This window comes from Oryctolagus cuniculus, chromosome 13, assembly GCF_964237555.1.
Source record: "Oryctolagus cuniculus chromosome 13, mOryCun1.1, whole genome shotgun sequence".
Lineage (NCBI taxonomy): Eukaryota > Metazoa > Chordata > Mammalia > Lagomorpha > Leporidae > Oryctolagus > Oryctolagus cuniculus.
In genome coordinates this window covers 15,731,430-15,803,518 of record NC_091444.1, presented here as the reverse complement: position 1 = coordinate 15,803,518, position 72,089 = coordinate 15,731,430, and the positions used below count along the sequence as shown (strand labels likewise).

Here is a 72,089-nt window from a genome sequence, read left to right as displayed (position 1 = left end):
CTTTCTGTTGGTTAAATATATATTTAGGATGCTTGTGTCTTCTTGGATAATTGACTGCTTTAACGTTATATAGTATCTCTCTTTGTTCATAATTTTACCAGTCAGAGTTTGCTTTGTCTTAAGCTGGTATAGGTATTCTAGACTTCTTTGATTATTATTCACATGGTATATCTTCCTGTATCTCGGTATTAACAAATTTGGTTTATATTTTCTGTGGTTTTGATAATAGTTTGGTTATGTCCCAGAGATACATGTGTTAAGGACTTGGCTACCCAGGGTACTAGTGTTGGAATATAGTGAAGATTTACTACAATTATGTTTGGGAGGTAGGCCTGGTGGGTGGTCCTTAGGGCATTGGGGGCGTGCTTGTAGAAGGTCATTCCCAAGAAAAACTGGTTGTGGAAGTCTGAGTCAGGGCCTGATGCCTCCGCTTTGCTTCCTGACTTGCACTCTGATTGTTGTATTGCACATGCTTTACTGTCGCCACCCCCTGGCCTCAGTAGAGGTCATCTTGGATTGTGAGCCTCCAAAACCAGAAGTTGAAATAGACCTCCTTGCTTCATAAATAGCTTCTCTCAGGTATTTGTTTTAGTGATGTAAAGCTTACTAATACAATATTGAAATGGGATTTCTTTATTTTTATTTAAGTTATACAAGTTTAATGTATTACATATATACAGATTTAGTGTCTTAGTGACATTCCTCCCCTTCTTTCCCTCCCACTCATCTCCAGACTTTCCTCCTCCTCCCTCTTACATTCCCACTCTTAATTTTTACAAGGGTCTGTTTTCTGCTTACTTAATGATCATATAGTTAACCCCACACTAAGTAAAAGATTTCAACAAATAGTATAAAGAAAAACAAAAAAGAAAAAACAAAAACAAAACCACTGTTCCTCAACAGAAGAGACAAGGGCTGTGAACAATCATCAAATCTCAAAGTTTATTTCACTTGAATACACTATAGTCCAGGTTCTCTATTGGATCAGGGAAAGCATATGATATTTTTGGAGACTGACTTATTAAATATAATCATTTCCACTTGCATCCATTTTGTTGCATAAGATAGGATTCAATTTTTTATATAGCTGAGTATATACCATATTTTCTTTATCCAGTCAACACTTGATGGACATTTGGGTTGATTACATATCTTTGCTACTATGAACTGTGCTGCAATGAACATGGGGGTACAAATAACTCTATAATTCTTTCATATGCTGGTTTCCTTTGCTTTGGGTAAACTCCCAGGACTGGGATGGTTAGATTATATGTTGGTCTATATTCAGATTTCTGAGTATCTCCATACTGTCTTCTTCCACAGAGGTTGCACTAGTTTACATTCCTACCAACAGGACCAGGGTAACATTTCCACACTTTCTCACTAGCATTTGTCGTTGGTTGATTTCTGTATGAGAGCCATTCTAACTGGAGTAGGGTGAAACCTCATTGTAGTTTTGATTTGCATTTCCCTCATGGCTAGGGATCCTGACCATTTTCTCAATTGTCTGTTGCCCATTTGAATTTCATCTCTTGAAAATTGTCTGAGTCCTTATCCCATTTCTTAACTGGATTGTTTGTGTTGTTGTTGAATTTCCTGAACTCTTTATAGATTCTGGATGTTGACCATAAGTTGTGTAGTTTGCAAAATTTTTCTCCCATTCTGTTGGTTGTCTCTTCACTTTGCTGAGTGTATCTTAGTGTATCTTTTGCAATGCAAATGTTTCTCAGCTTCATGTAATCTCATTCGTCAGTTTTGGATTTGGTTTTCTGTGTTTCTTTGGTCTTTTCCAAGAAGTCTTTGCCTGTGCCAATGTCTTGCAGAGTTTCCCCTATGTTCTCAAATAATTTGATGGAATCAGGTTGTAGATTAAGGTTTTTGATCCATTTTGAGTAGATTTTGGTGTAAGGGGTTTAGGTATGGGCTTAGTTTCAAGCTTTTGGACATGGAGATCCAGTTTCCCTAGCACCATTTGTTAATGAGACTGTTCTTGCTCCAGGGATTGATTTTAGCTCCTTTGTGAGAGATAAGTGTATTGTAAATGCATGGATTGATTATTGGAGTTTCTGTTTTGTTTCATTGGTCTAAAAGCCTCTGCTTTTGGTCTAGTACCAGGCTATTTCTTATTATAACTGCCCTGTAGTATGTCTTGAAATCTGGTATTGTGATATCTATGGCTTTGTTTTTGTTATATAAGATTGCTTTAGCTATTCAGGGTCTCTTGTGTTTCCATATGAATTTTAGCATCTTTTTTTTTTAGATCTGCAGAGGATGTCATTTGTTTTTTGATTGGGATTGCATTGAATCTCTAAATTGCTTTTGGTAGTATAAACATTTTGATGATGTTGATTCTTCCAATCCATGAACATGGAAGATTTCTTCATTTTTGAATATCCTCTTCTATTTTTTCTTTCGTGTTTCATAATTTCATTGTAGAGATTTTTGACATCCTTGGTTAAATTTATTCCAAGGTATTTAATTCTTTTTGGAGCTATTGTGAATGGGACTGATCTTAAATGTTTTTTTCTCAGCCATGACATTGTCTGTATACAAAGGCTATTGATTTTCTCTGTTGATTTTATATCCTGCCATTTTCCTAAACTCTTTTATGAGTTCAAGTAGTCTCTCAGTGGGATCTTTTGGATCCCTTATATATTGCATCATGTCATCTGCAAATAGGGATAGTTTGATTTCCTCTTTTCCATTAGTATCCCTTTGATTTATTTTTCTTGCTTAATTGCTCTAGCTAAGACATCCAGGACTATAATGAATAGCAATGATGAGAGTGGGCATCATTGTCTGGTTCTGAATCTTAGGGGGAATGCTTTCAGCTTTTCCCCATTCAATAGGATGCTGGCTGTGGGTTTGTCATAAATTGCCATGATTGTCTTGAGGATTGTTCCTTCTTTTTTTTTTTAAGATTTATTTTATTTATTTGAAAGAGTTACAGAGAGAGGTAGAGACAGAGAAAGAGGTCTTCCATGTGTTGGTTCACTACCCAATTTGCGGCAATGGCCGGAGCTGTGCTGATCTGAAGCCAGGTGCCAGGAACTTCTTCCAGGTGTCCCACATGGGTAGAGGGGCCCAAGGACTTGGGCCATCTACTGCTTTCCCAGGCCATAGCAGAGAGCTGGATGGGAAGAGGAGCAGCCGGGACTAGAACCGGGGCCCATGTGGGATGCTGGCGCTTTAGGCCAGGGCTTTAACCTGCTGTGCCACAGCGCTGGCCCTGCAGATTGTTCCTTCTATACCCAATTTACTTAAGGTTTTCATTGTGAAAGGCTGTTATATTTTATCAAACACTTTCTCTGAATCTATTGATATAACCACATAGTTTTTGTTCTTCAGTTTATTAATGTGATGCATCACATTTATTGATTTGCGAATGTTGAAACATCCCTGCATCCCAGGGATAAATCCCACTTGATCGGGGTGAATAATCTTTCTGATGTGTTGTTGGATTCTATTAGCTAATATTTTGTTGAGGATTTTTGCATCTATGTTCATCAGGGATATTAGTCTATAGTTCTTTCTCTGTTGTATCTTTTTCTGGCTTAGGAATTAAGGTGATACAACTTCCTAGAATGAGTATGGGAGGATTCCCTCCCTTTAAATTGTTTTGAATAGCTTGAGAAGAATTGGAATTAGTTCTTTTTAAATATCTTATAGAAAATGACAGTGAGAGGCCTCCGCTGTGGCACAGCAGGTAAAGCCACAACCTACGGTGCTGGTATCTCATATGGGTGCTGTTTTGAGTCCCAGCTGCTCCACTTCTGATACAGCTCCCTGCCAATGTGCCTGGGAAATCAATGGCCCAAGTTCTTGGGCTGCTGCATCCATGTGGGAGACTCAGAAGTTCCAGGCTCTGGCTATTTTGGCCATTTGGGGAGTGAACCAGTTGATGGATGACTTCTCTCTCTCTCCTCTCTCTCCCTCTCCCTCTGCCTCTGCCTCTGCCTTTGTCTCTTTTTAACTCTGTCTTTCAAACAAATAAATAAATCTTCAAAAAAGAAAAGCAGAACCCAGCAGTGAAGGCTTCTGGTCCTGAGATTTCTTTTGTTGAGAGCGTCTTCATTACCAATTCATTTTCCATCTTGGTTATTATTCTATTTAAATCTTCTATGTATTCAAAAAAAAAAAAAAAAAAAAAAAAGCCGGCGCCGTGGCTCAATAGGCTAATCCTCCACCTTGCGGCGCCGGCACACTGGGTTCTAGTCCCGGTTGGGGCGCCAGATTCTGTCCCGGTTGCCCCTCTTCCAGGCCAGCTCTCTGCTATGGCCAGGGAGTGCAGTGGAGGATGGCCCAGGTGCTTGGGCCCTGCACCCCATGGGAGACCAGGAAAAGCACCTGGATCCTGGCTCCTGCCATCGGATCAGCGCGGTGCGCCGGCTGCAGCGGCGGCCATTGGAGGGTGATCCAACGGCAAAGGAAGACCTTTCTCTCTCTGTCTCTCTCTCTCACTGTCCACTCTGCCTGTCAAAAAAAAAAAAAAAAATCTTCTATGTATTCATGACCCAATTTTGGTAGATTTTGTGTGTCTAGGAATCTATTAATTTCTTCTGAGTTTACCAATTTGTTGCCATACAGCTCTTTGTAGTAATTTCTGATAATCCTTTTTATTTCTGTGGTGTCTGTTACATTTCCTTTTTCATCTCTGATTTAATTGATTTGGGTCTTCTCCCCCCCCCCCCTTTTTTTTTTGGTTAGTTGGGCCAATGGTGTGTCAATTTTGTTTATTTTTTTAATAAAGCAGTTCATCATTTTACTGATCTTTTGTGAAGTTATTTTGGTTTCAATTTTCTTTATTTTCTAATTTTAATTATTTCTTTCCTCTTACTAATTTTGGTTTGGTTTGTTGTTGGTTTTCTAGGTCCATGAGATACATTGATAGCTCATTTATTTGGTACCTTTTCAATTGCTTGATGTAGGCACCAATTGCTATAAACTTCCCTTTTAACACTGATTTTGCTGTATCCCATAAATTTTGATATGATATACTGTGGTCTTCATGTGTTTCCAGAAATTTTTTTTTCTCTTTTGATTTCTTCTATGACCCACTGTTCATTCAGGGACTTGTTATTCAGTCTCTAGGTATTTGCATGTAATCCTGAGATTCTTGAGTTGTTAATTTCCAGCTTTATTACATGGTGTTCAGAGAAGGTGCATGGTAAGTGTGGGGAGCAACTCGGACTAGACTAAGTTACTGGAATTAAGACTTATTTTATGCATCTGCTCTCCCACAATATGGCGCTGGGAGAGGAGGAAACAGCTTCTACACAGCTGCCTCCAGTTCAACCAATAAACAGCAGGACCTGCTCCTGATTGGAGGAGAGCAGCGTACTCGGCGTGTGGGTAGCAGAGTTGGGATTGGTGGAAGAGGACTATAAAGGAGGAGAGAGACAACATGCACCAGGAACATCTATCTGAAGGAACACCTGAGCAGCCCCCAAGAGAGCCGACCGGCGGTGTGCCGCTCCCCCGCGGAAGTGGGGAAAGTGGCCAGGGGGAACCACCCTTCCACGGAGGTGGAAGGGACGGTAGCCAACCCGGGAAGAACCAGCAGCAAACCCGGGGAGGGCCGAGCAGACAAAAGAACAGCGCAGGGTCTTGTGTCGTTCCTCCACGAAGAGGGGGAGCGACATAATGGTGCCGTGACTTGGATAGGAAACCTAGGCAGGGTTTAGTGTTGTTCCTCCACGAAGAGGGGGAGTGACAGTAAGATTTTGAATTTTGCTGAGACTTGCTTTCTAGAGAAAGTTGCATGCACTGATGAGAAAAATGTGTATTCTGCAACTGGGAGGTGAAAAGTTCTGTATATTTCAGTTAGGTCCATTTGATGCATAGTGTCAATTAGCTTTATTGTTTCTTTGTTGATTTTCTGTCTAGAACAGTCTGTCTGAAGCAAATAATTTTCCCTATGATTCTCATGAACAGTATTTTATTTAAACTCTTGAACTTTGATGAACTCTCATTGTTTTGCATGAATTTTGGTTCCAAAGCTTAATTCTACCTTCTTTTATTTGCTATCATTATTGTTGTTTTATAGAGACAGCATTTTTGTCTTTTCTACTTTTATTCATTTCTTTTTTTTTCATTTCTTCTTCCTTATACATTCCCACTTTAATAATTCTTAATTTTCTTGAAGTATTTCTTTGCAACTTAGTTTAGGGGGTGCAAGAATCCTTAGTGATGCTCATTAAGGGTAAACCATGTTTTTCTTTTGTCCTTGTACTGAAGTTATAATTTAGCTTGCTATGCAGTTCCAGTATACTGCATTTCTTTTTTTTTTAACTTTTTAAAATTTTTTTTTATTTTTTGACAGGCAGAGTGGACAGTGAGAGAGAGAGACAGAGAGAAAGGTCTTCCTTTGCCGTTGGTTCACCCTCCAATGGCCGCCGCGGCCAGCGCACTGCGGCCGGCGCACCACGCTGATCCGAAGGCAGGATCCAGGTACTTATCCTGGTCTCCCATGGGGTGCAGGGCCCAAGCACTTGGGCCATCCTCCACTGCACTCCCTGGCCATAGCAGAGAGCTGGCCTGGAAGAGGGGCAACCAGGACACAATCCGGCGCCCCGACCGGGACTAGAACCCGGTGTGCCGGCGCCGCAAGGTGGAGGATTAGCCTAGTGAGCCGTGGCGCTGGCCTAGAATACTGCATTTCTATCATTTTCTGGCTTCTAGTGTTCCTGTAAAAATTACTCCATTGGGGTGTGTGCTTAGCATAGCAGTGAAGATGTCACTTGGGTTGCTGTACCCCATAGTGCTTGGGTTTGGGGTCTGAGCTCTGCTCCTGATTCCAGCTTCCTGCTAATGCACATCCTGGGAAGCGTTAGGTGATGGCTCAAGTACTTGGGTCTCTGCCACCATGTGGATTGAGTTCCTGGTTCCTGGCTTTTGGCTAACTCAGCCCTAGCTGTTACAAGCATTTAGGGGAATGAAGCAGAGGATGGAAGATCTTTATGTCTCTCTCTTTCCCTCTTTATTTCTTCTCTGTCAAATAAATAAATAATTTATACAAAAATTGTCAATATTATTTTTATGCTTTTGTATGTAGTAATATGTCTTCTCTCTTTCTGGTTGCTTTAAACAGCTCTCTTTTAGCTTTTCCTTGCAATGTTGGGGTTTCATTCTTTGTTTAGGGGTAGGTTTTTCTTTATCCTGCTTGAGGCTTACCTGCGGGCTTTTAATCCAGTTATAATTGCTGTGAAATATCTGAGATTTCATAGTGCTTAATCCATGATAAACTCTATGAATGTGAAATATTTCATATTTAGAATTAAGCATAGGATTAAGGAATACACTCTATTGGATGGTTTCCACCATGGAAAACACTACAGATTAAACTTTTGAGCTAACTGTGTAATGAGAGACAGACTCTGGAATTGAGGAGTGAAATGTATTGATGAAAAAAATATCTACTCTAAGGAACTGGTAGAAGGGAAGACAAAAAAGAGAAATATAACAAGTTGTGAGCTTTTGGTACAGATCAACATTTTTAGTATGCAATAAGCCATCTTGGTGGTTTTCCTTAGGCTATTCCTTGGGCCACATTATATTTAGATCATTTGTCTACAGTAGGTTTTCAGGAAAATTGATGTTGATTACTGGATTTCTTCTTCTTTGCTAAACAAACAATAATAAATCATGAAAGATGGAAATCTAAAAATAAGAAGTAAACACAATTTTTCTCATTCTTGTCCCTATGCATATACAATTTCACATAATTGTACTTAAAGTGCTTTCTGATTTTTCCGTCTTTATTTCTGTATATCTGCATTTCTCTTGTTATTCAATGTTGCCATCATTTTTGCATGGCTTCAACATATTTTGCCTTTGTGATATGGAATCTTTTACTTAACTTTGTCTCTGTTAGTGGTAGGCAATTATGATTTTAAGTTTTTGGTTTGTAAGAAACCTTACTAGCTGTCCATACACCATCCATGTTCCTCTTTTTCCCTTCTGACAAATGCCCAGGTTGTTCAGGCATCCCCCATTCTGTGTATCTTGGGGCAAGATGTGTCCATTCCAGTCTCAGAGTGGAGGCTGTTTGGATACAGCCATTCAGAACCCAGCATTCCTCTGGTGATTAATAGGCATAGAGGATGGCCTAGGGTGATGCAATCATACAGAAGAGGTTTGATCCCAGTGTATCACTTACTAACTGTACAGATTTGGGAATGATATTTAATTATTCTGTATCATTTTCCTTATCTATAAATTAAGAATAAAACAGCACCTGTATCAAGTGTCATTTGAAATGGAGGTGAGTGAATAGATCTAAAGCTCTAAATACATTTTTAAATGCTTAGCCCAATGATGGCACATAACAAATACTCAGTATTATCACATAATCTTAGAATTCTGTCAATTGTATGGTGTAATGTCATCAGGAAACAGCTTAAGAAAAGGTTCCACCTATAGTAAGCTCACTATGCTAGGTGAGTATGCATCTTTAGGTGGAAGAAGTTGGGACACGGAGCCACTAAACTTAAGACCTAGGACCATTATTTAGGCTATATGGCAAACGGACCCCAAGAGGTAATGTGAATTCATTTATCAGCAACCAGTTTTCACAGTTCAATACTCTTTCTTTTGAAAAATATAAGATGATGCCTTAGTATTCTTTGTCTATTCTTTATTCATTATTTATTAAGAAATTCCTTATTAAGTCTGTATTATGTGCCAGGGATTATATAGACTTCCAGGAAATTAGAGAACAACCTTTTTTTCTAAATATTATGGGTGCTGGATGTGATTGGGGGACAGGCATAATGTGAGGGATAGTTAAGATGAATCACTCTGGGGCCAGCACTGTGGAGCAGCAGGTTAATGCCCTGGCCTGCAGTGCCAGCTGCTTCACTTCTGATCCAGCCCTCTGCTATGGCCTGGGAAAGCTGTAGAAGATGGCCCAAGTCCTTGGGCCCCTGTACCTGTGTGGGAGACCCAGAAGAAGCTCCTGGCTCATGGCTTCAGATCGGCGCAGCTCCGGCCCATTGAGGCCAACTGGGGAGTCAACCATAGGATGGAAGACCTCTCTCTCTCTCTCTCTTTGCCTCTCCTCTCTCTGTGTAACACTGACTTTCAAATAAATAAATACATCTTTAAAAAATTAATCACTCTGATTTTTTATTCTAGAGAGACTGCTCTGCAGGGAGACTAGAGGACAGCAGGGAAAGCAGGTAGGAGTGTGGTGAGGAGTTAAGAGTGGCTTGTAAAGGAATGGTAGAATTGTAGAACTCAGAATGCAGTATCTTTGTTGAAATCTTAAATAAGGCACATGTGCGTAGTGAGTAAGGAATGGAAACATGCTCCCCTACTCCTGGTTCTTGTGCCTCCGTGCCAACCTTCTTTTATACATTAATGTGTGTGTACCATCAACCCCTTTCCCATGGCATATTTTTTTACTTTAACCTTTTATTTAAGGTATACAAACTTCATGCATTTCATAAAGACAAATTTAGGAACATAGTGATTCTTCCCACCTGCACTCCCACCCTTCTTCCTCCTCCCTCTCCTATTCCCATTCTTATTTTTTACTAAGATCTATTTTCAATTAACTTTATACACATAAGATCAACCCTATACTAAGTCAAGAGTTCAGCAACCAATATTAAAAAAATTTTTCCTTAACAGTCAAGACAAGTGCTGTTCAAAGTCATTGTATCTCAAAGTACCAATTATACTTTTATATATTACCTTTATAGTTGACTGCATTTATATAAAATAAATGAATATTTTTGCAATTTATTTGCAAATTTTTATCCTTATTGTATGTTGTTACCTCCTTTCCTGGTGCCAAATAAGACAGTGATTTGGAGCTCTTCAGAAACAAGCCATCTCATCAATACTTTCTGGAGTAAATAGTTTAGTCAATCAACAAGGAAGCAAGCAAGTATATGATATCAACATAGACAAACTTCCTAACTAATTAACTTCCTGTCTCTCTCTCTCTCTCTCTCTCTCTCTCTACCTACCTACCTCCCTACCCAATCAAGAGGGTACAATTTCCCAGAATTGGATAAGATGACTCTCATCCTCTTTTCCTCTTTTTTGACTTAAGGCAGCAAACCAGTAGAGGGCACTGATAACCCTGTTCATGCAAGAAGTCTGAAGGAAGGAAACTGACAAAGCAGAAGTTTGAGAGGGTTTACGCCAGGGATCACAGCACAGTATAACTACAGAAATGCAGGGCTTGCTGATTTTGTGTTCTTTTTGAAAGTTAAAGCTATTTATATTACTCATGTGTGGAACCAGTTCTATCTCCATTAGTGCATTTGGGTATAGACTTCCAAATACCATCCTAATATACACAAAAAATACTTTTGGTAGAATGAAAATAGTTATTTAATGTTTTCCTAATTAACTGTCCATTATTTTATTTGATTCAAAATGTGTCACTGAAATCTTGAGGTTAGATGGAAGTTGGATAGAAAATTGAAGTAGAGTTAGTCAATAAAGAGATTGTATTTTCACTTGATTTATCTTTCAAAGTGTGTGTGTATGTCTGTGTGTGTGTATATATATATATGCAAAGTTTTCAAAAGTATTCAAAATAGTTACACTTATACCTGTCATGAATATGTACAATGTCTGAATAACAAATGAACTTAGACATTAGTATTTTTTCTTGTTGAAAACTCAAATTGATGAAGGTTAGGAATTTAGATTCTAAAAATATAATTAAGAAATTAAGGAAAAACTGCAGAACTAATGTATTTATTTGTTGCTGGGGGAGATTTGGCCTTTGGGACAGGCTAGAGACACCAGTCCTTATGCAGTCCAACAGTGGCATCACATGAGGGACTCCCAAAACAACACTTTATATTGCATCCTGTATGACGGTATCTTCAAAAAGTTCACAGAAAGTAGAAAACTATGCACAGATATTATTTTTTTTACACTAAAGTAAGTATATTTTAGTTCCATTTTCCATGGACTTTTTGAAGTTCTCTCATATAGTAAGGAATGCACTTGGTAGAATCCTAGTGTACTTTTCAGGTGTGCAAACTATCACGATTTTAAGTATTTTTGCTACTGTATGCTTGTTGGAAGTCTACTTTCAAATGCTGAGCACTGTCTGACATGTCGGATATCCTTCCACAGCCAGGAAATACTATATTTTACCTATGAAGGGCTACCTTCATCAGCCAATAGAGACCATTAACTTCAGCGTCTCCATCAAGGTGTCACAACCGTTCAAAACAAAACAAAGTTATTTTCAAAGAAATACAGAAGAGTTCATTTGCAAGCTGTTTTACACTTTTGGACGTGGAGGAGTCTATGGAAACAGTTAGCTTCAGATCACAGAAAGCTGCAAGCTCCTTCAGTACCACTAGCTTTGAAGAATGCGATGTAGATGCCGTCATTCATGACGGCAGAACAACCACAGGCCCAGTGACGCTCAAGCGGTGGTATTAGTTTTCCATTCTTTGATGATTTAATGAGCAAAACTGCAACAACCTACACATTTTTCTTGGCTTACTTCCTTTATAGTAAAACTGTAATGGGATATGGCAGTTCATGGCTTTCTGCCTCTGGATGGCAGTAACTCCTGCTTAAATGTTCCTAACCCTTAACTGTAATATCCTAAAGTAAGGATTTCCCGTCCTTTGTTAGTTTTCTGTCCAAAGAAAACACTAATTTTACTTAGTCTGAAATATATACATATGTAAATATATATTTAAACATATCCATGGATGTGTGTATGTATATATTTGAAAACTAACTACAAGCAAGGAGTCTGTTTAATGTTAAAAGTTGATAGCATAAATCCGAGACCAAAAGGAAAATGAGGACGCAAAGAGGTAACCTAAAAAAAAATTGGCATTTGGGTATTTCCATATGTTTATATGTGATTCATTTTCCTTCTTACATAAATTAACAAATGCCACTGAGCCAACCATATTTCTTACCTCGAGACAAGGCATTGCAAAGGGTCTAGGAAAATATCCAGGCTTTGGGAATAGGCATGTCTACCACTAAAATTATGTGCTCTGATTAATACAGTCCATCTGGATTTTCTGACTGTGACATTTCATAGACACAAAGAATTAAAGAGCTTAAACATTAAATAAAATACAATGCACACATGTTAAATGTAGTTCACTAACCTCTCTCTGCAGTGGCTACTGCAATACCATAAACTGACATCTGGATCTGGCTGAGGGCTGTAACTTACTGACTCTAATATTTTCTGATCCTCCTCTTACTTGTCCTTTTAAACCTGTTATTCCTCTCCTTTAAGTCCCTGGTTCCCTACCTCCAATCCAGACATGATTGTAATGCCTACTCTTGAAGACCGGGGGCTTGGAAGCTCTACTGAGACATCCTTTCCAAGACCTTGGCCTTCACCGTGAGGAAGCACAGCTGTCTCAGGTTCTTCTGCCACCTATTTGGTTTCATGGGTTGTATAGCCTCCTAACAAACATACCCAGCTTCCTTGTTGGGGAAGGAGCATGGATCCATAAGTGAGAATTTATTAGAAAAGCATTCTACATTGTGAAATTCTTTAAAAAAAACCTAACCTACCTCTGAGAATTTAAGGATTTTTGAAACTGATACATAAAGACCAAACTCTACTGCATAAGCTGCATTCCTGGGCATGTCAACTTCTGGTGTCTAATTGAAGTGACACCAGCTTCTGATGGTTTCATAATAACTACCTTCAAATTACTGTTGATTTTGCAGACTTTTCCAAGTACTCATGCATGTCTTTTTATTACTCTGAAAAATGGATGCAATTCTCATGGCTTCTGGATGATAAATTTTTCAAATAAATGTTATTACAATGATGATATTTTTAGCACCAAATAATGTGGCTTCTATAATTATGAGGATGAAAGTTGGGTTTCCTGTGGGCAAGAGTAGACTGTCTTCACTCAAGGTGAAGATGGACAGAGAAATCATTGGAACACAAAAGGGTTACAACCATAGTGATATAATACCTTGAGAGAAAAGTCAAGTAGAGAAGTCATGAGTCAGTAACTCCACCAGCATTAGATACAAATATGGAATCTGGAATATAAAACTTGGACTCTTGGGCCACAATGATAGGAAAGAGTTTGAGTCCAGAACATTTGAAGGCCAAACCAGAGGTCTTGAGGGTGACTCCCCAAAGTACCTTCCTTTTACGCTCTTTTCAGCTGGCAGATGTAAGATCTCTGTGCATCTGAGCTAATGCCACCCCCTGTTCCTACATAGAATGATTCCTCTCACTGACCAAAATAAAGGAGTAGTTATTGTGTTTGGTACATCTGGCTCGGGTGACTTCTCCATGTGTGGTGGTAGCCTTATCCCCAACTCATCAATAAGTGACAAAGTTGACAGTGAAGGGAATGCCATGGCCAGACTCTAACGATCTGAAGATCTGTGTCTGAGTTAGGTCAATGTCCTTAGTGATCTTCCCCCTGCTCATTTCTGAGACTACAGGATGCCTTATAAAAGTGCTTGAAAAGTGCTTTTTTTCAGTTAGTAGGATTCATCTAAATTCCACTTCTGTCCTTGCTCTCTGGGTTCTCTCTTGATCGGTTTCTATGGTCTTCATTCTTTTGCTTCATATCTTGTTCTTCATTCAACAAGTATTTATGAAGCACTGGTATAAAGAAGAAATACAGATCCTTCCGTCCTGGCGTTTATGGTTTAGAGGAGATTGGACAAAAAGAAATTACACAGCAGAGGGATGAGGGCAAGATGGGAGTGCAAAAGGTGGCAAGGAAATTGCTCCTTGAACATCCACATAGATTTTAGGGTACATCAGGGAGGCTTTATTGAAGAAGGTGATGTCTAAGCTGGTGTCTGTTGTCTGTGAGCAAAGTGTCAACGTGGAAACCAGCCAAGGGAAGGGAGAATAGATAACATTGGTGGAGAAAACAGCATATCCATAGACCCAGAATTGAGAGACAGGTACAGTCGATTATACTTTTTGAAACAGATGCCAAGATAGAATTAGAAGTACAAGGGATTTATGGGGGTGGTGCTTGTGGAGGGTACAGGGGAGAGGAGGCAGGAGTGGGAGGAGGGAGTCTCAGGGTTTCACACAAGCTGAGTCTTGTGATGGGAGATGGAAACAAAGAAACATGGTGTAGGAAGAGCCTCAAACAGTGTAGTTCTGGGAAGCTCCGGAGTGAAATTACATGTTGGAAGAGTCCCACAGGAGGGACAAAATGATCAGGCTTCAGTAATCCCACCACATCCCATTGGATCATTCATTGTCTGGCAGCAGTACACGAAGACGGTGCCCTAGAGTGGAGCCTAGGTTACAGTGGTAGGTTTGTGAACTGCAGACTTGAGTAATAAACCTATGGCTGCCTCAATACCCCTCTCCACTAGATAGTTCCGTGACTATCTCTATGTTCAGGGAGAAGCTCCTCTTGTTAGAGGCCTCTTCTCTTGAGGGGAAACCTAGGCAGAGGAGGCTAGCATGAAAAAGGAAACACAGGCCCTATTGCTGTAGTTGGTCTTCGGCTAAGACTAAGGTTCATCATCTTCCTTGTTTACCATCCATTCAAACTTCTCCCCACCTTCAGCCATCAGATCTTGGTGGTTTAACTGATAGTGAATCCAAGCCCTCATTACTAAGTGGTCTGACCTCCAGGGAGTAGTATCTTTCTGACACCAGGGCTGTTACACATTCACAGTTCTAACTGGTTAAAGCAGTGGATCATCCTAAGTGAATTGTCCAGGTTCCAACTGTGTTCCTCACCTTAACTAGTGAGTGATTATATGATTAGCTGGTGATAATCAAAATCAAATGCCCTGCCGTCTTGGTAATTCCTCTTCTTGCCCATTGGTCCTGGCTACAATAAGTCCAAAGCACCCAGGGGGCAGCCACCTTTTGTAGTTCTGTGGAATCTATAATGGATTCAATGGCAAGAGTATGCTCCTTTGAATACTGGGACCTCTAGCCTGCAGTTATGAGTATGAGAATCCCAAAATTCATCAGTGGGTCCTTAAGAGTGAAGTTAAATTCACTCCTTGATTTCCTGACTCATGTATTCTTGCAGTTGGAAACACCACCATATTGATGCTCTTTAATCAAGTGCATATACTGTATCCTGGTTATGTAATTTCTACAAAGCATTGCTTCTAAGCTGGTACTTTGGTCACTCTTCAACAAAACATTCCAGTACTATATAAGGCAGACAACTTTCAGTTGGTGGAGCACATAGTTAGACCAGTGGACCCTATGTTCCTGAGTCTACTTATATATTTCCTTCACAGTGCAGTGAGTTCTTCACCAGAGACTGTGATTTGTGGGATTCCATGGCAGAGAGTCAGAGACTCTGTAAACACCCGCACCATGGTGCTACTGAAACTTTGTGAGCAGTAAAGGACGTACTGGGCTTTGGTCAGAGTTGTCCTCTGTATCTGCGTTTCTTCCACCTTCTGGGAATGCTTCCTCTGCCTCTTTGCATGCCCCATGCCCTGGGCTCTGCTGTCGCAGGCCTCAGCATCTCGGCTCCAGCTCCGGAAGCTGCTGCAGTTCATGCTCCAGCCTTTTGGCTGGCCCTTTAGGCTGCTCAGCACGTGTGTGGGGTCAGTGTGGTGGCCGGACTCCTGTGGCCTCAAGGGCAGGGGATCACGGCTGCAGGTACAGCGTGCTCCATGCCTAAGGAGACAAAGCCTTTGTGGACCTCTTACCAATGAGATCAAGAACAAAATCCAGAAGCGCAAATGCCACCCCAAGATGTCTAGAGGCCGGGAGCTGGAAGCGAGCTCATCTCGTGAAGAAAGCGTCTGGGAGAAAGATGACTCTCACTCTCAGCATTAACGTTCTGCTAACTTTGATGGTGAGGAGGCGCCCTCACAAGGACAGAAGGCTGAGGAACAGAAGCCTGTATTAACATCAACTCCAAAGTTCCAAAGAATGATGGCAAGAAGGCCCCTGTGCTGGACTGCCACAACCTGGAGGATGAGATTGGACAAGAGGAGGCTGAGAGGGACATTTCCTGTCAGGGAAGTTAGCTTTCAGGTTGCTGGCGGGTCCGAGTGGAAGGACACCCATTGTACACTCAACACAGATTCCTTGGACTGGGCCTTAGGTCATTTTTTTTAGCTTTGTCCACAATGTCGTAACTGTAACACTATTCCTATTCCATGCCTGCTGCACACACCAAAGGTTATTCTCCAGTGATGCTTCTTTTCTCTAATGATTCTGACCTGTGAACCAGATGTGTGTGTGTGTGTGTGTGTGTGCATTTAATTAGGTAGTTGAAATGTCTAGCTTACATATATCCAGAAAAGTGAAGCTATTTTTTTTGTGTGTGTGTGTGTGTATCTCACTTCATGTACAGGGAAATAGTACAAGGTAAATACAATATTCCATCTCTATTCTAATTTTAAATGAGCACTATCTACCGTCCCACTTTGCTATTGTATATGCACCCCATATACACATACACACAATATATAAAATTTATGTGGTGCTATTTGGATGATATATGAACATACTCCATTTTCCTCATTTCCCTAACATCCTATAATTCTCTGATTTGATTAGTCCTATGTGCTATGATAGATGTTTTTATCAGGTTGGAAAAACTTCCTTCTGGTCCTACTTTGCTGAAAGTTTTTTTTTTTTTATTTGAAAGGCAGATTTACAGAGAGAGAGAGATCTTCCCATCCATCCACTGACTCACTTTCCAAATGGCTGCAATGGCTGGAGCCAAGCCAATCTGTAGCCAGGAGCCAGGATCTCCATCCTAGTCTCCCATGTGGGTGGCAGGGTCCCATGTACTTGGGCCATCTTCTGTTGCTTTTCCTAGGTCATTAACAAGGAGCTGGATTACAAGTGGAGCAGCCAGGACTCAAATTGGTGCCCATACAGGATGCCAGCATTGCAGGTAGTGGCTTTATCTGTTAATCCACAGCATCGGCCCCAAGTTTTCCATTTTTTAAATCAAGAATGCTATGTTGGGTCTTGCCAAATACTGCTCTTATGCTATGTCATTTGTTGATTTTCATACATTAAACTAACCTTGAATTCCTTGAGTAAATCTTACTTGATCATTACTGATTTTCCTTTTTACATGTTAGTGGATTCAATTTCCTAAAATTTTGTCAAGGATTTTTTTCATGCATTTTCATTAGGGAAATTGGTTTTATGTCTCATTTTTAATAATCATTTTGCTGGCTTTGAAACTAGCATAAGGCTGTGTTCTTGGAATGAATTCAGAAGTATTCCTTACTTTCAGTTTTTTGGAAGAGTTTAGTAGAATTGGTATTGTTTCTTTTTTGAAGTTGTCATAGATTTCATTGATGAGGCTATTCAGGTCTGGGGTTTTCCTTATTAGAAAGTTTTTAAACTTCAAATTGAATTACTTTACCAGATATGGTGCTTTTCAGGCTAAATAGTTCTCCCTGAACTTTGGTAGTTTGTGTCTTTCAAGGCCTTTGTCCATTTTATGTTGGTTGCCAAATTTATTGTCATAAAGTTGTTCCTAATTTCCGTTAACATTTTAATGTCTGTAGAATATGTGTTTCTTTTCATTCTGGTGCTGGGCACCAGATGCAGGTTTCCTCAGGAGACTGGGAGCTCAGACAAGGTCACTCTGTGATGGCTCTCTCAAGAAGCAGCAGCATTCACAGTCCAGACTTCAGAGCAGGCACAGCCGGGCTGGGGACTACAAATGTTTCTACGTTGCACTGCAGGCAGAGGCTGGCGATAAGGCAGCAGAGTTAGGACATGCAGAGCTCCATGTCAAGGAGGGCCCATGCGTGCAAAGCTAAAGAGTTTAAAATAATTATGATCAGTTTTTCATTGAATGATTTCACCTTTTTTTTGTTTTACTTCCATATTCTCATTTATCTTTGAGATTGTCAAGAATTAGTACTGAAAGTTTATACATTAGGAACTGGGCTCAAAGAGTATAAGTAAAACTCCCAAGATCACCTATTGAATACATGAAAGATGCAGGACTTGAACTTGTTTTTGCTTTTAAATACCATTTTACATCTATAAGACATTAGCTGGCTAAGAGCATGAAGGTTCCATGGTCAGATTTTCATTTTAAACAGGTCATTCTATGGGGGGAAATATGGGAATAAATCCATATTAGAGATAGGAAGACTGGACAAGAGACTGTTAAAAAGTTTAGGCAAGAGATGATAAACATCCCGCCAATGGCATGGAAAATGGGAACAGAGTTGAGCAAATTTATGAAGAAAAATATTGAGACACTGGGAGTGAGTCAAAGCAGAAGTTTCATAAAACAGAAAACCATGAATAACTCAGATTTCTGTTTTTGGGAGCATTGTGAATGGTATTACCACCAACGGCAGCTATATTTTTGGGTCTAATAATTTGTGTGTTTATATGTATTACCTCCATTAGAATGTAGTCAGAGACTTTATTATTGCTGTATTCCAGCAGTTAACCCAGGGCCTGGTTTGATTTGTATGTGAATCAGGATGGATTTTTACCAGTCATCTAATCAGCACTATTGTGCCGTGAGATTATTAGTTGAGTCACTGTAAGAATATTCCAGCATGTTCACCACGAGCATGAGAGTAGCATGAGAAGTATCACTGTGTTTCTAAATCTGTATACATGAAATGCATGAAATTTGTATACCTTACATAGAATTAACAAAAATCCAAAATTAATAGATAATTTTGGTGCAAAAAATTTTTGAGATACATGCATAGATTTTTCATAGTATGTCTTTTCCATGAACTTTCTAAAGATTCTTCATCTTTTCAAGGATAATGAGCTTATCAAAGAATATAAAAACTTATTTTCATTTTGCAGAAGAATAATTTATCTTTATTGTAGATTTATATATTTATCTTTTTTCCTTATATGACCACTTTAAACTCATTGAAATAGTCCATTTCTAGAAAGAAATTTGACTTACAAAATAAAAAAAAATGAATGAAATTTGTCTGATGAGAGACTTTTCACTTAGAAACTATCCAGGCAGTGGGTAAAATTTATTTAGGAGCAAAATTATCACACGTTTTTACATGCCAGGGTCTTGAATAGTGGACCTTTCAGGATCTCTTCCTGTCAGTTGCCTTCTAAATAAACAACCTTTAAAATAAGTTCTTTAAAATTTCAGTAACTAAGCCCTCAAGCTCCATCTCTCGTATCATAAATTCTGTTGTTTACAGAGGTGTCAGTATATTTTTATTAGTCAGACACCTAACATTATAAAGTAACTTAACTAGTAGAGATAGTTCCTGACATGATTTTTTTTTTTTTTGAAGAGTGTGAAAGTGATATGCACTCAGAGGGAGTCGTATTTTTAAGTCCAGATCTCTTCCTGGGCTTGTGATAAGCATGACGATGATCTCTCAGCATGCTCTCAGCACAGCTCGCTGTGAGCCACGTGATCACCAGGTCGAACAACGGATGCTCTGTAGTGCGCTGTGTTGCTAAGCTGTGATATTCAGGATGGTAGCTGATTAGATGCATTTTACATCGGATGCGTATAATTCAATTATAAGCTGAAGTACATCTATACAGGCAACAGATACCTGCCATTGTAAACAGAAGAATTAAAAGACGATCAGGAAACACTGTCCACTCTTTTTATCCAAATAGCCTCATGAAAAGAGCCTGAGTTTGAGTCAGATCCAGTTTCAATGCAACTTTAGTGGTATGGCCTAAACGTTTGTGTCCCTATGAATTCCTATGTTGAAATCTAATCACCAATGTGAAGGTATTAGGAGGAGTGATTTGGGGGAGGTGATTACATCATGTGGGCAAATCCCTCATGAACGAGAGTAGGACCTTAACATAGACTGAATTTACCAAAACTTCATCTTCAACATTCTAGCCTCCAGAACTGTGAGAAATGAGTTTCTGTTGCTTAGAATCCACCCAGTCTTTTTGTGTTTTATTATAGCAGCCTGAAAAAGTAAGATATTTGGCCATTTGCTATTTGGGTAACATAGTCAGTCTCCTAACTTCTCTGAGTCTCAGTTCCTTGTTTATAAAATACAGATACTAACACCTTGCAAAATTTTTCACCAGGATTATGGACAATGTGATAATGTACCTGGCCTCTAACAGTTACTCAGTAATGGGGATTGTTACTTTCATTGTTGTCATTATTAATTACTACTCAAAATGCAAGTTCAGGTTATAGGCTTTACGACCTGATGACATCAGCTCCTTCCATTTATTTCTTAGCCAGGGCCTGCTGAGGGATATGAATTACAGTTGAACTCCAGTGTAGGGAAAGTTGCAAGGGTAGGTCCAGAGGGTAGTGGGAACATACCTATGCCACCCTTCAGACCATCTAAAGGGCAACCTTTGACTGAATCAGGAGTTTTCTTGAAGAACTGTGAGATAAACCCACAAGTAAAAATGCCTTTTGTGTCTTCTCTTGCTGCACTTTGATGGGAGATTTGCCGTTGGGAGATTGCCTGCATTGATGCTTTCTTCCATTAGCACCGATAGGTGAGAGTTGATGGCAATTAGCTATAATTAGTCACTGATCTTTTTGGACAAGCAGAAAATCTGGCTTTTCTTCCAGACATTAAAAGAGCAATCAGAAAGGGTAGACCTTTTGCAGTGAGTAATCTTGGAGCCCAGTATGGTGAATCCTTCAAAAGCGGTACTTTCACCATGGCTAGTTCTGTATATATTTTTTAGAATACTTATTAAGATGCAGCATTGCCTGTTGGGGGAAACAGAAAGAACACAGCACGAAGGAGTTTTTTACCAATGCTGTATAGCACAGTATGCAAAACACTGAGGCTAATTGAATTGAATGGCTTTGAACCCTTAGAAGTCACAAAGTGACAAGGTTTGCTTGACAGCTAGTGAGCGATTATTTCCCGTCCCACTGATTAATTTGGTCAATTAGTGGCAAATAGGAATGTCAGAAGTGGAAAGGGTAATGAGAGTCATTATAAATATAAGAGTAAAATTGAGGGCAGCCTTGTCACAATAGGGTCTGCCCTGCCTGGTTCAAGCACTGATGGGACCAGGAGTTTATTCCCCTTTCTGTTCCCCCTCCTCGGAGACTTAATCTCTCAGTTCATCCAGCACATCTCCGTAATCAAAAATGGGCCTCTGGTGGCATTTTCTGATAGACTTATAGAAAACAAGTGTTTTGAGTGGCACTTGAAATATTCACTTGCTCTTTGGCTCTTTAAGTGTGTTCTCAAATTAAAGTCTGCAGGTGCATTGTAGAACAGGTGAGTAGCCCCAGGTCTGAGTACCCCACATGCACAGCACCGCTGTGCCTCCTCAGTTGGGTGAGTGATAGCTTCAAGCATCCACGCTAGCTGATGTATTAGTTTCCCTAGGCTGCTGTAGAAAATGACCCTACAGTTGGTGGCTTCAGACCGCCCAGGCTTAGTCTCTGACAGTTCTGGAGGACAGAACTCTAAATCAAAGTGCTAGTACAGAGGGTTCTTCCGGAGGTCCTGGGAAATCATTGGTTCCAGGCTCCGAGTGTCTGGTGGTTGCCTGCAGTCCTCAGCTCACAGATGCATCACCTCAGTCTCTGGCTCCATGTCCACACGGTGTTCTCCCTCTGTGTCGTCTCCCTTTCTCTTCTTCTATAAAGACGACTGTCATTGGATTTAATGCACATCTTAATCCAATATGATCTTGATATCCTTAACTTAATTACAGCCATAAAAAGAATGAAATTCTACTATTTGCATCAAAATGGAGGATATCAGGTTGAGTGAAATAAGCCATAGGAGATAAATACTGCATGATCTCCCTTAATGTGGGAGCTAAAACTAATATATATATAAACAAACATAAAAAAGAAATGCCTATGTGTATCAGTATTGTTGCAAATATAGTTTGTCAAATGTTTTATACCTTGTGAAACCATTATCTAAGAATGTTATACTACTATAGTTTTAATTGGCTGTGATTACTTTAAAATTTACTGTGTTTGGGTAAAATCTCATCTTTCCATTTGAGTATTGTTTATAGTCTTTGACTATATTCTCACTAAACTAGGATTTTTTTATTTATTTATTTATTTATTTATTTATTTTTTTTTGACAGGCAGAGTGGACAGTGAGAGAGAGAGACAGAGAGAAAGGTCTTCCTTTGCCGTTGGTTCACCCTCCAATGGCCGCCGCGGCCAGCGCGCTGCGGCCAGCGCACCGCGCTGATCCGATGGCAGGAGCCAGGAGCCAGGTGCTTTTCCTGGTCTCCCATGGGGTGCAGGGCCCAAGCACCTGGGCCATCCTCCACTGCACTCCCTGGCCACAGCAGAGGGCTGGCCTGGAAGAGGGGCAACCGGGACAGAATCCGGCGCCCCGACCGGGACTAGAACCCGGTGTGCCGGCGCCGCTAGGCAGAGGATTAGCCTATTGAGCCGCGGCGCCGGCACTAAACTAGGATTTTTAAAATAATATTTACTTGAAAGAGTTAGAGAGAGGGAGAGAAGGAGAGAGGGAGAGAGATCTTCCAATCAGCTGTTTCACTCTCCAAATGGCTGAAATGGCCAAAGCTCGGCTGATCTGAAGCCAGGAGCCAGGAGCTTTTCTGGGTCTCCCACTTGGGGGCAGGGTCCCAATGATTTGGGCCATCTTCCTCTGTTTTCCCAGGCTTTTAGCAGGGAGCTGGGTCAGAAGAGGAGTAGCAGGGACACAAACCGGTGCCCATATGGGATGCTGGTGCTGCAGGTGGCGATTTTACCTGCTATGTCATAGTGCCAGTCCCCAAGGATCTTTTTGTTTTTTATCTGTTGGGTTCTTTATTTGGTGGAGAATTAAGCCATTGATTATAATGTAAGTTAAAAATGTGTTGTCTGAAATACTAAAAGGAAGGAAGGAAGAAGAAAGGAATATTCTTAGAATTGTATCCATGAATTATATTGAATCTGTCAAAAACTGAAAAGCAAAAATATGTTGGGGCTGGAATTGTGGTGTAGCGAGTAAAGCCACCATCTGTTATGTCAGAATCCCTTATGGATTCTGGTTCAAGTCCTAGATGCTCCACTTCAGATCCAGTCCCCTACTAATATGTCTGGGAAAGCAGTGGAGGATGTCTCAAATGCTTGGGCCCCTGCATTCATGTGGGATACCTGGATGAAGCTCCTAGTTCCTGGCTTTGGTTTGCTCAGTCCTGGCCATTGTGACCATTTAGGGAGTGAACCAGTGGATGGACACACACTTTCTCTCTTGTCTCTCTCTCTTCTCTCTTACTGTGCCTTTCAAATACATAAAATAAATCTCAAAAAGAAAAACTATTTTCCAATTCAATCCCATCGAGGTGGCATGTACCAATGCCATCTCACTGTTCCAGGTGATCAATTTCAGTTCACAGCTGGTCATGGTGGAGGGAATGGGAGTCAAAGGGAGCACATAGACAAGTCTAGTACCTGCTAACGCTAACCGATGGAGTAAATAAAGGGGAGAGTGATCCAACATGGGAAGTGAGATACTCAGCAGACTCATAGAATGGAAGATGTCCTAAATAGCACTCTGGCCTCAGAATCAGCCCTAAAGGCATTCGGATCTGGCTGAAAAGCCCATGAGAGTATTTCAGGCATGGAAAGCCAAGACACTCTGGCAAAAGATCTCTGTGAGTGAGATCCCAGTGGAAAGAACAGGTCATCAAAGAAGGAGGTACCTTTCTCTGAAGGGAGGAGAGAACCTCCACTTTGACTATGACCTTGTCTAAACAAGATAAGAGTCAGAGAACTCAGAGGGCTTCCATAGCCTTGGAAACTCATGACTGGAGCATAGGGAGATTACTGATGCCATAGACAGGAGTGTCAATTGGTAAAGTCAACAACAGGAGTCACTGTGCACTTACTCCTCACGTAGGATCTCTATCCTTAATGTGCTGTACATTGAGATTTAATGCTATAACGAGTACTCAAACAGTATATTTCACTTTGTGTTTCTATGGGGGTGCAAACTGTTGAAATCCTTACTTAATGCATACTAAACTGATCCTCTGTAAAAAAAAAAAAAGAAATTATCAATTCCCAACTTGACTCTCACTGGGATTAAACATGACAATAGGTCTGCTCTGATTTCATCCTCATTTAAAAAAAAATCATCTATTATTTTTCACTTTATGTTTCTGTGTGGGAGCAAACTGTTGAAATCCATACTTAATGTATACTAAGCTGATCTTCTGTATATTAAGATAATCGAAAATGAATCTTGATGTGAATGGAAGGGGAGAGGGAGTGGGAAAGGGAAGGGTTGTGGGTGGGAGGGACGGTATGGGGGGGAAGCCATTGTAATCCATAAGTCGTACTTTGGAAATTTATATTCATTAAATAAAAGTTTAAAAAAACCATAACAATAGATACCACAGAAATAAAAAAAATAATTTATTGGTGTCCAGATATTCCAAGAGATGTTTCAAAGTTAGTATATTCCAGGAGTTCCTGTACTCTTCTGAATACATTTACTGCTGTCACTGGTAATGGAGACCCATGGTGAGCCATGATGGAGTCTGTATCCGTAATGCCTCACACAGCGACTCAGAAATCTAAACGGCTAGATGAATAGATAAATGAGAAATGAAGAAAAAGACTGAAGGTTGCTAAAGAAAAGTTTTATCAAGTCCAATACATTCTTTGGCTATAGATTTCCAGGTCAACTTTCTTATGATTCTTTTTACTCATATAAATTACTGAAACACTGAAAGATAGAACTAAGCTGATATGCTGTAACAAACTACATATTAGAAACATAACTAAAGGAGAATCAAAGAACCAAGGATTGGCTTCTCTTCAGAAGTGATGCCAACTATTTTACCTTCAGACCATCAAAGAATCAATCTCTGTCTGAACAGACGTTCCTTCCAAAAAAGCATTGCTGTAATAAAAAGTATCGGCTGGGTCCTTCAGTGATTCCTGGGGTGACTTGTCAATGTGACACACGACATACATTACATCAGGGCACCGTATTGTCAGCCTCTGATGTGTCTGCCCTGTCCTTGTGTGATGTGCCAGGCAAGAATGTTTCCCAGCCCCTAGAAGGGTGTACTGAGGTGGTGTGTGCTGGACTTGGTGATAAATGCAAGGGCACTGAAGACACATACCTCAGGTTGACACATAATACCTAATTCAGAGCTGCATTATCATTAAAATAAAAGGGAAAGAGACGCTGAATAGCAAAGGGAGAGATAATTCACAGCATAGGTGGTGTATTGGGCTTTCATATGTCCTGCTGTGTGTGGCAAGGCCAGCTTTGAATGCAACATCCTTCACTGTAAAATCCATCGACTTTGACATTGCACCTTGATGAATGCATGGCCAGTGCTCGTCACTGCACTGTTTCTCCCCCATTTATTTGGTTGAAACAAATAGCAAGTTTTCAATTTTTATGTTCTACATTTTATTAAGTGTACCTCTGCTGATGCCCATTTGCAGGGCAAATTAACCAAAATGAACAGGAAAGGAATAACTCTGCCTGTCTCTCATTGCCCTCATCATGTTGGCTAATAGGGTATCCAAGTATGATTTGGCTCATGCATCACTCTGAGTCCTTCTGCTACCTAAAGTATGGGACACGATCAAAGGAGCCAAAGTTGGTTCTCATGTTAGGTACGGTGTGCTTATTAAAAGCACACATTCTTAGTGAATAAAAATTATTTTGCATGCTTGTCACTCCCCCTCTTCGTGGAGGAACGACACAGGACCCTGCCTAGGCTTCATATCCGAGTCACGGCACCATTATGTCGCTCCCCGTCTTCGTGGAGGAGCGACACTGGACCCTGCGCTGTTCTTTTGTCTGCTCGGCCCTCCCCGGGTTTGCTGCTGGTTCTTCCCGGGTTGGCTACTGTCCCTTCCACCTCCGTGGAAGGGCGGTTCCCCCTGGCCTCTTTCCCCACTTCCGCAGGGGAGCGGCACATCGCCAGCCGGCTCTCTCGGGGGCTGCACAGGTGTTCCTTCAGATGTTCCCCTTAGATGTTCCTCGTGCGTGTTGTCTCTCTCCTCCTTTATAGTTCTCTTCCGCCAATCCCAACTCTGCTACCCACACGCCAAGTACGCTGCTCTCCTCCAATCAGGAGCAGGTCCTGCTGTTTATTGGTTGAACTGGAGGCAGCTGTGTAGAAGCTGTTTCCCTTCTCAGCGCCATATTGTGGGAAAGCAGAGGCATAGAATAAGTCTTAATTCGAGTAACTTAGTCTAGTCCGAGTTGCTCCCAGTTGCTCCCCACACATGCTAAAATATAGTGTCTAAAAGCAAGATGAATTATGTAAAAGCATGTATACTATCAAGAGATTAATGCCCTTGGGCAGATTACTTATCCCGACGTTACCTCCATTTCCTCATCTATAAAATGACAAATTGGATAACATCATAAGAGCAAATCCCTGTAAACCATTTTGTTCTTCTCCTGCCTCCATTATAAGTGATTGTCATATAATTCATTAAGTACAGCAATCTATACTTAACAGAGTAGAATCTGTTATCAATTCTCTTTTAAAGATTAAGAAAGAGAGGCAGTTGGAAGAGACAAGGAACTTACCCAGTGGATGACAGAACTGACGTTCGTACTGGGGCAATTTGGCCTTAGGATCCACATTCTTAATAACTAACCTCCACTTCTTTCAGCACGTTAGTGTTAGTGACTAGGCACTGGAAGTGTTATCTAGAAACTAGCATATAATTTTGTATAAAATTTGCTTTCTTGCCCAGAATCAGTGGGAGGTGTTCATTCATGCAACAAGCCACTATAAAAACCTTTCATGAAACACTTTCTTGAAGCTATGATGAATCATTGAAGCTGAGAGGACAAAAATAGGACAGTGGGACTGAACATTCCCATCTTTAGTTCACCTTTGGAAGAATTCCCACGTCTTAATGATTTCACACTGATTCAATCACGGCAGGTTAAATAGTTTCCAGAGATACTGATCTTAGAGATTGGGAGGAAAGCATAGAAAACCCATACGTGTCCAGCACAGTGCTACCTCCCATAGAGTGAATGTAGAAGGAGCTGAAAGCATCCATTTGACCAGGTCATAAAGAACTTGCCCAGTTCTGGCATACAGAAGGCTCTATCCTCACCTACTCAAGATACAAACTGGGTGATGGATGAGAATGTGGCCACTATGAAAACTTTAGAGCACACTGACCCATGTTCATGATATTTGGATTCAAAGGGCAGAACTTGAACTCAGGATCCATCATTTTATTACTTTTGACCCTGGAACAAGGAAAACTTTACTCTTTGTATGTATCATTTGGAAACAGTGGTTAATAATTTACCTTAAGGGATGGGTGATAATTAATATGAATACATATTTTGTACTATTTAAGTATCACTCACAGACCAGTTATTATGATTATCACAAAGGAGTTTTTTAGGCATGCACTGTCGCGTCCCTCGACCAGCAAGGAAGACACGACCCGAACTCTTCTTCCAGCAGTTTATTCAGGAACCTTCAACAAACTTCTTCTTCCGCCTCCTTTCCTCTCCCCTCCCTCTTATAGCCATCAGCGCACCAATCAAAAGCAGCCAAGTGGCAAGGATTGATTGGTACAGCAATGCGGAAGCCAGAAGGGAGCTCAGCCATCTCCTTATTAGGAGTTGTTTGTTTCTCGCCAGTCCTTCCGGGAGAAAGGAGCCGGCGCCATCTTTAGGGCGCGGTGCAATGGCTCCCCACAATGCACTACCAATAAATGTGTAGCACTCCCTTCTCTACTTTGCAACTTCACATTCTTGTTGCATCTAAAGGTTTTTCAGATTTTAACACCCCAATTAGATAAATGGCTTTAAAAACAACATATGCCCTCCTGGAAGAGGGAACAAAATGGAATTAGGAAGAGGACAAGAGAAAAGGGAAAACTCAGATGGAAAAATAGTGTCACAGCCATTTTTTATATTGCCAGCCTATTAGATTCTGTGATACCATGTGCTTACCATGAGGCTGCCAGTCACCGCGTTTTACCCCCAAGAGCACTGTCCTGGTGACCCACACTTGGTCAATGGTTTTCCCCCTTGAGTAACAGAGTGAGAAGCTTCTCTTGAATTTGACTTACTGAATCTTAAAGAGAAAAGCTCTCTCTTCGCTTTGGGATCAGTGAGTGGGACAGCACAAATACAGCACTCCCCGTGGCTTAATCCCCATCTCAACCTCCACTACGCTGCAGAAGAACGTTACCTACGGTAGGAGAAAATGAGGCTAAACGGGAGGCAAAGCAGAGACGATGGATGCAGCAAGTCTGGACAGACACCACGATGCTGTTTCTGAAATAGATTGCTCTTAAGGTCCATTCACTTTATTCTCCCATTCATTCAGTAGCTGCCCCATGATTGCTGACCAAGTCAACTGCCAGGCACCGTGAAAGCTTTTTGGGGTTTGAAACAGTTAAAAAATGCTTGCTTCACGGAACTCACATTCTAGTAGGGAGAGGCAGACAATAAACAAGATAATTAAGTAAATTACATAGTATTCTTGAGGATGATAATTCCCATGGGGTAGGGAAATATCATAGGGTAAGAAAATAAATAGGCAGGGCTGGGAGATGGGAGGTAGGCAGTTTTCAGTTGAAATAAGAGTCAAGGTAGGCATTTGAGCAAATATTTGAGGAAAGTAAGGGAGGGAACCATACAGGTATCTGGAAGGATGATTGTGATCCAGGGAGATGGAACAGGACCTTCAGCAAGAGTGTGGCAGGTGCATATTAGCGGCAAAATGTCCAGTATAGCTGGAAGTGTATGAGTGCAGAGTCGAAGGCAACAAAGTTCAGATTATGTGGGCTCATGGAGCCAAGGTGACAGTTTTTGTTTATATATTTGTGAAAGGTGAAGCCAGCATGTTTTGAATGGCAGAATATGATGATCTGGCATGTGCATTTATAGGATTAGCTGAAAAATGAATATGGGGGTGGATAAAAATCATAGTAGGAAAACCAGGAAGGAGGTTATTTCAATAATTCAGAGGAGGGATAATTACTGGTGACTTGGGAGACAATGTGAGGAATGGTTGGCTTATGGATTGGATGCAGGGCCCACAGGGTTTTCCGAGGGATTGAATAGAATTATGTGTGACAGAGAAGGATAAACAATGTCATAAAGCTTTTTTATCATGAGAAACTGATGAATGGCATTGCTATCAGCTGAGGTAGGGAAGACAGCAGATGGAGTGGGAGTTCAGTTTTGGGCATGTTGAGTTTGATACCTCTAAAACATCTGATGCATATAAGGTGAGGAATTGGATAAAGGAGTGTGGAGCTAGGAAAATGGATCTGGGAGAGATGTAAATTTGGATTTCATACATAGAAGATACTTAATAATGTGAAAATGGATGACTTTGCCAAGGTAATACGTGGTGGCAGAAAAGCTCCATGAATAGAGTTCTGAGGCCACCTATATAGTAAGAGGCCAGCAAGTTGCATAGGAACTGGACTGAGAGGGAGGACACTTTGAAGTCCAAGGGAAACCAGCAGAGGGCGTTGTTTTGGTGGTCAAGGAGACCGTGAAGAAGCAATGATCAACTGTGTTAAATGGGTAAGCGTGGGAGCTCCCGATGACCTTGAAAGGAGTAGTCTCAGTGAATTGGGGAAGAGATTTGTTTGGAGTGCACTCAAGAGAGCATGTGAGGAGAAGGATGAGTGGACAGTAGTGTAGACGGCTTCATCAAGGAATTTTGCTGCAGAGAGGAGCAAATATGTAAAAATGCATTTCACGTGGACTAAACTTTTTGAAGGATTAAAAAATTTTTAAGATAGAAATAATGAGGATATTGGGAAGTCAGTGGGAAAGATCTAGAAGAAAGAGAAATATTGGTGATGGATGATGAGGGGTAGGGGAGAGGATGATGGAATCCAGGGCACTAGTGGAAGACATCTTTACAGGAAAATGGATAGTTCATCTAGAATAGCAGGACGGAAGGCAGAGTCTGTAGGAGTAGATGCTGTTATGAATTAGATGTGGGAGGTTGGAGTCTGGAGAAGTTCCCTTTTCAGTTGAGACAATAGATTTGACTTCAGTCACTCCAAGATAGTTTCTGATAGAACTCAAAGTCTCTTGGGAGAATGAACAAAGACAATGAAATAGTTTCCCCAGGGTAAAATAATAGAGCTAATAATATAGCCCAGGCTTACTGGAGTAGTATCAGAGTCAACTGGACCTTAAATCTTGGTTTGATCCCAAAGCTACTGACTCAGGCCTGCAAAGAGGTTCTTTTTTTAAAAAAATTTTTTTTATTTATTTATTTGGAAGTCATAGAGAGAGAGGAGAGACAGAGAGCTTTCATCTGCTGGTTCACGCCCCAAATGGCCATAATATCTAGGATTGGGCCAGGCCAAAGCCAGGAGCCAGGAGCTTCTTCTGGGGCTCCCGTGTGGATGCAGGGGTCCAAGTATTTAGGTAATCTTCTACTGCTTTCCCAGACACATTAGCAAGGAGCTGGATAAGAAGTGGAGCACGGGCCGGCGCCGCGGCTCACTAGGCTAATCCTCCGCCTAGCGGCGCCGGCACACCGGGTTCTAGTCCCTGTCGGGGCGCCGGATTCTGTCCCGGTTGCCCCTCTTCCAGGCCAGCTCTCTGCTGTGGCCAGGGAGTGCAGTGGAGGATGGCCCAGGTGCTTGGGCCCTGCACCCCATGGGAGACCAGGAAAAGCACCTGGCTCCTGGCTCCTGCCATCGGATCAGCGCGGTGCGCCGGCCGCAGCGCGCCGGCCACGGCGGCCATTGGAGGGTGAACCAACGCAAAGGAAGATCTTTCTCTCTGTCTCTCTCTCTCACTGTCCACTCTGCCTGTCAAAAAATAAAAAAAAAAAAAAAAAAAAAAAAAGAAGTGGAGCAGCCAGGATTCGTACCAGGGCCCAAATGGGACACTGCACATGGTGCCACAGCACCAGACCCATGTAAAGAAGATTCTTAGTCATAATTTTTGCAGCTGTTTTTTGAGTAACTAACAGGCATCTCATGGTGAAAAAATAAACCTTTGACCATGTCAGTGAAGACGAGTTACTTGGTGCATTACTAAATTTTTTGTAGAGGTGATTTCGTGAGGTCAGAGATACCCAGGAAAAGTTCTTTGAAGAGGGACACTTAAGCTGAGAGTGGAGCAATGAGGAGGGGAGAAGAAAGAGCAGTTGAGGTGCTGGAAACAGTGTTGGCCATCCTTGTGGTGAGAGAGGGCCTGGAAGTGTGAAGGAGTCTTGAAAATGACCATTGACAGGCTGGAATAGACTCCAAGTGGACCTCTCGGTGGGCAATGAGCATGGATGGGTCTGATCAGGGGGCTGGTAATAGGGCATCTCAACGCACTCAGTGCCACGAAGCACTGAGCACTGAATACATGGTAGTAGGAGTATATAGCTAGAACGCTGGGGATAGTATTTATGCCACTTCAAATGCTGTCACATACACAATGTCCTATACTTCTCACAGACTCAATAATTTTGTTTCATTCCTTACAAAAGGATTTGCTGGCCAAGAACGTACACTCAGTCAGTGGGAATGCAGCAACTTAATTCCCAGCCCACTACATCCTAAAGCAGCCTCTCTTCTTTCTACTAAGCCTCAATGGTACAAAAACATAGTGATGACCATTGACCTGCGAACTTGATCTTTCACAGGCAATCATAAAAAAATCTTCATGAAATAATTTGAAGATGATTAATGATCAGTGGAAAAAGAAAATAATTGTGAGTTAAGAGTCTGGCTTGTTCTATCAAAAATATTATTTTATCCCTTGATTCTGTTTCTGTGATTTCCTTAATCTATAGGATCTTGTAGGTAATCATAGTCCAAAACATATAGGTCTTGTTGAAGGTCAGCAGAAAAAAAAAAATCTATGGTTTTTAGAAGAGAACTGAAATAACATTTACATTATTAAATGACTTAGCCAATTTTGAAACTTATCTTTCCTAAGTTACAATTATTTTAAAAAGTTGTCTTAGTCTGGTTTCTACTGCTACAAGAGAATATCTTATAAACGGTATTTATAAAGAAAAGTAAGTTTATTTAGCTCATGGTTCTGGAAGTCCACAAGCAGGGTGACAGCATCTGCTTGGCATTTGGTGGGGACCTTGCTGGCAGTGCTGACATGGCAGACAGTACTGCATGGCGAGACAGAGTACGGAAGCCAGAGAGACAGAGCGGGCAAGCTCACTGTCATAACAAAGCCATTATGCGATCCACTAATTTACTTCCCGTTAATCCATGCATGCGTTAATCCATTCATCAGGCAGAGCTCACATGACCAAGCCACCTTCTGATGGTCCTACCTGAACTTACCTCTTAATATCTTACAATGGAGATTAATTCCAACAGGAGTTTCGATGGAGCTATTGAACCCAGAGAACATGGAGCCGGCTTGCTTTGTAAAGTGCTTTCCACTTAATTCAAGTTTGCTTTTGGAAAGATTTCTAAGCCCAGCATTCTCAGTCACCTTCTGAAGGTGACCGGAAGACAAGCCGACAGTGTGTGTGGCTGCACCTATAATCCTGTGTCAGCCTAAATAAAAACAAGCAACAGTCGGGGGAGAGACTCGTAAGAGTGAGGAAATTTATTGGAGGAATATCAGCACAGGAGTCACGTGCCGGTAAACTATGGGCATGTTCAAAGAGGCAGAGGCGAGCGAAAGTTGGCAAAGGAGAGGATTACTTCAGATACTCTCAAACAATAATCTTTAGCCGCAATGATTAATAACCACGGTTATGTTAGTCCAAGGTTGAACAGACAGCTGTTAGGCAGATGTCCTTGGGGATGTGACGTTGTTTAAGGTTGCAGTGGCCTCTGTGTAATCTTGTGGTTCTTGTAGACTCTTTCATGATAGTTAGGATCAGGCAGTTCTGGTAAGAGCCCTTCCTTGGCTTTAGTTATTTATTCTTGTTAGAGTTGACACATGCAAATCCATTTTGTTAAAAAGATTTACTTATTTATTTGAAAGGCAGAGTTACATATGGAGAGGCAGACACAGAGATCCTAAATTTGCTGGTTCACCACTAAATGGCCACAACCACCTGGAGCTGGGCCAGGCTGAAGCCAGGAGGCAGGAGCTTCACCCAAGTCTCCCTCATGGGTGCAGGGGCCTGAGCACTTGGGCCACCTTCTGCTGCTTTCTCAGGTGCATAAGCAGGGAGCTGGATTAGAAGTAGAGCAGCCAGGATTGGCGCCCACATGGGATGCTGGTATCGCAGGTGGCGGCTTAACCCAGTGTGCCACAACATCAGCCCCACACATTTGGCTTCTGACAACATTCCCATTCCTTGTATGTGAGGTGCCTCTGTATTGTGCTATGAGGCTGTGGATATTGATCACGTTACACTGAGAGTATTTATTGTGGTACATTTTGTGAATTTAATTGAAAAACTTCCTCATAATAAAACTTCATACTTGGTGATGAGGAACAAAGAGCATCTTTGCCCTCATTGGGCTTACAATTCGTTAATACAGACATCAAAAATCAAATGACAATAATGTTAATACAGAATATGAATAGCCGTGAGGACAGCTACTGTTCATGGAAAAACTATAATATTGTGGACTCTCTCCGTTATGATCTCTAATCCTGTTAGCATGCTGCTCAGTATGACTAGTGTGCTCCAAAAATGGGAGACAGAAGCTACAAGTCTTTAGAAAACTAGTCAGTAGATGGATGACACAAAAAATGGACAAAAATCAGACCTAAAGCCTCATTCCATTAGTGGCTTTATATTTACTAGGGTTTTTTATTTTTTGGCTCTTTGATGTAGTTTGTGATTGTGAATGCCTTTTTCTTATTTATAAAAGTAAAATGGACTCTATGGAAAACTAGAGAATACATAAAAATGTAAGAGAATCAAAAATTTTCTGTGGGATTTGCTAGATATAGTTATTATTGATATTTTAGAATACTTTATTACTGTTTTTTCCTACTTTTATTTTGAATAATTATATATATTTATTTGCCTGTTTATTTTTGTGATGTAAAATTGTGGTCATATGTATACAATTGACTTTGTATTTGCATGTAGTATGCAAGTGTTTTTTCACTTGATGGTTTTCTTTTCTTTTCTTTCTTTCTTTCTTTCTTTTTTTTTTTTTTTTTTTTTTTTTGACAGGCAGAGTGGATAGTGAGAGAGAGAGACAGAGAGAAAGGTCTTCCTTTTGCCATTGGTTCACCCTCCAGTGGCTGCCACGGCTGGCGTGCTGTGGCCGGCGCACTGCGCTGATCCGAAGGCAGGATCCAGGTGCTTCTCCTGGTCTCCCATGGGGTGCAGGGCCCAAGGACTTGGGCCATCCTCCACTGCCTTCCCGGCCCACAGCAGAGAGCTGGCCTGGAAGAGGGGCAACCGGGAAAGAATCCGGCGCCCCTACCGGGACTAGAACCCAGTGTGCCGGCGCCGCTAGGTGGAGGATTAGCCTATTGAGCCGCAGCGCTGGCCCACTTGATGGTTTTCATAAGTATTTTTTACTTAAGTACACTTTGAAAACATATTATTAATATTCCTATAATATTTCATATTAAGGTTTTTATGTAATTCTTTTCCTTTTGCTAGGTTTTACATTTTTAATTTTGTATCATTATACATAATTCTGAATTAAATAACCTAATATGTCAAATTTGTTCAAAACTGATTTTCTCCTGCGAGGATACTCTGAGAAGAGAGATTACTCTATTAAAGTACAAGGATACCTTTAGAAGTCTCAGTGGAGATCACAAAATTGTACAGTGTGGAAGCATGCTTAGTACTCTGGGGAGAGTCAGAGAAGATCCCATCAGGTTAGGGGAGTTTGAGCGGGATACATGGTTTGACACGCATTATTTGAACACATGGTACATACCAAAAGCTTTCCTAGGCACTGGGGATCACAAAAAGGCGTCCTCTGATCAGGTGTGTTGGAGGAAGTACTGTGACTCTTCTCTATTTCCGGTGACCCTTACTCTCAGGATCTGCTCCCGCACCCTCCCCAAGGGTAAAGTCATTTCTTACCTGCGGAGGCCTTGCTACATTCTGTTTATGTGTGCATAACTTCTTGAATCAAATACTTTCAGTTGGACCTTAATTCTTTGCTGCATACTCATGGAGAAATTATGTGAAATCTTTGCATTTCTGTATCTGCAAAATGGGGGAAATTGTAAAACACATTACTGAGTTTTTGGATGTATTAAATAGCACAATGCATGTAAAGCAGTAGTGTATCTTGCAGGAACGGTCAACTTCTGTCATGCTTCTGTGTTGTTGGGGGCATCCGTGCCTTGAGTATTTCCAGAGCTTACTTCTGAAGATCAAATCAATGGTGCTTTGGAATGAAGAAACATGAGACTGGGAGGTTTGGGAAGAAGCAATGTGAACATTACTGCCTCTTCTTTTTAATTCTCTTTCCAGCCATTCAGTACTTTAAATATGCCAATTTTACTACAAAGCTGTTACCAGTATCCTTATTGTACAGATAGAAAATTGAGCAGAAAATTAGTGATTTGCTCAATAATTTACAAAAAGAAGTTAAATATGGTGCTTCTCTGCTAGGCATTTACGAGTAGTCTCCATCAATTCTTTCAGTAACTCTTTGGAATATTCCATTATTATTAGCATTATTATAATATTATTATCATCTTCACTTCACAGATGAGGAAACTAGGACTTAAATAGTAGCAAGATGGTGCCCGTGGTTCCACGGCCGAGAAGAGGCTGCATCTGAATGCTCACGGGCATGCTACCAACTGGGCGTCTCCTGCACCCCACACCGCCTCTCAAAGGAATAAAGAGTGAGTTGTCTTAACACTTATAAAATTAACATAAGTTATCATCCAGTTGTTATAAGTGTATTTTTTCCTTTGTTTTCTATCATTCACCTTGTAGATCTCAATCTAAATCAATACAAGGTTACTGTAAAGTCAAGGAAATCTTTCTCAATGAACTTTACTTGAAGGGATAAAGAATGCAACTTGAAGACAGTATTATTCCAGTTTTGAATTTCCTTTAGAATAAAGGCAAGCAAAGAAGCAAATATTTAACTTTGGTGTATCATAGACAGTCATATAGAAGATAAATCTAGCTTTTCAAATGCTCCACCCTTTTTGAAGCCAACATTTAAATGAAGATAACAAAATTTAATGGGAGAGTCTTAATTTGGTCATTCCCCAAAGAGTCTTAATTGTAGCAACTGCTGTACCTGCCACCTGGAAGAGTTTTCCTGTTGGACTTGTGTGTTTATCCTACAATAAGGAATGTGATTTGAAAAGGAAGTCCAAGTCCAAGTCCTTGCCTTGCTATGTGACATGGGGAAACCGGATAGGAACTCAGGAGCAAGTGAACAGCAGGTGCCCCATCTGTGGCTGCCTCACAAAGGAGTCTAAATAAGTGAAGTCTCATTTCTCAGTTCCACTGTCCCCATCAGCTGGAAAATTAAGATGCAATCTGGAGAGCAGGCGATGCAGTGGCTGGAAAAGGCTCTGAAACGTTTCCTGTAAGACGCAGGTATTAGCTACGAGGTTCATTAGCTTGTGGTGTATTTTGAGGCTTTCGATGTTAAACCATGTTTTCTCTCTTTGAAGTAGTTCTAATCAGTTTAGCAAGCCAAATGTGTAAGTTTGTCTGTGGAAAGTCAAGCAGTCACTAAAGGATTGACTCCCCAGGCCAGTAGTCCTTAACAACAAAATTCCTCTGTGCTTCCTTGGTAAGCAAGATTTGTAAAATAGAATAAAATAATATAAAATAAAAAATAAATTTAAATGCATTAAACAAGTCCACAGTTCTGTAACTGAAATTCTGAATTCAAAAACAATTCTTCAAACAAATTTCCTTAAAAAATAAAACAAAGCAAAATAAACCCTAAGGTAGAATTTATAAAAATATCAGATTCTAAGTATTCACTCATATGCGTTTTGATGATTGTACACATCTATGTGATTTCTTACCCCAGACAAGATATTAAACCATTTCTACCACCCTATAAAGTTTCTTTATATTACAAGCTTTTCCTCTTTCCTGACCATCTTCCCAGCAACCATTTTTTGATTTCTACCACCATGGATTAATTTTGCCTGTTCTTGGATTTCACATAAACAGTCATGTAACATGTTTCCTTTTGTGTCTGAATTCTTCACTTAAGTAAGCTTTGAGGTTCATCCATATTGTATCAGCAGTCTGTTCCTTTCTTTTTCTGAGTTGCATTCCGCTATATAAATATAATTTGTGTATCTGTCTGTTGATGACATTTAGGTTTTTTCAGTTTGGGGCTATTATGAATAAGTCTTTTAACACCATACTCATCCACACCTTTTTGTGGGCATGTATTTTAATTTTTCCTGGGTAAATATCTAGCAAGGGAATTTCTGGGTTGCAGAATATATATTTAGGTTCACATGGAAGTACAAAATTATTCTCTAACTTGGTAATGCCACTTGTGCTTCCATGAGCAGAACTGTGAAAGTAACAGTTGCTCATCCTCACTGGCAATTGGCATAGCTGGCTTGTTCTTTGGCACTTTGGGTCTTCTTCTCAATGTGAACTAGAATCACATTGTGGCTTTAATTTGTGTGTCCTGATGATTAATGATGTTAAGCACTTTTATATGTGCTTGCCAACCATTTGTATATCCTGTTTTGCGAAGTGACTTACACTTATACATTTTTACCAGTCTTGTATAGAATTTTAAAAAGTATCAATTCGTTAAACTTCTTCATATATTTATATGGAGTTTTTTTTATATATTTTGAAAATTAATGTTTGTGTGATGTTTTGCAAATATTTTCCCACATTCTGTGGCTAGCCTGTGAATTGAAAACTGGACATTTTAAAACATATTTGAAGAAATTAATGTAACAGTGCATGCTGATGTGAAATGAGGTGTAATTATTTAGTTTTTATGCCAGGTGTTATACTGCAAAAATATCAATTAATGCTTTAATTATAAGATAGAGCACCACAGCTTACCAGAGCTTTTATATAATATATAGGATAAACCCTATTCTGCCTTTCTTGAAACAAGAGCAGTGGAAATTTCAAAAGCATTTGGCCCTGAGAGTTCTGAATGGGGGAACTGGGGCCTCACAGTTCTGAGCATGTCCTTGCATGTTGAATGATGCTACCGGACTAGTGAGTAGAACACGCGCAGCGAACGTACTGGCGCCTCATACTGAAGTCATTCATTTAATTACCATTCCTGTAAAACTTACTCAAGGACAATGTATTTTAAATGATAAAATTCTAGGAGTCATAAACCGTGTTGTTTTCTATATTTTTCAATGCATACCAAGCTAAGAGAATTAGATTAAATTAAATTTTAGACATAAGTGACATTTCTCTATTATTGTGATAAATATTCTGATAAATCAAATTCATGTTTCCTTATGAATTATTCAGAGTTGACTAAAAAGGTCTTTAATTCTGATTTTATAATCCTTTACAAATTACCTTCCTTTGGTAATTCCTGTGGTTTTCCCTTGTTTCAAGCTCACTTTCTAGCATTTAAAATACCTGTTTTCAACTTGGACCCCAAGCTGTTAAATGGGAAGTTTCAGAAAAAGCAACTCATAACTTTTAAATTACACCCCATTCTGAGTAGTGTGACAAAATCTCTCACCACCCTGCTCTGTCCTACTTGGGATGTGGATCATCCATTGGTCAGATTACCCATGCTAGACTTCTAAATCACTCAGTAGCCATCTCATTATCAAACTGACTATCAAGATAGCACAGTACTTGTAGTCAAGTAACCCTTATCTAGTAGCTGCTACATCACAATGCCTATGTGAATCACTTCATTTTATGTAGTAGGTGTTGTATCATCTCACATCAGCACAAGAAGGATGTAGAATACAGTAAGTTATTTAAATAGAGACTACATCCAAATATTTCCTTTTTTATTTCAATTTTTAAATTTTATTTAAATTATACAAGTTTCATATGTTTTAGGCATACAGATTAGGAACATAGTGGTACTCTCCCCCCCACTCCTTCCTACAGACACTCCAACCCTTCCTCATCCTCCCTCTAACTTTCCCACTCTTAATTTTTACAAAGATATATTTTAAGTTTTCTTAATGTTCATATAATCAACATTACACTAAGTAAAAGAGTTCAACAAAAAGTATGAAGAGGAAAAAAAAAATCATTGTTCCTCAATGGAAGAAACAGGGCTGTAAACAATCATCGAATCTCAAAATGTCTATTTCACTATATACATTACATTTCAGCTAGCCTATTAGTTACTTCAGATCAAGGAAAACTCAATATCTATCTTTCTGGGATGGGCTTATTTCACTAAGTATAATAGTTTCCAGTTGCGTTCATCATGTTGCAAAATACAGGATTTCATTTTTTTACAGCTGTGTAGTATGCCGTAATGTATATAACCATCATTTCTGATCTTATTTAGACAAGGCCATAGTCAAAGTGTAAGTTCTCTCCTCCCTTCAGAGAAAGGTACATCCTTCTTTGATGACCCATTCTTTCCATTGGGATCTCACTCGCAGAGATCTTTCATTTAGGTTTTTTTTTTTTTTTCCCCCAGAGTGTCTTGGCTTTTCATGCCTGAAATACTCTCATGGGCTTTTTAGCCAGATCCGTATGCCTTAAGGGCTGATTCTGAGGCCAGAGTGCTTTTAGGAGATCTGCCATTCTATGAGTCTGCTGTGTATCCTGTTTCCCATGTTGGATTGTTCTCTCCTTTTTAATTCTATCAGTTAGTATTATCAGACACTAGTCTTGTTTATGTGATCCCTTTGACTCATTTGTTTTTTTTTTTAACTTTTATTTAAAACTATAAATTTCCAAAGTATAGCTTTTGGATTACAGTGGCTTCCTCCCCTCCACCCCCATAACTACCCTCCCACCCGCAACCCATATCCCATCTCCATTCACATCAAGATTCACTTTCAATTATTTTTATATACAGAAGATCAATTTAGTATATATTAAGTGAAGATTTCAGCAGTTTGCACCCACACAGAACACAAAGTGTAAAGTAGTTTGAGTACTAGTTATAGCATTAATTTACATTGTACAACACATTAAGGACAGAGATTCTACATGGGAAGTAAGTGCACACTGACTCCTGTTGTTGACTTAACAATTGACACCCTTGTTTATGGCGTCAGTAATCACCCTAGGCTCTTATCATGGGTTGCCAAGGCTATGGGTCGTGTTTATATGATCTCTTTGACTCTTAATCCTTTCATTGAGCATGTGCCAAACCGTACATCTCCTCCCTCTCTTATTCCGACTCTTATATTTAACAGGGATCACTTTTCAGTTAAATTTAAACACCTAAGAATAATTGTGTGTTAATTAAAGAGTGCAACCAATAGTATTAAGTAGAACACAAAAATACTAAAAGGGATAAAGTATTAAGTTGTTCATCAACAGTCAGGACAAGGGCTGATCAAGTCACTGTTTCTCATAGTGTCCATTTCACTTCAACAGTTTTTCTTTTTGGTATTCAGTTAGTTGTCACCAATCAGGGAGAACATATGATATTTGACCCTTTGGGACTGGCTTATTTCACTCAGCATGATGTTTTCCACATCCTCCATTTTGTTGCAAATGACCAAATTTCATTTTTTTTACTGCTGTATAGTATTCTATCGAGTACATATCCCATAATTTCTTTATCCAGTCTACTGTTGATGGGCACTTAGGTCGATTCCAGGTCTTAGCTATTGTGAATTGAGCTGCAATAAACATTAAGGTGCAGACAGCTTTTTTATTTGCCTATTTAATTTCCTTTGGGTGAATTCCAAGGAGTGGGATGGCTGGGTCATGTGGTAACTTTATATTCAGGTTTCTGAGGAATCTCCAGACTGACTTCCATAGTGGCTTAACCAGTTTGCATTCCCACCAACAGTGGGTTAGTGTCCCTTTTTCCCCACATCCTCTCCAGCATGTGTTGTTGGTAGATTTCTGTATGTGAGCCATTCTAACTGGAATGAGGTAAAACCTCGTTGTGCTTTTGATTTGCATTTCCCTGATTGCTAGTGATCTTGAACATTTTTTCATGTGTCTGTTGGCCATCTGGATTTCCTCTTTTAAAAATGTCTATTGAGGCCGGCGCCGCGGCTCACTAGGCTAATCCTCCGCCTAGCGGCGCCGGCACACCGGGTTCTAGTCCCGGTCGGGGCGCCGGATTCTGTCCCGGTTGCCCCTCTTCCAGGCCAGCCCTCTGCTGTGGCCAGGGAGTGCAGTGGAGGATGGCCCAGGTGCTTGGGCCCTGCACCCCATGGGAGACCAGGAAAAGCACCTGGCTCCTGGCTCCTGCCATCGGATCAGCGCGGTGCGCCGGCTGCAGCGCGCCGGCCGCAGCGCGCCAGCCGTGGTGGCCATTGGAGGGTGAACCAACAGCAAAGGAAGACCTTTCTCTCTGTCTCTCTCTCTCTCTCTCACTGTCCACTCTGCCTGTCAAAAAAAAATGTCTATTGAGGTCCTTGGCCCATCTCTTAAATGGGTTTTTTGTTAGTTGCTATGGAGTTTCTTGACCTCTTTGTAGATTCTGGTTATTAATCCTTTATCTGTTGCATAGTTTTCAAATATATTTTTCCCATTCTTTTGGTTGCCTCTTCACTTTCCTGACTGTTTCTTTTGCAGTACAAAAACTTCTGAATTTGATACAATCCTAATTGTTAATTTTGGCTTTATTGCCTGTGCCTCTGGGGACTTTTCCAAGAAGTCTTTGCCTGTGCCTATATCTTGCAGGGTTTCTCCAATGTTCTCTAATAATTTGATGGTGTCGGGTCATTGCTTAGATCTTTAATCCATGTTGAGTGAATTTTTGTGTAAGGTGAAAGGTAGGGGCCTTGCTTCAGGCTTCTACACATGGAAATCCAGTTTTCCCAGCACCATTTGTTGAATAGACTGTCCTTGCTCCAGGAATTGGTTTTAGCTCCTTGATCAAATATAAGTTAGCTGTAGATGTTTGGGTTGATTTCTGGTGTTTCTATTCTGTTCTATTGGTCTATCCATCTATATCTGTACCAGTACCATGCTGTTTTGATTACAACTGCCCTGTTGTATGTCCTGGAATCTGGTATTGTGATGCCTCCAGCTTTGTTTTTGTTGTTCAAGATTGCTTTAGCTATTCGAGGTCTCCTGTGTCTCCATATGAATTTCAGCATCATTTTTTTCCAGATCTGAGAAGAATGTCTTTGGTATTTTGATTGGTATCGCATTGATTCTACAAATTGCTTTTGTGAGAATGGACATTTTGATGATGTTGATTCTTCCAATCAATGAAAATGGAAGATTTTTCCATTTTTTGGTATCCTCTTCTATTTCTTTCGTTAAGATTTTGTAATTCTCATTATAGAGATCTTTAATGTCCTTCTTTAAGTTTATTCCCAGGTATTGGCCCAACTAACTAAAAAAAAGAAAAGACCCAAATCAATAAAATCAAAGATAAAAAAGGGAATGTAATATTAGACACCACAGAAATAAAAGAATCATCAGAAATTACTACAAAGAGTTGTATGCCAGCAAACAGGGAAATTTATCGGAAATACACAGATTCCTGGACACATGCAACCTACCTAAATTGAACCATGAAGACATAGAAAAACCTAAACAGACCCATAACTGAGACAGAAATTGAATCAGTAATAAAGTCCCTCCCAACCAAGGAAAGCCCAGGACCAGATGGATTCACTGCTGAATTCTACCAGACATTTAAAGAAGAACTAACTCCAATTCTTCTCAAACTATTCAGAACAATCGAAAAAGAGGGAACCCTCTCAAATTCTTTCTATGAAGCCAACATCATCTTAACCCGTAAGCCGGAAAAAGATGCAGCATAGAAAGAAAATTACAGACCAATATCCCTGATGAACATAGATGCAAAAATCCTCAATAAAATTCTCGCCAATAGAATGCAACAACACATCAGAAAGATCATCCACCCAGACCAAGTGGGATTTACCCCTGGTATGCAGGGATGGTTCACTGTTTGTGAATCAATCAACATGATACACCACATTAAGAAATTGCAGAAGGAAAACCATATGATTATCTCAATAGATGCAGAGAAAGCATTCAATAAAATACAACACCCTTTCATGATGAAAACTCTAAGCAAATTGGGTATAGAAGGAACATTCCTCAATACAATCAAAGGAATTTATGAAAAACCCATGGCCAGCATCCTATTTAATAGGGAAAAGTTGGAAGCATTTCCACTGAGATCTGGTACCAGACAAAGATGCCCACTGTCACCACTGCTATTCAATATAGTTCTGGAAGTTTTAGCCAGAGCCATTAAACAAGAAAAAGAAATTAAAGGGATACAAATTGGGAAGGAAAAAGTCAAACTATCCCTCTTTGCAGATGACATGAATTTTTATTTAGGCCATCCAAAGAACTCTACTAAGAGACCATTGGAACTCATTGAAGAGTTTGTCAAAGTAGCAGGATATAAAATCAATGCACATAAATCAACAGCCTTTGTATACACATGCAATGCCATGCCTGAGAAAGAACTTCTAAGATCAATAGCTACAAAAGTGTAGACATTTTGATGATGTTGATTCTTTGAATCCATGAACATGGAAGATTCTTTCATTTTTAATATGTTCTTCTGTTTCTTTAGTGTTTCAGTATTCTTACTGTAGAGATATTTGACATCCTTGGTTAAATTTAATCTAAGTTATTTAATTCTTTTTGGAGTTATGGTGATTGGGACTGATCTTAAAAGTTCTTTCTCAGCCATGAAATTGTCTGTGTATATAAAGGCTATTGATTTTTCCATGTTGTTTTTATATCCTGCCACTTTCTCAAACTCTTTTTTGAGTTTCAATAGTCTCTCAGTGGTGTCTTTTGGATCCCCTATATAATCATGCCATCTGTAATAGGGATAGTTTGATTTCCTCCTTTCTTGTTGTATCTCTGATTTCTTTTCCTTGCTTAATGGTTCTGGCTAATGCTTTCAGGACTATAATAAATAGCTATAGTGAGAGTGGGCATCCTTGTATGGTTCTGGATCTTAGCAGGAATGATTCCAGCTTTTACCTATTCAATAGCATGCTGGCCATGGGTTTGTCAAAAATTGCCTTGATTGTCTTGAGGAATGTTCCTTCTATATTCAGTTTTCTTAAGGTTTTGATCATGAAAGCATGTTGTATGTTACTGAATGCTTTCTCTGCATCTACTTAGATGATCATATGGTTTTTGTCCTTCAGTTTGTTAATGTGATGTATCACATTTATTGATTTTTGAATGTTGAACCATCCCTGAATCCCAGGGATAAATCCCACTTAGTCCAGGTGAATGATCTTTCTGATGTTGTTGGATTCTATTAGCTAATATTTTGTTGAGGATTTGTGCAACTATGTTCATAAGTTGGCATGCACATGCACAATGTCTTCTGCAGCTCCAGTCCATACCCAAAAAGGTGCCGGCCTATTCTCAGCCAGGTAGTGGGTCCTGTTGTGGGGATGTTGGGATGAGGTAAATGAACCCCGTGTAGTTCCATTGGGTCTGCAGGCAACAAATAGTAACCACTAGCCTCCAGGGTGCCAGTGGACTCATGCCACATTCTCCCTTTGGCTATATCACCATGGAGTACTTTGATCCTGTCTCACTTCAGTCTCCACGCTGCCACCCCTTCTGGCTCTTGGCTGCTGTGGCTGTGCATTGTGTTCATGTTTGTGCTGCATGTCTGCACTCTCTCTACAGGCCCATGGAATTACTTTTACTCTTGCTGGATTTCCACCGCAGTTTCTTTCCAATTCTCCCGAGAGTGCCCACATTCATATTTTTACAGCACATTGTTGTATCTGTTTCCTTTTATTATTAGTTGTTTTTAATTTCTTACTGTGCCTAATTTATAAATTAAACTTTATCAAGAGTGTGCATGATTCAAACAAAACAATCTTTATATCAGTGCATCTGAGGTTTCAGGCATCCATTGGTGTTCTTGGAATATATTACCCAGAGATAAGGGACTACCATTGTATTTTGTTTTAGAAATGTATTCCTCAAAAGATGTATAACCAAAAATCTTAAATTGTAATAATATCAAGGATGTATTTGACTAAAATGTCACTTTTGATTAACACTATTGAATTCTGATGAGATTGCAGCATATATAAAGCCAAGAGCAATAACTGCAAAATGTATTCTTGAGTTCATAAGTAGATGGTCATTTACAATATGAATGTGGGGAAAGTTGGGATCTTTCAATGCTTTTAAGTTATGTCAACATAAGCAAAATTAGGTTGGTGACAAAACTACGCTTCATTAGAGAAGTTATTTAAAAAATTACTTTTTTTTCAATTCTAACCTAAATTATTAGTCAAAAAGACTTCCATCATGTTTGTACAGGAAAACATGTATTGAATAACATTTGGTTGAGTTTTAATCATTTCTTTTTTGTTTTTGAAAAATTAATTTAAATATATTAACTGTGTCATGAGATCTATTTGACAAAGTATAAAATAGTAATTCTCTGTTAGAAATTTTTTCACCCTTTCTTGTGTTTCATGACCATTATTTAACAATGTCAATGAATCTTTAAAAACACTTGCATGGAGAATTGACTAGATGGTTAAAAAACAGTTTACACCTGTAAGGATATTCATACCTAATATACACCTAAACTATGGAAACATCATATGTGGACAGTAGATTTTGTTCCGTCCCTTAAGAACTTTTAAGAATATAAAAAGTAGATAGATTTTAAAAATGTGCCCCTCTCCATTAGTTCTCTTTAAATAGCTATAACAAGAATGTAATGGATACATAGTGATTTCTGAATTCTATATTAATGAGTTAGAAAAATTGGAGAATGTCTTTTTTGTGTACCACAATTTTTTAGAGTATGTGCCCACTTGTAAATCAGAAGGATAATGGTTAAAGAGACACAGTTCTTCACTGTTAATTGAAGCATCAAATTTGTAATCCAAGAAGTACATAACTCTTAAAAACATTCAATATTCTTTATTATCACTGTTATGGACTCAATTGTGTTACCACAAAATTCATATTTTGAAACTGTAACTTCAGTTCCCTTCCAATACAACTATAATTGGAAACAGGCCCTTCAAAGAAATAATTAAATTAAAATGAGGGCATTAGGGTGGGCCTTATCCAATCTGACTGGTGTCATGGGAGAAGACAACAGAATAGAGAGTGAGAGACAGTAGGAATACAGGGGTACTTAGAAAAAAACACATGAAAAAGTAGCATAAGGGCAGCTGTCTACAAACCAAGCACAGGGACCTCAGAGGAAACCAACTATTGCACTTTGATCCTAACTTCCAGTATTAGAACCATGAGAAAATACACTTTTGCTTCAAGAGACTTAGGCTACATTATTTTGTTATGGCATTTCTGAGCAGACTAGTAACACCCATCAAACCAGAAAGAATAAAATTATCCTGGAAAAAAGAATAAACATGGGAGTGAAAGGTCATTGCTTTATTATGGACATTGGTTATATGCTTTTTCATACCATTCATTAATGCCCTTGGTCTTTTAGAAGGTAAGGGGATTGTGGGAATGGTTAATAGGGTCTTTCCCCCAGGTAAGCAGATCTTGTGTCAAATTTCTCTAATTTTCATGATTTAATGGGTCAGATTAGAAGTGACACGAGTAAGAGTAACAGGGTCAGAGTTTCCTAACATTGATTGGGTTCATTTTTATTACCTCAGGGAAGCACCATAGACAGATGAAAGCACAAATCCAGTGCCTCCTCTTGTCTAGTAAACATTGTGCACTTTCACTGAATTCATGGTTTTGTGACAAAACACACTCAGTGAGTAGTAGACCACATTATAGTTTCTAATATTCTTCTTTTTTCCCAGAAACATTTTATTTAAGAAATACAACTTTCTTTTTTAAATAGATTTATTTATTTACTTGGAAGTCAGAGTTACACAGAGAGAGTAGGAGGAGGAGGAGAAGGAAAGAGGAGAAGGAGAAGGAGAGAGAGAAAGAGAGAAAGAGAGAGGCCTTCCATCTGCTGGTTCACTCCCCAGTTTTGCCGCAATGGCCAGAGCTGTGCCAATCCAAAGCCAGGAGCCTCCTCTGGGTCTCCCACGTGGATGCAGGGGCCCAAGGACTTGGGCCATCTTCTACTGCTTTCCCAGGCCATAGCAGAGAGCTGGATTGGTATTAGAGCATCCAGAAATTGAACCAGTGCCTCTTTGGGATGCCAGCACTGAAGGTCGTGCCTTTACCCACTATGCCACCTTGCTGGCCCCAAGAAATACAAATTTCATAATTACAATGTTAGGAACATGGTGATTCTTCCCACAGTACCCACCCTCCCACCCACTTTCCTACCCCTCTTTTTCCTCCCTCTCCTATTCCCATTCTTATTTTTTACTAACATCTATTTTAAATTACTTTTATACACATATGATTAACTCAGCATTAAGTAAAGAGTTCAACAAATAGTATATAAAAACTGTTTCTTAACAGTCGAGACAAGGGTTGTTCAAAGCCATTGCTTTCAAAGTGTCAATTTTACTTCTATAGATTACCTTTTAGGCGCTCTATTAGTTATCACAGGTCAGGAAGAACATATGGTATTTGTTCTTGGAGATTGGATTATTTTACTAAGTATGATGATTTTCAGTTTCACCCATTTTATTGCAAATGACTGGATTTTCTTTTTGTTTTTACTGCTGTGTAGTATTCCATGGTATATATATTCCATAATTTCTTCACCAAGTCTTCAGTTGGTGGGCATTTGGGTTGATTACATATCTTAGCTATTGTGAATTGAGTTGCAATAAATATGTGGGTACAAATAACACTTTCATATGCTAATTTCATTTCCCTTGGGTCAATTCCCAGGAGTGTAAAGGCTGGGTTGTATGGTAGGGCTATATTCAGATTTCTTAGGGATCTCCATACTATATACTTCCATAGTGGCTTTACCAGTTTACACTCCTCCCAACAGTGGATTAGGGTAGCTTTTTCCACACATCCTCACCAGCATTTATTGTTTGTTGATTTCTGAATGTGAGCCATTCCAACTGGGGTGAGGTGAAACCTCATTGTGGTGTTGATTTGTGTTTCCCTGATGTCTAGTGATCCTGAACAATTTTTCATGTGTCTGTTGGCCATTTGGATTTCCTCTTTTGAAAAATGCCTGTATAACTCCTTTCCCCATTTCTTAACTGAGTTGTTTGTTGTTGTTAAGTTTCTTAAGCTCTTTTTATATTTCAGTTATTAATCCTTTATCAGTTACATGGTTTGCAAATAATTTCTCCCATTCTGTCAATTGCTTCTTCACTTTGCTGCACAATTTGATATAATCCCAATGTTGATTGCCTGTGCCTCCATCATCTTTTCCAAGAACTCTTTGCCTGTGCCAATGTCTTGCAGTGTTTCCCAAATGTTCTGTAATATTTTTATGGTATTGGGTCATAGATTTAGATCTTTAATCCATTTGAGTACATTTTTGTGTAAGGTGTAAGGTAGGGGTCTTGCTTCATACTTTTGCATGTGGAGATCCAGTTTTCCAAGCATGATTTGTTAAAGAGACTGTCCTTGTTCCAGTGTTTGATTTTAGCTCCTTTGGCAAAGGTAAGTCGGTTGTAGATGCATGAATTGATTTCTGGAGTTTCTATTCTGTTCCATTGGTCTATCCATCAGTTTTTGTACCAGTACCAGGCTGTTTGATTATAGCTGACCTGTAGTATGTCTTGAAATCTGGTATTGAGAAGCCTCCGGCTTTTCTTTGGTTGTACAAGATTAATTTAGCTATTTAGGGTTTCCTGTTTTTCCATATGAATTTCATCATTTTTCTATGTCTGAGAGAATGCCCTTGGTATTTTGATTAGTATCACATTGTATTTGTAATTTGCTTTTAGTAGTATTGGCATTTTGATGATATTGACTCTTCCAATCCATGAACATGGGATATTTTTTTCCATTTTGTTTGTATCATATTTCTTTGTTTAATGTTTTTTTAATTCTCATCATAGAGATCTTTGACATTCTTGGTTAAATTTACTCTAAAGTATTTGATTTTTTTATAGCTATTGTGAATGTGATTGATGTTCTTTCACAGCTGTAGCATTGATTTTTTTTTTTGACAGGCAGAGTGGACAGTGAGAGAGAGACAGAGAGAAAGGTCTTCCTTTACCGTTGGTTCACCCTCCAATGGCCACTGTGGCTGTTGTGCTGCAGCCAGCGCACCACGCTGATCTGAAGCCAGGAGCCAGGTGCTTCTCCTGGTCTCCCGTGGGGTGCAGGGCCCAAGCACTTGGGCCATCCTCCACTGCACTCCTGGGCCACAGCAGAGAGCTGGACTGGAAGAGGGGCAACTGGGACAGAATCCGGCGCCCCGACCAGGACTAGAACCTGGTGTGCTGGCGCCCCAGGCAGAGGATTAGCCTATTGAGCTGCAGTGCTGGCCAGCATTGTTTTTTTGTGTGTTTATTTTATATCCTGTGAATTTACCAAACTCTTCTATGAATTTCAATAGTCTCTTAGTGGAGTCTTTTGGATCCCCTTTATGTAGAATCTGGTAATCTGCATATAGAGATAGTTTGACTTCCTCCATCCCAATTTGTATTGTATTGGTTTCTTTTTCTTGCTTAATAGCTCTGGCTAAAATTTTCAGGACTATGTTGTATAGCAATGGTGAGAGTGGGCATCCTTGTTTGGTTCCAGATCTTAGTGGGAACGCTTCCAACTTTTCCCCATTCAATACACCACAGCTGTGGGTTTGTCATAAATTGCCTGTGTTCAGGAATGTTCCTACTATACACAATTTGCACTGAGTCTTTATCATCAAGGGTGTTGTATTTTGTCAGATGCTTTCTCTGTGTCTATTGAGATAACCATATGGTTTTTGTTCTTCAATTTGTTCATGTGATGTATCACATTAATTTGTGAATGTTGAACCATCCCTCTATACCAGAGATAAATCCCACTTGATCCAAGTGAATTTCTTTCTGATGTGTTGCTGGCTTTGATTGGCTACTATTTTGCTGAGGATTTTTGCATCAATGTTCATCAGGGAACTTGGTCTGTAGTTCTCTTTCTTTGTTGTATCTTTTTCAAGTTTAAGAATTAAGGTGATGTTGGCTTCATAGAAGGAATTTGGAATGATTCCCTCCATTTCAATTATTTTCAACAGCTTGAGAAGAATTTTGGAGTTCTTTAAATGTCAGGTAGAATTCAGCAGTGAAGCCATTGGTCCTCAGCTTTTCTTTGTTGGGAGGGTCTTTATTACTGATTCAATTTCTTTCTTGTGTATTGGTCTGTTTAGGTTTTATATGTCTTCATGGCTCAATTTAGTTAGGTCATTTTTGCTCAGGAATCTTTCCATTTCTTCTAAGTTTCCTGGATCATTGGCATAGAGCTGTTTGTAGTAGTTTCTGATGAATTCTTTTTATGTCTGTGGTATCTGTTGTTACATTTCCTTTTTCATCTCTATTGTTTTGGGTCTTATCTCTTCTTTTTTGGTTAGTTGGCCAAATGGTGTGTAATTTTTTTTTTTCAAAAAACCAGCTCTTCTTTTGCTGAACTTTTGTAAGTTTTTTTTTATTTCAGTTTTATTTCTTCTCTAATTTTAATTATTTATTTTGTCCTAGATTTGGGTTTGATTTGCTGTTGTTTTTCTAGGTCTTTGAGATGCATTTATTTGCTCACTTATTTGGTGTCTTACAATTTCTTTCTTTCTTTCTTTCTTTCTTTCTTTCTTTCTTTCTTTCTTTCTTTCTTTCTTTCTTTTGATAGGCAGAGTTAGACAGTGAGAGAGAGATAAGGAGAAAGGTTTTCCTTCTGTTGGTTCACCCCCCAAAATGGCTGCTATGGCCAGCACATTGCGCCGATCCAAAGCCAGGAGCCAGGTGCTTCCTCTTGGTCTCCCATGTGGGTGCAGGGCCCAAGCACTTGGGCCATCCTCCACTGCTTTCCTGAGCCACAGCAGAGAGCTGGACTGGAGTAGGAGCAACTGGGACAGAATCCAGCACCCGGACCAAAACTAAAACCTGGAGTGCTGGTGCCGCAGGTGGAGGATTAGCCTAGTGAGCTGCAGTGCCAGCCACAATTACTTGATGTGTACACCAGTTGCTATAAACTTTCCTCTTAACACTGCTTTTGCTGTATCCCACATGTTTTGATACATTGTATTGTTGACTTTCGTTGTTTGCAGAAATTTTTTGATTCTCATTTGATTTCCTCAATGACCCACTCTTCATTATGGAGCATGTTGTTCAGTCTCCATGTGTTTGCATGTGTTCTAGAGATTTATGAGTTATTTATTTACAGCTTCCTTCCATTGTGGTTCAAGAATATATATGGTATGATTTCAAATTTTTTGAATTTGCTGGGACTTGCTTTATTGTCTGTCATGTGGTAAATCCTAGAAAAAGTTCCATGCACTGGTGAGAGCATGTGTATCCTGTGATTATAAGATTGAAAGTTCTGGCCAGCACCGTGGCTCAATAGGCTAATCCTCCGCCTTGCGGCGCCGGCACACCAGGTTCTAGTCCCAGTTGGGGCGCCGGATTCTGTCCCAGTTGCCCCTCTTCCAGGCCAGCTCTCTGCTGTGGCCAGGGAGTGCAGTGGAGGATGGCCCCAGTGCTTGGGCCCTGCACCCCATGGGAGACCAGGAAAAGCACCTGGCTCCTGCCTTTGGATAGGTGCGGTGCGTCGGCCGCGGCGGCCATTGGAGGGTGAACCAACGGCAAAGGAAGACCTTTCTCTCTGTCTCTCTCTCTCTCACTGTCTACTCTGTCTGTCAAAAAAAAAAAAAAAGATTGAAAGTTCTGTAGATATCTTTAAAATTCGTTTGGTCTATAGTGTTGATTAACTCTTGTTTTCTTGCTGATTTTTCTGTCTGGTTGATCTATCCATTGCTGAAAGTGGGGTACTGAAACCCTCCCATTACTATTGGAATCTATGTCTCCTTTTACATCCATTAATGTTTCTTTTAAATGTTCAGGTGCCCTGTAATTAGGTTCATATACATTTATAATAGTTACATCTTCCTTTTGAAGTTAATTCCTTAATAATTACATAGTGCTCTTCTTTGTCTTTTTTAACAGTTTTTGTGTTAAAGTCTATTTTGTCTGATATTAGGATGGCTTCACCAGAAGTTTTAGCTATCATGGAATATCTTTTTTCATCCTTTGACTTTCAGTGTGTTGGTATTTTTGTTTTTGAGATGTGTTTTTTGTAGGCAGCAAATAGATGGGTTTTGTTTTTCATTCAACCAGTCTATGTCTTTTAACTGGAGAGTTGAGGCCATTTACATTCAAGGTGACTATTGGTAAGTAATGAGTTGGCCCTTCCACTTTTTCCATAAGTATTCCTATTTTTTACTTTGGATTTCCTTTGTACTTTTACTAGGAGATTTTCTGCCTTTACCTTCTTTCATAGTATTGATGATGTGTCTGTGTGTAGCACATCCTTAAGCTTCTTTTGTAAGGCTGGGCAAGTGGTGAAAAACTCTCTGAATTTCTGTTTGTTATGGAAGAGCTTTACAGGGTACACTATTCTGGGTTGACAGCTTTTTCTCTTAAAACTTGAAATATTTTTGCCATTCTCTCCCAGCATGTAGGGCTTCTGGTGAGAAGTCAGCTGTGAGTCTAATTGGAGATCCTCTGAAAATAAGTGGGCATTTCTCTCATGCACATTTTATAAGCTTTTCTTTATGTTTTACTGTGGAGAGTTTGACTACAATGTGTTGTGGTAAAGACTTTCTGGTCATTTTTATTAGGAGTTCTATGAGCTTCCTGTACTTGGGTGTCTATTTCTTTCTCAAAATTAGACAAGTTTTCTATAATTATTTCACTAAAAAGGCCTTCTAATCCCTTCTTTCAATACATTAAAGAATTCCTGAGACTCCTATGTTGGGTTGTTTGATAGTATCCTGTAGATCTCCAACAGCACTTTTAGTTTTCTAATTTCTTTTTGTTTTTCATCTGACTGTAAAATTTCTAGTGATTTTTCTTCTAACTCAGATATTCTTTCTTCTGCTTCCCTGAGTCTGTTGCCAATGCTTTCCACCACATTTTTTATTTGTTCTATTGAATTCTTCACTTCTAAGATTTCATTTTGATTTCCCTTTAAGATCTCAATTTCATGGGAGAAATTTTCTCTCATGTCATGTATGGATTTCATTAGTTCATGGATTTTCTTCTGATTATTTCTGCATAATCCTATGATCAGTTTTTTGAATTCCATTTCTGGCATTTTTTCTTTCTTTTCATCTTCACATTCCAGTATTCAAGTGTTGTATTCTTTTTGGGAGTCATGTTGTCTTTCTTATTCTTGTTTCTTGAATTGCTACAGTTATTATTCAGCATTTGCAGAGATGCTTGGTTTCTTTTTTGTTTCATTTTGTTCTTACCCTGTGATGACTTGTATCTTTGGACTAAGCCTCTGTGGTTTCAACTTTTCAGTGAATACCTAGAGGCATGTGGTAGGTGTGGGCAGTGTGCTCTATTCAGTGCTCCAGGGTGAAGGGAGTGTCCAAGGTGACACCCAGGTTGGTCGGGTTAATTCCTCTTTTTTTTTTTTTTATTAGAGGTGACATTTGTTCTGTTATTTTGGCACAGTCTCATGATTACCTCTTCTCCTTATGGGAGATCAGTGCCTGGGCGCTATCCCCAGTGGGTTCCATATTCATCTGCACTGCCCTAAAAGTCCTTGATGTGAACACAGATCCCAATAGCAATGATCCTCACCAGAAAATCAGGGAGCCCTGATCATATGGAGCTGCCAGTGACTGCCGAAAGTCCAAGACACACCCTGCGCCCTCCCACACAGCCACAGTGTTTTCAGAGTCCCAACACATAAGCCTCTTACAGACATGAGCACCCAGCCCCCTGTCAGTTCTCCCTGCCAGACTCAGGAGCTTCTTCTTGGCTGGTTGTTGGGCATGTGGACAGCAGCTGGTGCAGGTGTTAGTATGTCCAAAATGGCACCCACCCTCTCTCAGGTTGTTACAAGATACTGGTGCAGTGTGGTCGGGGAGAGAAACATGCCCCTTTTTTTCTCCTCTAGTTTGGCAGATATGCTGTCCCCCACAGGGCTCCAAGACAGGCCCACACCATGTTCTGCCCATAGCTTTATCACCAATGGCTTGAGCTGCTGCAGATTGGTCTCACATCACTTGCCAAAGCTGGTGCTGAGGCTCTGGGCTGCTGGGGTCCTGAGTTGTGCATATCCACATCCTCAATGTAGGTCCACCATGTCCCTCTAATTTGCATGAAGTTTCCTCTGCCATTTTCTCCCTAACTCTTCCCTGAGACTGCACTCTCTCCACTATTTAAAAAAAAAAACAAAACTGTCTTTAGACTAGAGAAGTAGGCTCCCTCTCTATTCCGCCATCTTGTCTAATATTCTAATACACTCATATCACCTGTTAAGTTTTCACACTTCAGAACTGTACTATCTGATGGGGTATCCAATAGCCAAATGTGACTATTTACATGTAAACAAATTCAAATCTCAATTAGCCAAATTAAATTGAATTTCAATTCAGTGTAATTGAATAGAAATTTTTCCTCCTTGGTCACACTGTTTCAGGTGACTTACAGCCACACATTGTTGTTTAGCAAAGCTATGGAACATTTCCACCATCCCAGGAAGATTCATAGCCTGCAGTGCTTTAGAATATAAAATTCATCCAACTTTATAGATACAGCAAGCCATATTCACTTTAATATTTTCATCTTCTCCACAACTTATATTTATTCTCTAGATTTTCCTCTCTGTTTCAGTGAACACATAATTCTCTTTGGGTTTAAAACAGAATCACAGTTTTAATCTACAGAAAAAGTGATACCTCAGCAACTTCTGAGAGAAAGCAAAGGTAGTCATCAAAAGGGGTTTCTCAACCTTTTTTCCCCCCAGAAGTCTCAGCTTTCACATAGCGTTAACAATGGTTTCAGTTGGCTGCACCCTGACTATTCTCCTGCGCACATCTGCTGCTCTTGTGGGGCCATCAGATAAACTCAGGTGATGAGTGTTTCGGGAGGTCTCAGGTCATCCTCCAGCGTGTGGATGTTGTATGTGTAGCACAGCAAAGCCTAGGCAGCCCCGCAGCCTGCCCCTGACAGTGGCACCTAGCCAAGCATCAAAGGAAAGCACACATGCCTCACAACACATTTAATTGTGCAATCCTACACCTGGGGAATGTTTGGGGAGACCCAGACTGGTAATCAGCATATGCCCTAAAGCATGAGAAAAGGGTCATTAACTAACAGTGAACCATGTTTTATAAGGAGCACTAGGGTATGGAAAACAGAATGCAAAGTGCCTTTGGCTTCCCTTCCATAAAAGCGGAACCTGGGAGGTTTTTCACACTACCCTTATTTGAAAAAGACGGAAATAGTGACCCTTCAGTAAGGGTGTTCCTGTAGAGGAGTCAGGGTTAGATGGAGGTGTAACAGAATGAAGTGGGAGGGATATGTGTGCCTTGCTAGGGGCTGCTATTCTCTTCCTTCTCTGGAAACCACACAACGGACAGATGGTGTTAGGGTATCCAGAACTTTTTTATTGTTTAGTTTTAAAGCTCTAAGAATGGCTTTTGAATATTTAACCCCCTTTCCCCAAGAAAACTGTGATCCTTCCACATGAGTGTGGGGGAGAGGGAGGAATGGAAAGATACCTTCCTTTCACTTACCACCAACTACTCCAAAGCTGAATGAGTGGCCACCACAGTGGTGGGCATTTCCCCTTTGCTACCCACGCTTGCAATCAGTGCCTTTACTGGGAGTTCATTTACAAGAGGAGAAAGACAAGAAAGGCAGTTTTTACACAGCCCCACAGCACACCACAAACCAAACTGTGGGGCCCGCTTTCTATTCTTGTGTGTAGCATGGTGGAGGCGGGAAGGCTTGGGGCCAGATGCTTTTTAAATGTGGGAAGTTTTATTAGGAGTCATTAGCAGCTGGAGGGGAAAGTCCCCTTGTCGCTGGTTCTGGCTGTCTCCAGGAATATAATTGGGCTGAGAGGGTCCTTTTGGATGCCCACTTTTCCTTTTGCAGGGAGGGGGCACTCCGCAGCCTTGGGGTCAGGGTTGCCCTCAGTTTATGAGATCCTGCTGCTACTCCTTTGGGGGTGATTCAGAATGGTAGGGAAACTGTAAAGATGGTTTCAAAGTCCTAAATGGTGACATAGAAACCCCTAAAATGGGTTGGAGGAACCCCCAAGACTGGTAAGCTAGTGACCGACCATGAGGGCGCTGAAAGTAAACAGATACACATTGCAAATGCAGAGCAAGGAGCTGGGCAACTGCCACTTAATTCCTGAGCTCCTCGGGGTGTTAGAGATGAAGTTCTTACAGGCTCAAGTTGGGGCTGGAAAGGGGGCACGCTCAGTGTGTGTCAAGGTCCCTGATTGGCCAGTGGTACTTGTGGCCTGCCTTTGATTGGCCAGAGAGACTGCATTCTTTAGGGAATTCTGCTGATTGCAGAGTGAGTGCTCCAGTCAGTCTCAGGGCTACAGGAGGGTGGTGGTTACTTTTTGCTCCGGGTCTGGAGTTCCCTGGAAAGAAAACCCTCTGGACAGAAAAGAATATCAGATGTTATCTGTAGGGGAAAAAATGTGACCACTTGAGTCTGGTGATTAGGGACCCTCTAGGGCCAGTGCGGTGCCCACTTCCAGCTCAGTGGATTAATTTTCTGGAACACCACCAGGGTAAGGGAAACTTTAAGCTAAGGGAGAGAGGCTGGGAGACCTGGAGGAGTAGGACTTGGTATCTGACATCTGCATACAAAGGACTGGCTGGGGCATTAAGTCCTGTAGAAGGCTTAAATGCTGACAAATCTGTGGTAAGTTCCTCCTCCCTCATGCAATTCAGGATGAAACACTTCTAAAGGGCAAAAGGAGACTAAAGTTGTGCAACAGAATTTTCCGTTTGTTTGTTTTTAATCACTAACTACTTTGATCCTTTTAATCGAAGTATGAAATATATTCCTTCAAAAATAATCTTGGAGCCTCTGGGGATTTTTTTTTTTTTTTGGCACCCTTACTATGTGTTTAGGCTAGGCACTACATAATTAAATATGTGGGAGCTGATATATGATTTGAGATAGTTTATAAAAGATGAAACCAGCTTCAACAAAACCAGGTACCACGGCTGATGTGAAGGTATCATGGGGGGCCCCTGACTCCAGTAGTCACAACTATTCAAAATCTATTGGAATCTAGCCTATTTGTGATTTTTGTCTCTCCGGTGGTACAAAGGGATTTTTCTTTGTTGCAAGCTCCAAGCCCATTTCCCCTAATAAGTCTTTATGGAAGTGTCTACCATAGAATTACACAAAATATTTGAAAACCAATTATACTTTTCAATTTCCTCCAAGGTAAGCTGTATGAGTCCAGAAAAAATTGATAAAGTAATCCTTATCAAAGTAAGGATAGCATTACTGAGGATACTAGTAACAGTATCAAAAATAACTAAGACTGGGGTCGGTGCTGTGGCACAGCAGGTTAATGCCCTGCCTGAAGCGCCAGCATCCCATATGGGTGCTGGTTTGAGACCCAGCTGCTCTACTTTCAATCCAGCTCTCTGCTACGGCCTGGGAAAGCAGTAGAAGATGGCCCAAGTCCTTGGGCCTCTGCACCGGCATGGGAGACCCGGAAGAGGCTCCTGCCTCCTGGCTTCGGATCGGCTCAGCTCTGGCCATTGCAGCCAATTGGGGAGTGGACCATTGGATGGAAGACCGCTCTCTCTGCCTCTCCTCTCTCTCTGTAAATCGTTTTTTCACTTGAACCTCATACCAGTCATGGGATATAGCAGAAAGTCCTAGAAAAGAGTTAATGAGCCAACCTCCTTCACATTTTCCCAGGGACTCCGGAGATAGAACTTCTTGATATCAAAGAGGAAAGAAGTTGCTAGTTTATAATCATACTTTTATTTTATTTCATTTTGCAGTGGGCTAGGGAAGTCCTCAGTGGCACTATGAATAGCACATTATAAAAATATACCAATATTCCTTTCTATAAAATCCTTACCCTTTGTGACTGACATTCTTTATTCTTCCCCTGGCTTCCAGACAAACTCATCAAAGCATTTAAGTTTGTATCTTCCCTAGATTGTGGTTCCTTCATGGTATTTTACCATATTTTATATGACCAACATATAAGACAGTAATTAGAGCATGTAGAAGAGGTTAATATCTGTTGACTGATCCAAAAAGGAAATGAATGAATTAATTAATAAATGAATGACTGGGACCAATTATAGGGGTTAAAGACAGTTCACTAAATCAAGATGTCTAAATTTCATAAGGATATTATAAGCAGGGAGGATCAGGAGGAATTCTTAGACTTTTAACTTGGAATACCCTTGTCAACTTCAAGCGTAACTTCAAATCAGTCTCCTGAAAGTTGCATCTTTTGCAAGGCTTCAAAACATGAGCAACGGTCTTAAGACACAGACTTCGGATATGCAGAAGATGATGAGCATGAGATGGGTGGAACAGTCCCTGCGAGGGCACCTTACAACCCTGTCTCTAGGCATTCAGTAGACATGGAATGCGTTCTGCTTACTCTCTGAAGGGCTTGTGAAAATCCTCAAAGGCAGCAGCTGGCCGGCATGGCTCCTGGCAACCTTCTACTGATTTCTTGAGTGTTCAGTTCTGCAAAAAAGAACGCCGATGTGAGCTGTGTCTTCTCGCTGGTGCTGTGCCATCCGCACTGATCAGCTGCCTGTCAGCACTCTGACTCCACTCCCGGGGAGGCTACAGACTTCACTTAATCGCACAAGAGCTGGGAAAGGCTTCAATAGCAACACTTTACATGGATCTCTGTGGCTTCAAACACGTAATCAACAGAGTTCTTCAGAGGTTCGCACTTCACACCTTGGTAGGTTAATAACATGAATTTCGCTCAGCCTTTATAATCAGAGAGTCCCACCCACAGACGTTTATGTGGAGATGTCTCGGGGCCCACACAAGGAGGTAGGTAATAATACTGCTTCCAAAGAAGACTGCTCCATGGAGAAGGTGCAGATTAAAGAAGAGTAATAATTATACCTGAAATGTTAATAACTGGATATCTTTGCTGAATCCTTACAAGTATTTACATTTAAAAAGATAAAATTGCTTAAAAAATTAGAAGAAGAATAAGAGCGGTTTCAGCGAAAAATGGGCAATTTTCTTTTTTGTTGTTGATGCTAGTGCCTAGTTCCTTTACTGATTCTTCTTTGTGAGCCTGGAAAACTGAAGGAGCCATTATCATGCAAAGCACCCTGGCACAAAGGACACCACATATCTCAGATGATAGGGGATTTCTTATAAAAAAAAAAAAAAAGCAGAGGAAGAAAGAAAAGAAAGAAAAATGAAGCATTCAGAGTTTGGGGTTTTGAGTGAAAATTCATTTGCTGTGCTTGCCAATATTATCCCGCAGCTGGGGGAGTGCCCTGCCACACTCTGAGAGAAATCAGAATGCAAGTGGTTTCATATTAAGTTCTTAACTTCAAGTTAGGCGTAAGAGAATATAACTTTGAAATAGATTTTCGGATTTCTCTCCTCAAAAGGGCACATAATAATAAACATTATTCAGGTATTGGAGGTATTGTCAGAAGACATCAAATTAATGTCTTTTAAATTATTACAAGTGTTCATTAGAAAATAAAGCACTGTGGGTTTTGAAATTCAATATTAAGAGAAATGATGCTACCCCATTAACAAAGCAATGAACTCAGCTGTTGAAAAGTTCAAATCTACAATATTTATAATGTCCATCTATAGCTTTCCTCTTGGCTTAAATTTGGGCTTTCTCATCGTGAAAAGGAAATCCATCATGTCTGTTTCAGATTTAGATTCAAGGCCATCCACTCTTCAAAGCCGGATTCCTGAGGAGCTGTGGGTTATGACAGCTGTCATCTCTCTGGCTCTTTGTCAATACCAATTCCTGCCTCTGTTTTCACCTTTTTCATAATATCCACTCTGGGAATATAGGTAAGGGGACACTGAACTGCTTACCATGGGTTTAAATCTCCAGCTCCTCAAACATTATATTTTAAAGTGCTCAAAGAACTCAAAGTGCTCAGTGATGTTTTCCAGTGACACTTGTAGTAGTGTTCCACAGGCTGGCCATCAGCCATCAGCATCTAGAGAAAGGTGAACTCTTTCTTTTAGAGAAACCTTTGATGATTGAGAGCCTCAAATGTATACAAAACAGAATATAATGAAATTTTTAACCTGTTACACAACTTCTCTAACTATCAACTCTTGCTGAATTATATATCCCATTGCCTACATACTTCCACTTTTTTCTAGTCTGCAGAATTTTGAGGCAAATCCCGGCCGTCCAGTGATTTCATCTGACCATTTTTCAGCATATATCAATACATGAATTCACGTATTAACATAGCAAAAACCTCTTATCTAAAATTTGAACAATAATTTTTACTATTATCAGAGTATCCGTGTGAGAGTGTGTGTGTTGAGCATGTGTAGTAAGTTGTGTGTGTTGAATGTGAGCAGATGTGAGTGTATGTGTTGAGAATGGATGACTGCGTGTACTAGCTGGTGAGGGCTTGTGCAAGTGTGTTGAGTATGAGTGGTTGTGTAACCCCACATACTTTCAAAGACGAATGGTGGCTGTTAGACCCACTGCTCTCACCACCACTTAAGTTAAGGCTTGCTGTCCCTCCTCAAAATGATCCCCTAGGGAAGGGGCACCCTCTGCCCTGTCCCCATCCAAAATAAAAACTGGAAATAATGATAGCATGGGACATAACTAAACCTCAAGGGTTCTCTCTGGTTATCAAGAATCAGGGACGCATGGTCCTGAAAGCAGAGGGTCTCTTGGACATGGCTAAAGTTTCTTTAAATCTTCCGTTTCCCTGTCCATATCTGTTTTTCTCCCTTTTGTTGCTTGCTTCTTGTTATTGTTGAAGAAAAACAGTCTGTTTCTAAACACTTGAACTGATTTCTCTTTTATATATCCTGGACATCAGCAATTGCATCTAGAGTTTTGATCAGATTTGAGTTAGATTTTTACAGATGTCGGTGTGTTCTGTCAGAAGGTACAAGATGTCTGAGTGCCCCAACCGGGACTAGAACCCGGTGTGCCGGCACCGCAAGGCGGAGGATTAGCCTAGTGAGCCGCGGCGCCGGCAAATTGGTGGTTGTTTTCAGGTTGCTGTCTCCTTTTCAGTAGGCAAAGATAGACATCAGTTCTTGCTTTTAAAAGATAAACTATATTATGACTTACACTGATGCTTTCTACTTAAATTCAGGTTTCACATTCATATCTCCTTTCTCCCATGTTAAGAATCTGAGTTCTGAAGAAGATAGCAATCTTGGGGCCAGCGCCATGGCTCACTTGGTTAATCCTCCACTTGCGGTGCCGGCATCCCATATGGGTGCCAGGTTCTAGTTCCAGTTGCTCGTCTTCCAGTCCAGCTCTCTGCTGTGGCCCAGGAGGGCAGTGAAGGATGGCCCAAGTGCTTGGGCCCCTGCACCTACATGGGAGACCAGGAAGAAGCACCTGGCTCCTGGCTTCAGATCGGCACAGCACCGGCCGTGGCAGCCATTTGGGGAGTGAACCAACGGAGGGAAGACCTTTCTGTTTCTCTCTCTCTGAGCTCACTGTCTATAACTGTATGTGTCAAATAAAATTAAAAAAAAAAAAGATGGCAATCTTAATGTTTGTGTATCTTTAGATAATTTTGTTCTCTGAATCTCATTTTTATAGAATTTTTTTTTCAGGAAAGATCTAAGGGTATTTCCCAGGAACTATCACAGTAACAACTTGTTGATAACCGGATATAAAATCTTTAGTTCACACTGTTTTCTTTGAGTGTCTTCTGGCATTGCTGGCATTCAATAGTATTGTCACTGAAAAGTCCAATTGTAATATTATTTTTTCTTTGCTTTCTTGCCAAAGAAATTTTTTTCTTTAAAGAGATTTTGTTAAATATTTTTGGTGTGTTAATTTTCATATTACCAATGTAACAAAATGCTACAGAGTTAATGGCTAAAAAATAACACAAATGTATCCTTATTGTTCCCCAGGACGGATGTACACAGTGAGCCTTACTGGACTCATAGCAGCGTACAGTAAAGATGCATCCGAGTCTGGAGGCTTTCAGGGAGAATCCATGTCTCTGCTTTTTCCAGGCTGGAGAGGGGCCCCAGCCCCCACCATCCTTTTTTTTTTTTTTTTTTTTTGACAGGCAGAGTGGACAGTGAGAGAGAGAGAGAGACAGAAAGGTCTTCCTTTTTCTGTTGGTTCACCCCCCAATGGCCGCTGCAGCCGGCGCACCGCGCTGATCCAAAGCCAGGAGCCAGGTGCTTATCCTGGTCTCCCATGCGGTTGCAGGGCCCAGTGACCTGGGCCATCCTCCACTGCCTTCCCAGGCCACAGCAGAGAGCTGGACTGGAAGAGGGGCAACCGGGACAGAATCCGGCACCCCGACTGGGACTAGAACCCACTGTGCCAGTGCCGCAGGTGGAAGATTAGCCTATTGAGCTGTGGCGCCGGCCCAGCCCCCACCATCCTTGACTCATGGACCCCTGCCTCCGTTTTCCAAGCCAGCACCATCATGTCTCCCTCTGAGCCTTCTTAACTGGTGACATTGCACTCTGACGACAGCCAGAGAGCTTAGTGTGCTTACATTTGCTCATCCAGATAATACAGGAAAATCTCTTCAACTCGAGGTCTTTACTCACAAAAGGTGCCATCATCAGGATTCTGGGAATCGGCGCAGATGGCTTGAGGAGGCAGCGTTAGTGCCGCACACTGGTATGGACTGTTCGGGGTGAGTTTTCTAGGAATGTGGTAGATCATTCTCCTATGTTTTCTTGACTTGCAGGTGCTATTGTTCTAATTCATTGCATTGCTTGAATTTTCCAGGGATTTTCTTTTTCTTTCTTTCTTTTTTTTTTTTTTTTTTGACAGGCAGAGTGGACAGTGAGAGAGAGAGAGAGAAAGCTCTTCCTTTGCCGTTGGTTCACCCTCCAATGGCCGCCACGGCCGGCGCACTGTGGCCGGCGCACCGCGCTGATCCGATGGCAGGAGCCAGGAGCCAGGTGCTTTTCCTGGTCTCCCATGGGGTGCAGGGCCCAAGCACCTGGGCCATCCTCCACTGCACTCCCTGGCCACAGCAGAGGGCTGGCCTGGAAGAGGGGCAACCGGGACAGAACCCGGCGCCCCGACCGGGACTAGAACCCGGTGTGCCGGCGCCACTAGGCGGAGGATTAGCCTAGTGAGCCGCGGCACCGGCCTCCAGGGATTTTAATTATATATCTTGGAGATTGTTTTCTACCTTATAATTTGCCAAGTTCCTTCTAAAATTTTTATTCATTTCTTTATCTCTCTTTTACTTGGTCATTTCTCTTTTTCACCTTTAGTCTGTTAGATTATTGTATACTGTGTTATTTGTTTTTGCGTGTGTGTGTGTGTGTACCTTTTCTATGGCCTATTTTGGAGTGGGTTTTATTTCAAATTCTCTTCTGCACTGTATCACATTCATTTATTTATTTATAATAGACTTTATTTATTTATTTATTTATTTATTTATTTTTTGACAGAGTTAGACAATGAGAGAGACAGAGACAGAGAGAAAGGTCTTCCTTCCATTGGTTCACTCCCCAAATGGCTGCTATGGCCGGCATGCTGCGCATATCCAAAGCCAGGAGCCAGGTGCTTCTTCCTGGTTTCCCATGTGGGTGCAGGGCCCCAAGCACCTGGGCCATCCTTCACTGCCTTCCTGGGCCACAGCAGAGAGCTACACTGGAAGAGGAGCAACCGGGACACAACTGGTGCCCCAACTGGGACTAGAACCCGGGGTGCCGTCGCCACAGGCGGAGGATTAGCCTAGTGAGCCGTGGCGCCCGCCTTAATAGACTTTATTTTTTAGAACAGTTTAAAATGGACAGAAAAACTGATGACATAGTATAGAATTCCCATATACTCCTTCAACACAATTTCTCATTTCATTAACATGTACATTACTACAATATTCCTAGTAAAATCATGAAACAAAATGAATATGTTATGATTAACATTTAAAATTTATTTTAGTTCAGCTTCTCATGTTGCATAGTTGTTTTATAAATGACTCCTCCATCACAGCATCACACAGAATAATTTCACTGACCTAAACATTCTCAGTGCGTCACCTCCTTGTTCTTCATCTCCTTGCCCAAGCCTCTGGAGACCATGGATTTTTTTTTTTTAAAAGATTTACTTATTTATTTGAAAGTCAGAGTTACACAGAGGAGAGGCAGAGAGAGAGAGGTCTTCCATCCAAGGACTGGAGCTGCGCTGATCTGAAGCCAGGAGCCAGGAGCTTCCTCCAAGTTTCCCACATGGGTGCAGAGGCCCAAAGACTTGGGTCATCTTCTACTGCTTCCCCAGGCCACAGCAGAGAGCTGGATCAGAAGTGGAGCAGCTGGGATTCAAACCGGCGCCCATATGGGATGCCAGCCTCGCAGGCGGCAGCTTCACCCACTACGCCACGGCGCAGGCCCCCATGGATCTTTTTACTTTCTCTATAGTTTTGCTTTTTCTCTGAATGTCATCTGGAGTTATGTGGCCTTTTCAGATAACTCTGTTCACACAATAATGTGCAGTGAATGTTCTTCAGTGAGTTTTTGGGCTTGATAGATCATTTAATTTTTTTTTTAAAGAGAGAGAGAGCAACCATCCTCTGGTTTACTCCTTAAATGTCTCCAACAGCCAGTGCTGGGCCAGGCCAGGCCAGGAACTGGGAACTCAATGCAGGTTGAAATTGGAAACAAAATCAGGGCTCATATCCAGGTGGTCCAACAGGGGATGAGGGTGTCCCAATCCATGTCCTAACTGCTATGCCAAATACTCACCTGTAGCTCATTTCTCTAATTGCATTTTTGGATTTCAGCCATTCTACTAGGTGCATAGTTGTGTCTCAGTGTTGTCTGAATTTTCAGTTTTCTAGTAGCATCTTTTCTCAGCCAGTTATCCCAGCTGTACGTCTTCGGTGAGGAGTCTGTGTAGTTATTTTCTGCTTTCCTCAACTGAGTGGCTTGTTTTTTCACTATTGACTTTGATGAGTTTTTTTTGTATAATTTTTATACATGTCCTTAATTATATGTGTGTTTTGAAAATATGTTTACCTATTCTATGACCTGTCTTTTCATTCTCTTAAAAAATGCCTTTATAGAGCATAAGTTTTTAACTTTAATAAAGTACAAATTATCAAGTTTTCTTTCATGGATCATATTTTTGGTATTGTATCTAAAATCAAGATTGCATAGATTTTTCTCTTTTGTTACTTCCTTAGAAGTTTTATAGTTTTGTACCTCTACATGTAGGCCTATGTGAAAAGTATAGGATTTGTATATAGATTCATTTTTTTTTTTCTGTGTGTGGGCGTTTGACTGTTCCAGCACCATGATAAAAAGACTACCCTTTCTCATGGGAATCATTGCACCTTTGTCAGGGGTCAGTCGACTAGATTGTGTCTATGTTTGACCTTACTACCCTGTTTTATTGATCCATTATCTGTTCTTTTGCCAATACCATGTTGTCTTTATCACTTTAGCTTCATGGTCAGTTTGAAGTCCATCAATAGCAGCCCTCCAATGTTGTTTTTCTTTGGCAATGTTTTGGTTTTTCAGGATGTTTTTTCCTTTTCAGATAAACTTTGGAATCAGTTTGTCAATATCTGCAAAATTGTATTTTGATTGCAAGTACATTGGCTCTGTAGATAAAGTTGACAAAAATCAACATCAACATCTTAACAATATTGAGTCTTTTTAATTCCCAAATTTGAGAACATGCAGTATTTATTTCTTTTTGTGCCTGGCTTATTTTAATCAACAGCTTATCAGCCAGGCTCGTTCATGTTTCCACAGATGACAGAATATCATTCTATCTTATGGTTCAATAATAGGCCATTGTTTATATACACCATATTTTCTTTAATCATTAGTCCATCAGTGAATACCTGTTTCTTCAGAATGCTAATTCCCTTTTCTTTGCGTTTGTAAGCTGTAGTTAGATAGCTACATCATATAATGGTTCTGTTTTCAGTTTTTAAGGAATCTCCATATTATTTCCTATAGTATGCATGTACTAATTTAAATTCCCACTAACAGTATATGAGTTCCCATTTCCCCACATTATTCTCAGCATTTGTTATTTTTTTGTCTTTTTCTTAATATTCTAGCTTGCATGTGTTGATATCTGCATATCCCTGATAATTAGTGATGTTGATTATTTTTTCACACACTTGTTGGCCCATTTCTATGTCTTTTGAGAAATGTCTTTTCAGAATGCTTGCTTGTTTTTAAAAATCAGATTATTTGTTTTTGTTACTGAATTGTTTGAGTTCCTTATATATTCTGGATATTAATCCCTTGTTGAATGGATAGTATGCAAATATTTTCTTCCATTCTACAGATAGTTTTTTTCATTCTATGAATTATTTTCTTTTTAAAAAGATTTATTTATTTGTTTGAAAGGCAGAATCACAGATGGGCAGAGAGAGAGAGAGAGAGAGGGAGAGAGAGAGGTCTTCTATCCACTGGTTCACTCCCCAGGTGGCTGCAATGGCTGGAGCCAGCAGCCAGGAGCTTCCTACAGGTCTCCCATGTGGGTGCAGGGGCCCAAGCACTTGGGCCATCTTCCACTGCTTTCCCAGGCCATAGCAGAGAACTGGATTGGAAATGGAGCAGCCAGGACTAGAACCCGTGCCCATATGGGATGCCGACACTGCAGGCAGGGGCCTTACCTGCTACACCACAGCGCAGGTCCCTGGATTATTTCTTTCGCTGTGCAAAATCTTAGTTTTATACAGTCCCATTTATCTATTTTTGCCTTTGTTGGCTATGCCTTTGTGTTCTTAGTCAAAAAAATCTTTGATCAAACTCATGTCTAGTTTTCAAGCACTTTTGATCGAGGAAACGGTCCTGTATCCAAGTCTGTCTTTTATAGCTGTGTCAGAAATCAGCTGGCTAAGGGTGAGCATTCGGTGTGTTGGTTAAGATGCCACTTAAGATGCCAGTATCCTATGTCAGAAGGAGTAGATTCCAGTCCCAGCTCTTCTCCCAATTGCAGCTTCCTGTTAGTCTGCCCCTGAGAACAGGGGTGATGGTTCATGTAATTGGGTTCCTAATTTCTCTGTGTGTGTGTGCGTGTGTGTGTACACACACATGTGCTCATGTGGTGAACAGCTGTTCAGGGCTGTGTTGAAAACGTTCCAGTTACAGCGATGAATGTAGCAGCAGAATAGTTTAGGCTCTATTCAGGGGACAGCATGTAGTATGTAACACAGCTGGATGGGTCTACTAAGGGACTGTCAGAAAAGTGGTAAATAAGGCTAACCAGCGACATGAAAGACAGGTTGTGAAAGGTCAAGAATCTTCTCCCAATTATTACAGATGGCTCCTTAGAATAAAGACGTTCCCACAGCTCTCTAGGGAGATACTCAGTTTTGAAGGCTGGGAGTTAGCTTCATGCATCTGGGATTTAGAATCACAGCTTTATCTGCAATGCAGATGACAAGTTCAATTGGGGAGAGACCAGACTGGAGACGGTGTTAGCCGAGCATAAGGATAATGGAAAACTGAATGAGCTAGGCTGCCATGGAGCAGAATGGACATGACTCACACACAGGAGCCAGACTGCCTGTAGTCTTGTCCTCATGCTAGATTTGATGGAGCATCACCCAGCTACTCCCTGCTTTCAGTTTAATGATGGGTTTTCTCCCCAATAAGGTTGTTAGCAGGCCAAATTAGGTAGTATTTTTAAAGGCTTAGGACAATGTCTGGCACTCACTAAGAAATATGTATTTGTTAAATAAAAAATAAACCAATAAAACTAATGAGGCAGTAGGTGTAAAGGGCAGAAGGCAAACATGGGGCAATTTCAGGACTGTTGGCAGTGTTGGCTGACTTTATAGATAGAGCTGTGACTTTAAATTCTGTGTCAGGTGTAGATTATGATGCATTGACACAAGAAAGAAAACATTGGGTTTTGTTTCATTTTGTTTTAAATCAGTCCTACAAGACCAGGATTGAAGAAACTTGGTGTGAAAATAATTTACATAACAAAAACCACAGGGGTTGGGTAGCCACAAGCTCAATTTGAGCAGCAGTGAGGCTTGGCTTGGTCTGAGCTAATAGAGAAGTGATGTTTACACTGTGCTCAGCATGAGCTGGACTGCGTTCTAAGGTACAGTGTTAAGTTCTGGGCCCCACATGAAGTCTGGTATTTATACTCTGGAAGATAGCCAGAGAAAAGTGACACAGACAGAAAGGAAGTGAGTCGCAGTGCATATGTTGAACATTAATGGTCTGGGGACTATTTCATGTATGTCCTCCCATTGCACTCTCAACTTCCCACTTTTTCTTTTTTAAAAAGATTTGCTTTTTTATTTGAAAGTCAGAGTTACAGGGAGAGAGGGAGAGACACACACACAGAGAGGTCTCCTAATCAAATGGTTCACGCCCCACATGGCTGCAAGGGCCAGACTGAAGCCAGGAGCTTCATCTGGATCTCCCATGTGGGTGGCAGGGGTCCCAGTTCTTGGGTCATCTTCCGATGCTTTCCACAGGCCATTAGCAGGGAGCTGGATTGGAAGTGGAGCAAACGGGACACGAACTGGTGCCTGTATGGGATGCTGGCATTGCAGGGGGCAGCTTTACCAGTTATGCCACAAAGTTGGCCACATCCTAGTTTTCTAACATAACAAACAATTGTGGTTTAGTTGATTAGATTTTTATCTGCCACTTCCAGTGCACTGCACTGTTTTGCATTTTCAGGACCTACTATGTGCATGGCATTGTAATAGGTACTTTTCACACATTATTGTACTATTCAACAACTACAGCAAATGCATATGGAAAGTATCATAAAGAAATAATTATGGAATCTATTTTCATTTGAGTATGCAAATATAAGTTCAATAATTAATAACAGAACTGAGATGGGCAAAAGCATCTGAAAGGGTAAAGGTTATGGAGGGATGTTTGGTGCTGCTTTTAAGACATTGCTTGGGATGCCTCCTTCCATACTGGAGTGCCTGGGCGGAGTCCATGTCCCGCTCCTGACTCCAGCTTCCTGCTGATGCACATCCTGGAAGGCAGCAGTGATGGCTGGAGTACTTGGGACTCTGCCACCCATGCGGGGGCCTAGACTGAGTTCTGAGCACATGGTTTTGCCTGGCTCAGTCCTGGCTGTTGCAGGCATTTGCAGTGTGACTCTGGATGAAAATATCTCTCTTTCTCTGTTTCTTGCTTTCAAGGAAAAAAAAAGAGTTAATAAATAGTTACATATGCTTTATAGCTTGCACACATACAGAGACAAAATTAAAAGAAAAACAACTTTGATCATTTGTAGAGGTAGAGAGAAAGGAATAACAGATATTAAGGTCTTGAATGTTCTGGTCTCAACTGCTAAGGCCATCTAAGGTACAGATCTTGTAGGCAGTTGTCAGCATTAAAAGTTTCCTGGTCCCACTTGGAAAGTGATCTTTACGGCATGATGAGTTCATCCGGATACTTCAGCCTAATGCCATTAAACATATCATTCTTCTCATTTCCTGTATTCTATTTCCATGTTTACCCAAAAGCCCTCGAATCCCTGTACATGTTTACCGACATGGGAAAACAGCACTAAGCATATAGTTATGATATTTGTTGTCTTGTGTGACAATACTTTTTTTCCTGAAAAATCAATAATGTGGTTTCTGCTTAGGTTTTGGCTTTCCCTACAGCTTGACTGCAGGAGAGCATGTGCTGAGCATATGGCCATGACATATTTCTGGTCTGTGTGACAGGAGTTTCTCACTGTAAATCAATAAGTTAGCATTCTGAGGGCTGAGTGTATCTTGTGTATGTCTCAGTACTCATGAATAAGGCTGTCAGGGTCTGATCACTCCTTGATATGACAGGAGTTAGCCCCTGGGTCTTCCAAACTGTAGGCACAAAACATGCTGGTTTCCTTTCAAACACATTGTTGGCACTCTCTTGCTCTGTCTCTGTCTGTATCTGATATATATATATATATATATATCCATATATGTATATATATATGAAATCTGTCACAACTTCTCAACTCTGCAGTCATAGGATTAAAGCTGCCGTAGATGAATGTAAACATTAAGAGCATGTCTATGTTGTGATAAACTTAATCAACCATAGGCCACATTTGACCCACAGTAGGCAAACCCTTAGTTTAGGCTATTAGAACCTGGACTAAGGATGAGGAGAAACTGGATGTTAATGCTAACATTCATAAATACTAAACACGCAGACATAATATAGAAGGAATTCAAAAGTTTAAGAAGTTGCAGTTTGCTTATCATGTATGCCTTTAATATGCTTACTCTACTCCCCATCTCCCCAACTCCCCATAAATTGCCTGAGAGGACCTAGAAGATTCATGATGTCATTGAGAAAGGGGTGGATGTGAGATCACTCACATCCTTGAAAGGCTCTCTGGTGGTTCTCCTCTAGTCTGGGGGTGCCAGAGGACAAAGCTGTTTTTGCGATAGGTTTACCAAGTTCAGTAGGGACCATAGGTCTCACAAGGCCCAAGACCAATGTGGCAGCCCTTAATTACCAGGACCAAAGTGGCACACTGACCTCAATAGAGTTCAAAGTTTTCGCATTGGCTAGTTGATTATGGTTTCCCTTTAGACTTGTGATCTGCTTTGTGGATTTTAGTTAGCCTTTTCTCTTAGAATCCCCAGTATTGCCCAGTGTATTCATGTACGGTTATTCATTGTAGGAAGAATGAAGTTTATGTATGTGTTTAACAATAAGGTCATCCGCTTGTGAAGGCTGACATAAACACTGTCACTGCCAAGTGTTCAACCAGCCTGCAGTACAGAGCAGTGCTCATCCTTATAGACCACTCTCTGAGGACACAGGCAGCCAAGCGACAGGAATTCCTCACCTGGATGAGCATGCAATCTGAGTAAGACTATGGATGTTCCTTCCTGCTAGCAAGCTAACAGTGGTTTTGCCAATACAAGTGCCCATGGACCTGATGAAGTTCTGATGCACTGTGATGTTACTCTATACAACATTCCTTCTAACCAAGTAACTCATTTAACGAAAAGGTAGTAAGCAATAGATTAGTTCCTGAGACATCTACTGATGTTAATTTCTAACTAATCACTTAGCAATAGTCTAATAGAAGATTCAGCTAATACGTTAATTGGGAGAAACACTTCACAGGTTGGAGCATAATTCTACAGAATATGCGTTGAACATGCAACTGATAAACCTGGGTCTGAAAATCAAATCACAGAAGTTGGAGAAATGAGAAGTCATCAGGAAATGAGCCATTTGAATAAACTGGCTTCCCAAGACTGAAACTTTAGGTCTAGTATTTTGGAGCTATTAGTCTCCTTGAAAGAAAAAAAACTTCTATCAGGAGACTCAGAAATTTAATTCTGTTGAACAGGGAGTTGACGTTGGCATCTGACACTACTGGCATTCTCATACTACTGAAATCTCAGGCAAAGGATGGTATGTCTCTGCTGGCTTTGGTTACTGACCCTAATTTTTGAGGATAAACTGGATTTTTGCAGCAAAATTGGAGTACAGAGCACTGTCTCGAGATCCCAGGAGAATGAAGAGGGGGCATTTTAATACTTCCATTTTCCTTTTTTTCCACAGTAATACTGAACAGAAAATTTGAGCAGCACAATGCAAGTAGTTTTTCTGATAATACATATTCTTCCCAAATGCAGTTGTTTATCACTCTAAAAGATATTGAGCCCTGACCAGCCAAATCAAGGGGACAAGGGAGATGTGGAAAAACAAGGAAGATGTAAATGTGATCTGTGCTCTGAGGACCAGAGAGAAAACTGAAGGCTGTGGTAGCTAAGTATAATTTTTTCACGTTACTTTGTTTATAGTAACTAAATTTTCCTTCCATCTTTCCCCTATTTTACAGAGTAGTTACTTACGTCCAGTGGCGAATTTAGTTTTTGTGTTACAGATTATTCAAATGAAGGTTAGTAATGAGTTAGAAGAGAAATAACATTGTCCAGAGACACATATGGTAACTCTGGGAACTTTGTGTCTTCTCTTTTGCAGGAGATGAGAAAGGTTTTGTTTCTATAAAGGATACTTAAGCCTTATCAGGAAGATGCATGGAGTTGTGTTTGCTAGTTATTTACCTGTTATATCTCAGTAACACACTTAATCTTAACTGTTTTTACTCTGTGATGCTGGGATTGGGATTCTATAATTTATGTTTTCAAGCCTATTTTGTAAACCTTTTCTAGCTGGCTCAGGCCAACAGGAAAAACAAATGGCACATGAGGTGGGGTGGGGGTAGAAGAGAAGACAGATTTACCTCTTGTTCTGTTAGTTTTCTTGAGGTGATCAAGGTC

General features: G+C 40.5%; 1 pseudogene; it reads left to right on the top strand.

Annotated features, from left to right (window-relative positions):
- Nucleotides 1–15,390: 15,390 nt before the first annotated feature.
- LOC127483491 (complement component 1 Q subcomponent-binding protein, mitochondrial-like) lies at nt 15,391–70,664 on the top strand (annotated as a pseudogene).
- Nucleotides 70,665–72,089: the final 1,425 nt, after the last annotated feature.